The sequence below is a fragment of the Callithrix jacchus genome, chromosome 1, assembly GCF_049354715.1.
Source record: "Callithrix jacchus isolate 240 chromosome 1, calJac240_pri, whole genome shotgun sequence".
Taxonomy (NCBI): Eukaryota; Metazoa; Chordata; class Mammalia; order Primates; family Cebidae; genus Callithrix; species Callithrix jacchus.
The window spans coordinates 186,968,953-187,032,951 of NC_133502.1; the positions used below are offsets into that span (position 1 = coordinate 186,968,953).

General features: G+C 44.8%; 1 protein-coding gene across 10 annotated transcripts; it reads right to left on the reverse strand.

Annotated features, from left to right (window-relative positions):
* Window positions 1-13,242: 13,242 nt before the first annotated feature.
* On the reverse strand, window positions 13,243-59,980 carry LOC144576461 (uncharacterized). Of its 10 annotated transcripts, XR_013527302.1 has the most exons (27): window positions 59,758-59,980; window positions 57,537-57,643; window positions 55,579-55,699; window positions 54,701-54,821; window positions 51,799-52,008; window positions 50,810-51,011; window positions 42,663-42,737; window positions 40,996-41,057; window positions 40,245-40,272; window positions 39,692-39,756; window positions 38,925-38,952; window positions 38,518-38,585; window positions 37,737-37,764; window positions 37,151-37,218; window positions 36,391-36,418; window positions 35,804-35,871; window positions 35,012-35,039; window positions 34,425-34,492; window positions 33,960-33,987; window positions 30,573-30,619; window positions 29,852-29,873; window positions 25,098-25,177; window positions 24,629-24,653; window positions 24,305-24,352; window positions 22,701-22,738; window positions 21,820-21,853; window positions 13,243-20,341 (listed from the first exon to the last, which is right to left on the reverse strand). XR_013527302.1 is itself a non-coding variant. In XM_078350867.1 (26 exons), the coding sequence occupies exons 6-25, from the start codon at window positions 50,991-50,993 to the stop codon at window positions 21,825-21,827; spliced, it is 1,077 nt and encodes a 358-aa protein (XP_078206993.1). In that variant the 5' UTR covers window positions 50,994-51,011; window positions 51,799-51,997; window positions 54,701-54,821; window positions 55,579-55,699; window positions 57,537-57,643; window positions 59,758-59,980; the 3' UTR covers window positions 13,243-20,341; window positions 21,820-21,824. The 10 variants fall into 10 exon arrangements, 9 of the variants coding, with proteins under 9 accessions (XP_078206993.1, XP_078206990.1, XP_078207002.1 ...); XM_078350867.1 differs by lacking the exon at window positions 22,701-22,738 and having other exon boundaries at window positions 51,799-51,997; XM_078350864.1 differs by lacking the exon at window positions 22,701-22,738.
* Between the last annotated feature and the right edge of the window lie 4,019 nt (window positions 59,981-63,999).

A 63,999-nucleotide genomic window follows, 5' to 3' on the forward strand; every position in this document is an offset into this window, starting at 1 on the left:
GGTCCACTTCCAACCCCCACCTGACACACTCAGAGAGCTCAGTCCCAGGTTCTAGTGTCTGGGAGAGAGCTGTGCCCATGGATATCCCACAGTTCAGGCTGGCACCACCCAGACTAATTGCTCTATGCTCAAGTCTCAAGACATATTAACCAACAAAACCCAAGTGTCTGATATTTGGTGGTGGCAGAGGCAGAAAAGATCAGGTCATGTGGCAAAGATAATCTTTGAGAAGCAAAGCAAGAGAAGATGGTGACAGATGTGACACTCAGAGGCCATAGACATAATCGCTTTTTAAACTGTATCATTAACATTTTACAAATTACACATATTTCCTTTTTTTCTGATTTCATCCTCCTCCCTCTTCCTCATCTCTGAAGCAGCAGGACTGGCTGGGCTGCCCCTGAAAAGCCTCTGTTGGAATTCACTTGAGGTGGCTGGCAAAATATTAGGAAAATATTAGGGAAAGTTATAGATTAGTCTCAAACATTTTGGAAGGCTGAAAGGTTTTATTGGGACAGGCTGAAGGCAGCTGGTCCATTATGTTAGGGAAAAGATAGATGGTAAGAGGCTTTCCCAGTTGAGTGTCTTTATCCCACATCCCTTTGTCTCTACTCTTTTTCCTCATGTAAACTTTGTGCTGGATGGTCCTCTCAGGGGGAGGTGAAAGGGGAATTACCCATTAATGGTGTTTGCTCTGGGCCCTGGAACCAAAAGGTTTTCTCATGATAAAACCACTCTTCTCACCATGTTAATTATCCATAAGCATGTTGACTTAGAACCTCTGTTATGAAATTCATGCTAAATAAATGTGAGGATGGACAGGGTTCTGATCAATTGACTGCAGTCACCCTCTGAAAGCAGCAGATGACCATCCCTAGCCCACTTGAATCACTGAACCAGGTGTGAGAGTGAATTTATTCACCCATCATTGAGTCAGGGACTGCAGAAAGACCTCTCCTGGTGGTGATTGACATCTCAAGCCTCTTCTGTGGCACCCTCTCTCCAGAGTGTGCATCTACCTGGAGTGTCTTCATCATCATGGCTGGAATCATGTCTCCTGTGGCCAATCAAGCTCTGGAGACACAAACACCAGCAAGAAAAGTGTTTACCAAGAGGAACTTGCCCATCCTGCCTGCTGCAGGGGAGGCCACACTGGCTCCCAGAGCAACTCCCTGCTCTGTCCTCAGCCTTTTCAGAACTCATCTGGGCTCTCTGACATCAGAGGCTTTCATCAGGTCAGTGGTCACATTTGCAAACTTTCACATCAAGAGAGGACCTCCTTGCAACCTGCCACTCCCCTATCCACTAGATCATTACAGCTCTCACCACCAGTCTGATCAATGTGGGGCTCCAACAGCTAAAGGCAGGCTTCAGGTCAGTGATCCAACAAACAGACCCCGTGCCAGAGCCGCTGTGGCAAGACTATCCTGTGCAGATGGGAATGTTCTCTCTGCATTGTGTGCAGGGCTACTGGGTTCCAGAAACATGTCCAGTCTGATGAAGGGCTAGATATTACATTTTTTAAAAATTTAATTAAAATAGACACCCCTGGCTAATGGCTGACACCCTGGAGAGCATAGCACTGGGGATCCAGAGATGTGGGAGACATCACCCCATCTCCCCTGTTTTTTTCTTGCAGAGTAGCAATCAATGGACAAGTGCTATCTTTCATTTAATAGGTGCTTCCTGTGCACAGGCACAAGTACTGGCCACTCTGAGGCCCTGGGGATGCTAAACAGTGGGTCGTATCCAGGCCCTAGAGGGGTTCAGAGCTGTGGCAAACTGTAAACAGAGTGAAGAGCATGGCCCTGCAAACCTGTGCTGGAAAGTCAGGGAAGCTGCAGCAGAGGGGAGAGGACACCTCACTGTCCCCAGGAGCCCACCTTAATCTCCCCTGGCCCTGACCACAGCTTGGAGTGTGATGAACTACACATGAAGTATAAAACTTGATAAATTTTAAATATATATATATTTATATATGCAATCATGGAGATGCAAGTTTTGTATTTGGAAACTGACAATAGTGGCTGTGCTACTAGAGGGGATATGAATGCAGGGCCTCCTAGACAGCCACACTCAGAAAGCAGCAGGCACATTCACACTCAGAGTGCAGGGCCTCCCAAACAGCCACACTCAGAGAGCAGCAGGTGCATTCACACTCAAGAGTGCAGGGCCTCCCAGACAGCCACACTCAGAGAGCAGAAGGCACATTCACACTCAGAGTGCAGGGCCTCCCAGACAGCCACACTCAGAGAGCAGTGGGTGCATTCACACTCAGAGTGCAGGGCCTCCTAGACAGCCACACTCAGAGAGCAGCAGGCGCATTCACACTCAGAGTGCCAGCTCCATACACCAGCCTCCCACCATCTGAAGGGGAGTACAGCTGCTCCCTGAAATGTGTCTGTTACTCTTTATCTGGAAAATCAGCTTCCATCAACACTTCCCTGATCCTCACCCCTAATAGGAACCAGAATCAACCTCTCCAACCAAAGCCAAAAGGAAAGTTCCACTTTCCACATCACCTCCACTATTTCTCAGCTACTGAGTGATTCCAGAACATGCACCACTTTTACTCACTCTTGGGATGAACTGTAATTGAAACAGGAAAGGTTCCCTTGTTCCCCTCACAGGGCATGCAGTGGGGGTGCAGCTCACTTCTTCAGTTGGTCAGGTTGTGGGGCTCTGACCCTATGGCAGTGTGTAGAGGTGAATGTTTACATCTGAGGCACCAGTGGGAGTGTGTTATGGCATGCTCTTTGAGTTTGCTGTCTACAGGTGGCTCATGTTAACCTACTCAATTAGATCCTAGTCCTTGTCACAAGGACAGAGGGCTTTCTTAATCCCAGGGTTTCTTGCCTTGGTGTAGGGGAAGAATCGGATCACATGTGGGCTTGGAGAATGAGTGCAAGGTTTTATTGAGTGGGAGTAGCTCTCAGGAGATCAGAAGCCATAAGGGAGATGGCTTTCCCCTAGAGCTGGGACATTGGTGGTGCAACTCTTCTCCAGCAGTGGGACTCCTCTTCGACCACTCTGGCCAAATTCCACATCATTCCACTTTGGCCAGTGGCCTGCCCTTGTGCTGGCACCTGACAGTGCATTCCTCTCAATGTCCAGCAACCTCTGTGTTGCTCCACCGATATGCTTCTCTCAACATGGTGGGCCAGAATGGTCTTGGGAAACACAACATTTGGGCATGAAGGCAGGAGTGCTTGTCCTCACCTAGGTCCATGGGGGTGGAGCCCCACCAGGAACCTTACCCTCCTCTACCCAGCCCTTCCCTTCCCCTGTTTTGTATCATTTAAAGGAATGACACTCTTCCCTTCCCAGCACTTCTGTATTATAATTACAGAACAGGTTGCTTTAGAAAAACAGAAGGGAAACTGTAGTTCAGTCAAAGCCCTGCAGTGACTGTGAGGACACCCGTAGGACATGCAGGAGCTTTCCCTGGAGGGTGGGTCTGTGGGTCTTCCCAGTCTATTTTGGCTGGCAGTTGGAAAATTCTTAGTCCCAGAAGAAGGAAGTACAAGTGCTGAGGCCAGGCCCTCTCCCAGTTTGTTAATAAGCTGAGGCTGCCATTCATGACTAACACTGTCTTGCCAGGAAACAGTATGTATCACATGTTATGTATATTGCCAGATTTTCATACATGAATGAATTTGAAATAAAATAAATAAATTGTCATGTCTATTTTGGACAAAGACAGGCAATCCTTCCTTGCTGTGAGGTCTGACTCTTCCTCCAGCAGCCTCTTAGGGAGGTTAGGAGGACAGAGTGGCTGGCTGGCAGTGCATTGGCGGTGTTGCCTGTGGATTACTCAGGGAACTGGCTTGAGATAGACACAGCCCTGCGTGGGCATGGTGGGCTTACCGCATGGGCTCAATTGCTGCTGTGTCATCCTCCTCGGTGGAAGAGGCTTGGAAAAGAGAAGCAGGACTGGGGTGAGGCTCTGGGTCCTCAGCTGTGAAGCTAGAGGCCCCCTAATTCAACAGGAAGTGCTCAGTCTCTCCATGTGCCCAACTCCACACTGTAATGCAACAAGGAAGTCCCTTGACCTCTCCTGCCATGTTTAACTGCTGCTAAATTGCCAGTATCTTCTTGAAATCTCCCTAGACCTGCTCACATAGGCCAGAAGGGTGGCTCCTTACAGGGGGAGGTGTGGGCCTGGTGCTGGTGCTCTAACTCTGCTGTCCTGGGGTGCTTCAGCCAGGCTAATGGGTGAAGGTTATTGATCAGCAGGGGTCCTGCCGGTTCTAATTCATCACTTCCAGGATGTGTAGCTCACAGACTTGGAATATTTCTGAGGAGATTTTCCTGTCTTGATTGAGACAAATTTGAACAATTTAAAAATACTTATATATAAGGTATAAAATGTGAAGTTTTGATATATGCAAACAATGTGAAATGATGACCACCATCAAGCTCATAAACATTCCCATCCCTTCAGATTGTTGCGATTTGCATGTGTGGTGACAATATTCCAGGTTCGCTTTCTCACCAGATTCCGAGTGTGCAGTTCATCACTATGAACTATGGTTGCCATGCTGTGTGCCAGGTCTCTAGAATGAACTCATCGCATAACTGAAAATTTGTGCCCTTTCACCAGCTCTCCATTTTCTTCACTCTTGGACACCACCCTTCTACTCTGTTTCCATGACTTGGACTTTTTAGGCTAATAGCTGGGTGAAAATCTATGATATATGCAAAGATGTCCTGGGCTATGTCAGCACAGGGGCTGCCTTTTAACCATGGGTGGTGTCTTGGAACTCCACACACCCAGGTACTTCCAGGCATATGCACGGTGCTGGATCTGTGACCCATGAGTCTGCTACTGAGTGAGGAATGCCACCCAATGGTCCTGAGCTTCCACATGGGACCCCATCCCTCACTCACCCTGCATTTCTTTCACAGAGAAGCTCAGGAGTGTGGATTATTCTCTGTGCCTCATTTTCCAAGGCATGGGACTGGAAAGTGAGCCCCTGGGCAAGGCTGTGGTGAGCCATGAACATGTCGACATGTGGGAAGCACACAGTGGGAGTGGGGTTCCCCTAGAGAACGTCGACATAGCACCTGTGCTGTGTAGGTGGGACACCTCTTCTGAGGAGACACACTCCCACCCACACACTCACACACACATTCAGTCACATTGCATGACACCCACGAAGACCCCTCCAGAATCTCATGCACACAAACCTAGAGGGATATGGTTGCTCCAGGGACTGTACAATGAGGTCAGGGTTCTTTGCCTGCAAAAATCACTCCTTACACCACCCCTGTCTTGTGCCCAGTGGGAAGCTGGAATCAGATTGAAGCCAGCAGAAAAATCCTGCCTTGCTTTTCATCTGGATTTTTTAAATCAGTGAGTCAGTGATTTTAGAATACAGGCTGTTTTCCTGAGGCCACCTACAATTACAGGAGAGAAGGGACCATGAGGACCAAGTCATGCTGCATGGTGTTTCTCAGGTCTTTTGCTTCTGCTGTGAACACAGAATCCCAGATGGAAAGCAGTGGCCAAAAACCCCAGAAGCCAGCACAGATACCTTGGGGGAGGTGCAGGCTTTCCCTGGAGGATGTGTCTCTCTAGCTCACAGTGGCTGCCAATCACAAAACTCTTAATCTGGAGAGAATTTGCTGCTGAGCAAAACTTCCCCTTTCACACAGCTTCAAGCCTGATGCTGCCCCTACTGACTGCCCTCTCCAACCAGTGTCTTCTGGAAGAATCAACCAGGGTCAGTGCAGGCTGCTAGAACAAGGCTGGCTAGGTGCTGAGGCTCCTGCCTCTTACCCCAGCACCTTGGGAGGCTGAGGCAGGTGGATTGCTTTGAGAGGTTGATCACCACCAGCGGGGGCCTGTCCTGCAAACCCTGACTCTGCGATAGATGAATAAATACCCTCCACACACAAAGTACCATGAACAAGTCAGCTGCTCTCAGAGGGCCATTGCAGCTACCCAACCCTTCAATACCTGTCCCTCCTCACATTTATTCAGTTAGACTTAATGACAGAAGCTGTAATTCAACATGCTTGTGAATAATTAACATGGTTAAAGATTTGGTTCCAGGGCCCAGAGCAAACACCATTAAGGAGTAATCTCCCTTTGACCTCCCCCAATAGGGCCACCCAGCTCAAAGGTTAGTTTTAAGACCACATGAGTAAACAAGGGAGTTAGAGACAAAGGAATGTGGGGTAAACAGACTTAACTGGGGAAGCTTCTATTGTCCCTAATTTTTGCCCATGACCTAATACTCTAAGGTAAGAACCAGCTGCCTTCGGCCTGTTCCATTATTACAAGTTATAAAAACCTTTTTATCTTCCAAAACATTTGAGACCATATCTTATAACTTTCCCTGATATTTCCCTTAATATTTTGCCAGCCACCGAGTGAATCCCAACATTGCTTGAGTCTAGGAGATAAAAACCTGCCTTGGCAACATAGTGAGACCCCCAATCTCTACAAAAATATGATGAAAATTAGCCCAGCATGGTGGTGTGTGCCTGTGGTCCCAGGTGAGATGGGAGGATTACTTGAGCCCAGAAGATCAAGGCTACAATGAACTCAGATCACACCATTGCGCTCCAGCCTTGGCAACACAGTGAGACCCTGTCCCAAGAAAAGAAAAGGTAACTTAAATACCATGGGCTGGGTGGTATAAACAGTTTTTTCTTTCTCACCATTCTGGAGGCTGGGATTGTCTGTTGAAGAAGCTACATAATCTGTGATTCAAACTAGGTGTCATTTTGTAAAAAGGCACTCTAGAGACAATTTAACAAAATCAGCTGTTTCCAGCCGGGTGCGGTGGCTCATGCCTGTAATCCCAGCACTTTGGGAGGCTAAGGTGGGCACATCACTCAAGGTCAGGAATTAGAGACCAGCCTGGCTAACATGGGGAAACCCTGTCTCTATTAAAAATGTTGGCCAGGGAGAAACCCTGTCGCTACTAAAAAGCAAAACTTAGCGGGGTATGGTCATGGGCACCTGTAATCCCACTCGAGATGCTGAGGCACGAGAATCACTTGAACCTGGGAGGTGGAGGTTGCAGTGAGCCGAGAGCATGCCACTGCACTCCAGTCCGGGTAAGAGAGTGAGATTGGTCTAAAACAAAAAATTAGCTGTTTCCAAGAAAAAGAGAAGCACAGGGGATTGTCAGCAACAGAACGATGAGTGCATGCAAGGTGGAGCAAGACATTGCAAATAAAAACAAAACAAAACAAAAAACCTTGAAAGTTTACAATAGAAAGAGTAATCCATAATGCTGACAAAGACATTTAGTTAATAATGTGTAAATATTGGTTTAACCATAACAAATGCACCATACTGACATGTCAATTACAGAGGAAATGGAGAAAGGGGCTTGTGATAACTTCAGTACCTGCTCTATTTTTTTTTTTTTTGCTAATGTAAAACTTATCCAAATAATAGTGTCTATTAATTAAAGAGTCATTTGGCAACACTATTTTAAGGGCGGATCTATTGCAGCAAATGTTTAACAATCAGTTAATGTCTAAACAGGAATTTCAGATGTGTTTTGTTATTAAATGTGAACCAAAGCTGAGCTGTGAATGTATCTTTATGTGGCTGAAACATTACTGATTGAATACATTAAAATTTTCTCACATGAATAACAATATGGTTTAGCATTTTTATTGATTTATTTTAAATATGCAACTTCGGAACAAATGCAATCATTATTCTTGAATCAACATAAGGGCTGGGTATCGACAGTGCCATCAGCTTACCATCTGCAGGTGCACCTGTGGTTGGTCGGGGGCCCTTTCTTGACTTGCTGCTGGTCTAGGCTGTATATAGGTTTCTCCTCAAATTCATCAGCTAAGAACCTGGGAAATGCACTCACAGTAAAGAGAGCTACTGACAATTTGTTGGCAGAAGACCAGAGAAAACAAACCATAATTGATGCAGAGCTCAAATGGTGGATCCCACTGCACTGACACCCCAACACAGCCGCTGAGCCAACGCTGGGATTTTGGGAGATCCTGGGTTCTCACGTGCACTTGAAACACATAAGGGAAAGGTTGTGTGGAAAATGCCTTTATGATGAGACGGTCCAGAAAGGCAGCTGAGCAGAGTGACTGAGCACGGGGGTTGGGGCCTGAGGGCCTGGGCTCAATCCCACTTAGAGCCATGAGAACCAGGGAACATTCTGCAACCCCATCAGCCTCCAGTTCTTTGCACTGCTGCCTAAACACTTTAATAGGGCTGACTGGTTAGCATGATGAGGCTGAAGATCATTGAACAGAGTTAAAGCTTTAGAAAAAGTGGCTGATGCTTCAGTGCTCCATGATTCCTCCATCATTAAATGCCTGGGAGAAGAAGCTACACACTTGACAGTGGGTGACCAGAGAGGGGACATGGATGCTTTAGGGCAGGGGAGGGTGGAGGTTGGCTTTTCTTCATTTGCCTGTGTGGATTTACAGCACATGGACAGTATATGTGACCATCTCCTGTGATGCCCACATCAGCCCTGAGGGTGGGCAGAGCAGGAGCTCTGGCCTGCACTTCAAAGTTGGAAGAAATTCTCTTAAAGGCATGTGACTTTCCAGTCACCACACTGCTATGTGATGCACCTGGGGCAGAAACATACCTGAGACCTTGGGATCAGAGATGTCTTCACACTCCAGACCTCCAGATCATGCTCTAGACCCCCCAAAACATGAACTCACCAGACTCTCAAGACGTCCTGACCCAAGGTTTCTGTGGGAGGGCTGATGTCCTGGAATAGATGCCTGAGCCCAGATAAGACCTTGGACACAAGACCCAGCCTCTGTCTCTTCCTTTCCATCCCAGACTCCAAACAGGATGTGGTTTATCTCAAATGAAGCCCCTTGGAAAGATGAGGGTGATTCAAAACAGGGCAATCCTTTCATAGCAGCATCACAGCTGCCACAGGCTACACATTTCCAATGATCAGCTGGCTACAAGGGACCCCTGCAGCCAACTGACCCCTAACTGTATTAGGCTTTGTAACACCCAACTGTATTAGAAAGCAACATTCTAAACTGTCACATGACCACTTCGCTTCCCTCCACTTGACCAACCCTGGGTGAGCAGCTAATGCCCTTATCTGATAAGTGGTGCCTGGGCTGGAGTGTCAGTGGCTTGATGAACTCAGTTTATAGAGCTTCCCGCCTGACTTACTATTGGTCTGAGTCACTGTGCAGCTGGACTAAACCCTGGCTGAGGATGAGCGGTGGCTGCACCAGCACAGAGTGGACCTTTCTTCCTGTTCATTTCTTCCAAACCAAAGGTCAGAATCTTCAGACTCCTATTTCATCCTGAGCCCTGCAGGGACAATGCACAGAGTCCCTTCTCCTCTTAGAGGGAACCTTCCACAGCTACAGCCCAGAGACCCTACCCCAGGACTGTCCCTGAGGACCACCCAGGTCCTATTTCTAACCAAATGTCCATTCCTCTAACCTGAGGGCTCTGTCTCTTCTCACCACTCTCCCCAGCAGCACCCTAAACAGTAGGGATCCTGTCCGCATCCCACCACATTTATATCCATATCAAAACCCCAGCCTTTCCTTTACAAAACCAAAATGTGGCACACATACACCATGGAATACTGTGCATCCATTAAAAAGAGTGAGTTCTTGTCCTTTGCAGGGACATAGATAAAGCTGGAAGCCATCATCCTCAGCAAACTAACACAGGAACAGAAAACCAAACACCACATGTTCTCACTCATAACTGGGAGTTGAACAGTAAGAACACATGGACAAAGGGAGGGGAACATCACATAGTGGGGCCAGTCAGGGGTAGGGGGCAAGGGGAGGGAGAGCATTAGGACAAATACTTAATGCATACTGGGCTAAAAATCTAGATGACAGGTTGATAGGTGCAGCAAACCACCATGGCACATGTATACCTGTGTAACTAACCTGCACATTCTGCACACGTATCCCAAACTCAAAGGAAAATTAAAAAAAAACAAACATCGGGATCAAGATTGCTCACATATTGTGTTAGATTTTGGCAACAGTATTTGAAAGAGTTTGACTTTTAATCCACCTTTCTTGTCATGTCTTTTACAGAATTTGCTGTCATAATTTTCCCAGTTAAAAGGGAGCAGTGTGAGCATGTTCTTGTACATACAAAATTGAAGTTGCTTCTATTTAAAATATAGATAGACTCCCAGGGAGACAATAAGGATGGATGTTTGCACGATGGAAAGATATGATTTGCATTAGTTTTTAGGTGATGGTTGTTTTACCTGTGGCGCAGTGCACACATATGACACAGACTGCTGCCTTCTTACAGACACTGTTACACCACCCAGATGTAAATCTCCTGGCAGTCCCTCTTCAGCTAATTTCCAGGCAGTAACCCTAGGAGATACCTACTCTGATCATGATCAATGTATTTTAAATTTATTTTTAAACATCATAAAAATGCAAACCTACAGCATGTACTCTTCTGTTTCTGGTTGAAAATTATATGTGAATATGTGAATTTCACCCATGTTCCACGTGATGAAACATTTGTCATTTTGTTCTGCTGGGTCAGTATACAGCATTGTAGAAAGTTGGCACAACTAGCTTACACCTCTGTGTTTTTTACATTCACTCTGCTGTTTCTCATGATGGTTGCCTGAAACAAGGCTTCTGTAAAGTCCCCGAGGTGGACAACATCCTTGGCTCATGTCTCTTGAACATAGGTGGCAGGAGTGGGACTGTAGGGTCACAGGTGCTGATGACTGCAGTACACACTAGAAAGCCATTTATCAAAATGGTGGAAACTAAGTATGTTCCCAGAGTAACATGACAGTTCAAGTTCCTCCACATCCTCACCATCCTTTGCATTTTTATCTCCAATAACGTGCCTATTCTGGTGGGTGTAAGAGTGAGAAACTAGTTCCAATGTGTACTCTGCTAATGACAGGATTGAGTGCATTTTCATGTGCTGAACTTGCTGAGGTTTCCAGGATTCTGATAAGGCACATAACCTTATGAACTCCTGAATGGCTATTTAAGGTGCTTTGTTAGAAGAAGGATCCAACAGGCAAACTTGCAGAGGGATATGGAACAATGGAAAGATATTGGCAAGGACAATCTAGATTTCAGAAAAAAAAAAACAGAAAAGACATAAAATGGAAATGTCACTAAAAATGGACAAATATCACAACAAAACAATTTAGAGAAGGCAAAATGCGGATGAATAAATGTCACATGAACACATGTTCTGATCCACCTGAGGTTAAAGAAACCCCTGTGGAGCCCAGCACGTCTGTGTGGGAGGAGCTGCCTGGAACAGCAGAGAGCAAAGCAAAAGGGTTTGGGGGGAGCAAAATGGGAGTGACAGGAGCTGCCAGAGCCCCCTGGCGGGCTTGGAGATCAGCCAGCCAGGGTCAGGGGCAGGCAAAACCTATAGGTTCCTGTGGATGCCCTAGAATTGTGCAGTTACTTCTGAGTGAGGCATGAAACCCGTGAGTGTTGAGCAGACAACTAATGTTGCAATTTAAAAAATAAAAATAAATTTCCAGCCAGGCTGTGGACCTTCAGAAGCTCTTACAACTGGTCTATTTATAAGGTCAGCCATCCGGCAGGATGTCCCTCTGCACATAGTAACATAAGTGTGCACCCTCCATGCAGCTAGTCCACTGTGGTTCAGAGATGGAGGGAAATGTGCAGGAGGGAGTCCTCACTGGACACGTGGTATCAGCAGCAACCTGGCTGCTCAGTGCAGGGTTTAAATTAAAATATAGTTTACACAATGCTGACCCATTGGAAGTAACAGAAATGGTTCATATGCACACATGGATGAAACTAAATGTTTAAGTCTGAGTTTAAATCTCAGAAAACATAAAAAATAACCAGATGAGGTCTAAAGAGGAAAACTTATTTGCTAAAGAAATGACAACACACTATGAATTCTGTATCTGTAGAGATGACTTGGAAGCCAAAGTGGAACCACATGATTTACACTTAAGTTGGTGACTCAGAGATGAAGGAAAACATGAGTTGAAATGGTGATAAGAAAAATATGAAAGAGAGGCCTTTAGGTGGCTGAGGAGAGTGTTAATAGTGTGAGTAAACTCTGCTTCTGGGTCCCAGGAAACACCGACAGATAGAAAGTGCCACACATGCTCTGCTGGCACAGCTGGCAGGAACAAGTGACCTCCCTTCAACCCATGTCCCCTTTATTTAGGATTCCTGGCTGCCCACGACGCCCCAGGAGTGGACATCGTGAGCAGCTTCAGAAAGGAGGATCAGGACAGCCAAGGCTCTCCACCTGAGATGCCCTGGTGTGTCAGAGGCAGAAAGGCTTTGGGGTCTGAGGGCAGTGTGGGACTGTGAGGGACACTCCAGAGATGGCCTCTCCCAGCTGGAAAATGACTCAGAGCCTCAATGGAAGTTTGGTCATCAGGGAGCCCACTGGGTAGAGTTGGGTGGCAACACTGACCTGCTAGGACACACCTTCACCCCACCGGGTCAGCTGTGAGAACTCAGGGCAGAGGGGCCCAGAACAGGTGGGTCGCAGCTCTTATTTAAATGCAGTGGCTCTGCTCCCATGAAGATTTTGGGAGACGTGAGGTGGCTTCGGAAAGCTCAGGCCCCACAGCAGTGTCACAAAGCAGTCACATCTGAACCATACCCAGGGCTCCTGTCTTTACCCTCCTCACTGCACAGAGGAGGGGTCACCTCACCCAGGGACAGGGATCCAGTCAGCTCTGCTCCACACACCCGCCCTCCTCACTATGCTGATTCTGAACCACAGTCCCTCCCCTCTGTCCAATTTAGGGTCTGTGGCCCAGGCAGGGCCGATTCAGCCACTCTCAGCATCCGAAGGTTCTGAACAAATGCCACAGCTGTCTGCACTGAGGACAGCAGCAACATTGGCAACATTGACAGCCAAGGCCAACACAACACATTCTTCACATGAACACGCTGTGAGCATTTTCTGTCACTCTGCGCTTTGTAAGTCATATTCTTAAAGGGGACTTTTGCTATGCCAGATAGTTTCAATATTTATGTAGACCAATTCTTTTTTCTCAAGATCAGTATTTTTGTGTCCTAAAATTATACATATATGCGTATGTGTGTGTGTGTATATATATATATACAACTATATACATAACTGTATACACATGTATGTGCATATATATACAACTGTGTGTATACATACACACATATGTATGTAGTTATATATATATACACATACATACATGTTCATGTAAAAAACATTTGAATTATATCTCAAAGCCTGTTAAAAACATGAATGGCTTGATATTCTAGTGCTAAGGAATGGCTTTATTTAAAACATAGTTTCCAGTAGATTCCTTTAAAAATATTATAGCAGGGATTTCCAGATCACCTCCACTTCCACCTTTTTATAATTTTTGACTATTTTCCAGTCATGAATCCAATGAGATGAAGGTGGAAGAAAGCATTTAGAAAGCCCATAGGTACAGGAGAGCTGGTGTTGGGTGAGGCAGAGTGGGGAGAGACACTCCTTTAAATGGGAGCCTCTGGAACCTGGAAAAAGCAAGGGTGAGGTGGGCAACCTTCCTGCAGAGCTACCAGAGGCGTGGATGATGCCCCAGGCGTGGATGATGCCCCAGCAGTGGATGATGCCCATCTGTGGATGCCCCAGGCGTGGATAATGCCTCAGCAGTGGATGATGCCCCAGGTATGGATGATGCCCCAGCAGTGGATGATGCCTCAGCAATGGATGATGCCCATCTGTGGATGCCTCAGCAGTGGATAATGCCCAGGCATGGATGATGCCCCAGGTGTGGATGCCCCAGCTGTATATGCCCCAGGCGTGGATGATGCCCATCTGTAGATGATGCCACAGGCATGGATGATGCCCCAGCAGTGGATGCCCCAGGTGTGGATGATGCCCCAGCAGTGGATGATGCCCCAGCAGTGCATGATGCCACAGGTGTGGATGATGCCCCAGCAGTGAATGATGCCCCAGGCATGGATGATGCCCCAGCAGTGAATGATGCCCCAGGTATGGATGATGCCCATCTGTGAATGATGCCCCAGGCATGAATGATGCCCATCTGTGGATGATGCCCCAGGCATGGATGATGCCCATCTGTGGATGATGCCCCAGGCATGGATGATGCCACAGCAGTGGATGATGCCCCAGGTGTGGAAGATGCCTCAGCAGTGGATGCCCCAGGTGTGGATGCCCCAGACATGAATGATGCCCCATCTGTGGATGATGCCACAGCAGTGGATGATGCCCCAGCAGTGGATGATGCCCATCTGTGGATGATGCCCCAGCAGTGGATGATGCCCCAGGCGTGGATGATGCCCCAGCAGTTGATGCCTATCTGTGGATGCCACCCCAGCAGTGGATGATGCTGTAGCAGTGGATGCCCCAGGCATGGATGATGCCCCAGCAGTAGATGCCCATCTGTGGATGATGCCCCAGCAGTGGATGCCCCAGGCATACGTGATGCCCATCTGTGGATGATGCAACAGCAGTGAATGATGGTCCAGGAGTGGATGATGCCCATCTGTGGATGATGCCCCAGCAGTGGATGATGCCCCAGGTGTGGAAGATGCCTCAGCAGTGGATGCCCCAGGTGTGGATGCCCCAGACATGAATGATGCCCCATCTGTGGATGATGCCACAGCAGTGGATGATGCTCCAGGCATACATGATGCCCATCTGTGGATGATGCCACAGCAGTGGATGATGGTCCAAAAGTGAATGATGCCCATCTGTGGATGATGCCCCAGGCATGGATGATGCCCATCTGTGGATGATGCCCCAGCAGTGGATAATGCCCCAGGCATGGATGATGCCCCAGGCATGGATGCCCATCTGTGGATGCCACAGCAGTGGATGGTCCAGGAGTGGATGATGCCCATCTGTGGATGATGCCCCAGCAGTGGATAATGCCCCAGGTGTGGATGATGCCCCAGCTGTATATGATGCCTCAGGCATGGATGATGCCCATCTGTGGATGATGCCACAGGTGTGGATGCCACAGGTGTGGATGACCCAGCAGTGGATGATGCCACAGGCATGGATGATGCCACAGCAGTGGATGCCCCAGGTGTGGATGACGCCCCAGCTGTGGATGATGCCCCAGGCATGGATGATGCCCCAGAAGTGGATGATGCCCCAGGCGTGGATGCCACAGCAGTGGATGATGCTCCAGGCATAGATGATGCCCCAGCAGTGGATGATGTCCCAGGCATGGATGCCACAGCAGTGGATGATGCACCAGGCATGGATGATGCCCATCTGTAAATGATGCCCCAGGCATGGATGATGCCCATCTGTGGATGATGCCCCAGGCATGGATGCCACAGCAGTGGATGATGCCCCAGGTGTGGAAGATGCCTCAGCAGTGGATGCCCCAGGTGTGGATGCCCCAGACATGGATGATGCCCCATCTGTGGATGCCACAGCAGTGGATGATGCCCCAGCAGTGGATGATGCTCCAGGTGTGGATGCCACAGCAGTGGATGATGCCCTAGGCATGGATGATGCCCCAGGTGTGGATGATGCCCCAGCAGTAAATGATGCCCCAGGCATGGAAGATGCCTCAGCAGTGGATGCCCCAGACATGGATGGTGCCTATCTGTGGATGATGCCACAGCAGTGAATGATGCCCCTGGCATGGATGATGCCCCATCTGTGGATGCTGCAGCAGTGGATGATGCCCCAGCAGTGGATGATGCCACAACAGTTGATTATGCCCATCTGTGGATGATGCCACAGCAGTGGATAATGCCCCAGGTGTGGATGATGCCCATCTGTGGATGCCACAGGCATGGATGATGCCACAGCAGTGGATGATGCCCAGGCATGGATGCCCCAGGCGTGGATGATGCCACAGCAGTGGATAATGCCCCAGGCATGGATGATGCCCATCTGTGGATGATACCCCAGCAGTGGATAATGCCCCAGGCATGGATGCCCCAGCTGTATATGATGCCCCAGGCATGGATGATGCCCATCTGTGGATGATGCCACAGGTGTGGATGATGACCCAGCACTGGATGATGCCACAGGCATAAATGATGCCCCAGCAGTGGATGATGCTCCAGGTGTGGATGATGCCCATCTGTGGATGCCACAGCAGTGGATGATGGTCCAGGCATGGATGCCCATCTGTGGATGATGCCCCAGCAGTGGATGCCCCAGGTGTGGATGATGCCCCAGCTGTATATGATGCCCCAGGCATGGATGCCCATCTGTGGATGATGCCACAGGTGTGATGACCCAGCAGTGGATGATGCCACAGGCATGGATGATGCCACAGCCGTGGATGATGCCCCAGGCATGGATGATGCCCCAGCAGTGGATGATGCCCCAGGCATGGATGATGCCACAGCAGTGGATGATGCTCCAGGCATAGATGCCACAGCAGTGGATGATGCCCCAGGCATGGATGATGCCCCAGCAGTGGATGATGCCCCAGGCATGGATGATGCCACAGCAGTGGATGATGCTCCAGGCATAGATGATGCCCATCTGTGGATGATGCCCCAGCAGTGGATGATGCCCCAGGCATGGATGCCACAGCAGTGGATGATGCTCCAGGCATGGATGATGCCCATCTGTGGATGATGCCCTAGCAGTGGATGATGCTCCAGGCATGGATGATGCGCATCTGTGGATGATGCCCCAGGTGTGGATGATGCCCCAGCAGTGGATGATGCCCATCTGTGGATGATGCCCCAGGCATGGATGATGCCACAGTGGATGATGCCCCAGGTGTGGATGATGCCCCAGGCATGAATGATGCCCCAGCAGTAGATGATGCTTCAGGCATGGATGATGTCCATCTGTGGATGCCCCAGCAGTGGATGATGCCCCAGGCATGGATGATGCCCATCTGTGGATGCCACAGCAGTGGATGATGGTCCAGGAGTGGATGATGCCCATCTGTGGATGATGCCCCAGGCATGGATGATGCCCCAGCTGTGGATGATGCCCCAGGCATGAATGATGCCTCAGCAGATGATGCTCCAGGCATGGATGATGCCCATCTGTGGATGCCCCAGCAGTGGATGATGCCCCAGGCATGGATGATGCCCATCTGTGGATGCCACAGCAGTGGATGATGGTCCAGGAGTGGATGATGCCCATCTGTGGATGATACCCCAGCAGTGGATAATGCCCCAGGCATGGATAATGCCCCAGCTGTATATGATGCCCCAGGCATGGATGATGCCCATCTGTGGATGATGCCACAGGTGTGGATGATGACCCAGCACTGGATGATGCCACAGGCATAAATGATGCCCCAGCAGTGGATGATGCTCCAGGTGTGGATGATGCCCATCTGTGGATGCCACAGCAGTGGATGATGGTCCAGGCATGGATGCCCATCTGTGGATGATACCCCAGCAGTGGATAATGCCCCAGGTGTGGATGATGCCCCAGCTGTATATGATGCCCCAGGCATGGATGATGCCCATCTGTGGATGATGCCACAGGTGTGATGACCCAGCAGTGGATGATGCCACAGGCATGGATGATGCCACAGCCGTGGATGATGCCACAGCAGTGGATGATGCTCCAGGCATAGATGATGCCCATATGTGGATGATGCCCCAGCAGTGGATGATGCCCCAGGCATGGATGCCACAGCAGTGGATGATGCACCGGGCATGGATGATGCCCATCTGTGGATGATGCCCCAGCAGTGGATGCTCCAGGCATGGATGCCCATCTGTGGATGATGCCCCAGGTGTGGATGATGCCCCAGCAGTGGATGATGCCCATCTGTGGATGATGCCCCAGGCATGGATGATGTCATAGCAGTGGATGATGCCCCAGGTGTGGATGATGCCCCAGGCATGGATGCCCCAGGCATGGATGATGCCCATCTGTGGATGCCACAGTGGATGATGGTCCAGGAGTGGATGTTGCCCATCTGTGGATGATGCCCCAGCAGTAGATAATGCCCCAGGCATGGATAATGCCCATCTGTGGATGATGCCACAGGTGTGGATGACCCAGCAGTGGATGATGCCACAGGCATGGATGATGCCACAGCAGTGGATGATGCCCCAGGCGTGGATGATGCCCAAGGTGTGGATGATGCCCCAGCTGCGGATGATGCCCCAGCAGTGGATGATGCCCCAGGCATGGATGATGCCCCAGCAGTGGATGATGCTCCAGGCATGGATGATGCCCATCTGTGGATGATGCCCCAGCAGTGGATGATGCTCCAGGCATGGATGCCCCAGCAGTGGATGATGCCCCAGGCATGGATGATGCCCATCTGTGGATGATGCCACAGCAGTGGATGATGGTCCAGGCGTGGATGATGCCCCAGCTGTATATGATGCCCCAGGCATGAATGATGCCCATCTGTGGATGATGCCACAAGTGTGAATGATGACCCAGCAGTGGATGCCACAGGCATGGATGCCACAGCAGTGGATGATGCCCCACGCGTGGATGATGCCCAAGGTGTGGATGATGCCCCAGGCATGGATGATGCCCCAGCAGTGGATGATGCCCCAGACGTGGATGGTGCTCCAGGCATAGATGATGCCCCAGCAGTGGATGATGCACCAGGCATGGATGATGCCCATCTGTGGATGCCCCAGGTGTGGATGATGCCCCAGCAGTGGATGATGCCCATCTGTGGATGATGCCCCAGGCATGGATGATGCCACAGCAGTGGATGATGCCCCAGGCATGGATGATGCCCATCTGTGGATGATGCCCCAGGTGTGGATAATGCCCCAGCAGTGGATGATGCCCATCTGTGGATGATGCCCCAGGCATGGATGATGCCACAGCTGTGGATGCCCCAGGCATGGATGATGCCCCAGCAGTGGATGATGCTCCAGGCATGGATGATGCCCATCTGTGGATGCCCCAGCAGTGGATGATGCCCCAGGCATGGATGATGCCCATCTGTGGATGCCACAGCAGTGGATGATGGTCCAGGAGTGGATGATGCCCATCTGTGGATGATGCCCCAGCAGTGGATAATGCCCCAGGCATGGATGATGCCCCAGCAGTGGATAATGCCCCAGGTGTGGATGATGCCCCAGCTGTATATGATGCCCCAGGCATGGATGATGCCCATCTGTGGATGATGCCACAGGTGTGATGACCCAGCACTGGATGATGCCACAGGCATGGATGACGCTACAGCAGTGGATGATGCCCCAGGTGTGGATGATGCCACAGCAGTGGATGATGCCCCAGCTGTGGATGATGCCCCAGGCATGGATGCCCCAGCAGTGGATGATGCCCCAGGCGTGGATGATGCCACAGCAGTGGATGCTCCAGGCATAGATGATGCCCATCTGTGGATGCCCCAGCAGTGGATGATGCCCCAGGCGTGGATGCCACAGCAGTGGATGATGCTCCAGGCATGGATGGTGCCCATCTGTGGATGATGCCCCAGCAATGGATGATGCCCCAGGCATGGATGATGCCCATCTGTGGATGATGCCCCAGGCATGGATGATGCCACAGCAGTGGATGCCCCAGGCATGGAAGATGCCTCAGCAGTGGATGCCCCAGGTGTGGATGCCCCAGACATGGATGATGCCCATCTGTGGATGATGCCCCAGCAGTGGATGATGCTCCAGGCATGGATGATGCCACAGCAGTGGATGATGCCCTAGGCATGGATGATGCCCCAGGTGTGGATGATGCCCCAGCAGTAAATGCCCCAGGCATGGAAGATGCCTCAGCAGTGGATGCCCCAGACATGGATGATGCCCATCTGTGGATGATGCCACAGCAGTGAATGATGCCCCTGGCATGGATGATGCCCCATCTGTGGACACTGCAGCAGTGGATGATGCCCCAGCAGTGGATAATGCCACAAGTCGATTATGCCCATCTGTGAATGATGCCACAGCAGTGGATGCCCCAGGCATGGATGATGGCCCAGCAGTCGATGATGCCCATCTGTGGATGATGCTGCAGCAGTGGATGATGCCGCAGCAGTGGATGATGCCGTGGCAGTGGATGCCCCAGGCATGGATGATGCCCCAGGCATGGATGATGCCCCAGCAGTGGATGATGCCACAGCAGTGGATGATGCCCCAGCTGTGGATGATGCCATAGCAGTGGATGATGCTCCAGGTGTGGATGATGCCCATCTGTGGATGATGCCACAGCAGTGGATGATGCCACAGGAGTGGATGATGCCCCAGGTATGGATGATGCTGCAGCAGTGGATGATGCCCCAGGTGTGGATGATGCCCATCTGTGGATGATGCCCCAGGAGTAGATGATGCCCCAGCAGTGAATGATGCCCCAGGCGTGGATGATACCCCAGCTGTGGATGATGCCACAGGCATGGATGATGCCCCAGCTGTAGATGATGCCCGTCTGTGGATAATGCCCCTGATGTCCCAGTCATGGATGATGATTCAGCTGTGGATCAAAGCCAACAGTTGTTTTCAAGAAAAATCTAGTACACAAGTCATTAGTGAGATTTATCAAGAAAAAGGGAAATCACATAATTACTATCAGAAATTAATAGGAAGACATAACCACAGAGAGAGCAGAGATTACAAAACAATCAGTAGACATTATGAATACATAACTTGTTTGAAAGCAACGTTTTGTTTCACTTTGGCTGGTGTCCATATGCTGCAGTAGCCGGCCAATAGTGAGAGTCTCCTCATGGAGGAGGCTTGGGTTGAGGCTGAGGTCTTTAACACGCATGCACAAGAGAGTTGCCATGAGAGGATGGAAACCAGGCTACCAACCAAGTGCTGCACAGAGTTCGTACCTGTCCCTCTCCTCATCATTTTCAGCTGGTCGGGTTTGAGCATTTTAGGGCTTGGGAAGATATTACTAAATCTACTAAAAGACATCACTGACCCTTATATGCTTTGGCCAATTGCTGAGCAAATTAACTTCACAACTGAAGTGGGCCGCATTGGTCAGTGTGGTCCCCCACTCCTCTTAGAATTTGTGAGCTTGCGGCCTGCTGGAGGGTGGACGGTGAGAGTAGGGGGAAGATCAGGAAAATAACTGATATTAGGCTTAATATGTGGATGATGAGATAACCTGTACCACAAACCCTCGTGACACACGTTTACGTATGTACCAAACCTGCTCATCCTGCACAGGTTCCCCTGAACTTGAAAATGAAACAAAAAAGGATCTGTGAGCCGACCCAAACACCTGGGGATCTTTGTGCTTTTCACACTGATGATTACGCCGGTCTGTGGGGAGATGTACCTGTAACTGCCCTGGGTTGTGTGACCATGGAGGCCACTTTATGACGGGCAGTGTCTGGGACTTCCTTAGGGCTTATACATGAATGCTAGACTCCCTGCATGGTGGTGAACACCCCATGACTGAGAGCATGCCAGTAGTTGCTAGTGTCAGCACTGGCCCACACTCCTGGGTTTGTGTTTTCACTTTTTCATTCAGGAACTCAGGAGCTGGGGCCACCCCCTGGCCCTTCAGGTTCTCCACCTGAGCTGTGAGGATAATAAACCAGACCCAGGGATGGCTCTGGTGAGGGTGGAGGAGTCACTGTACAGACAGTAGAGTGGGGCTGGATTTTATTCTTTAAAAGTGGACACTGGAGAATGGGCTATGTAAATGGGAAATCTCTCCTGAGAAAACACAGCCTCACCTTCACAGAAGCACACACAAAATTCACACACATGATGCAGCCTCACACAAGACACCACCAATCCTCAAGCACCCAACTCAGTACCAGCCAAAAGGGAGCACAGCTGCTGCCTCAAAATTAGGCCACGATTTTTCCCTGGGGAACTCAGGTTTCTAAAAAACACTTTCACTATGCTTATTCCTATCACAATCCCAGAATCAGGGTGGCACTGCACATTGAAACCAGCTTTTTTTCTTGACAATAATTCCAGAATACTTACCAGAGTCACACTTCAGATGGAACACCGGCACTACCTGCAACACAGAAACAAAGCTTTATGAGGAGCACATCGTGCTGTGGATTGCTTACAAAAGGTTGTTTCTCTCAATGAATACTGAAAACCTGATCACAAACTTAGCTGCTACACTAATCAAAACAGCATGGTACTGGTACCGAAACAGAAATGTAGACCAATGGAACAGAAAAGAGGTTCATTGGACAGGACAGAATGGGCGGCCACAGAAGCCTGGGATAGATTTTATGTCCCCACAACACAGCAGTGAGCACACTTCATGGTGTGCTGATGCTTACCAAATGGTACAACTGAGGACTGGGCGATTCTGTTTGATTGTATCTGTTTTTATTCCAAGAGGCTCAACATGCTCCATGGAAGCATGATCCTTCAAACGCACTCATCTATCCTTTCAGTAATTTTTCACTCCCTCAGCCAAGAGCTTCTCTATCTGGGTTTCTGCAACACCAATCTCAAACCCATAAAGCAATAGGTCACAGCAACACCGCTAAGCTCACACGCCCAGCTGCAGAAGCAAACGTCACTTTACGGCAAGTCTACTTCACCACTACAGGCAGTGCAGCATGTTAGTTTATAGATTAGCCTTTGGTGTTAGAGAGATCCAGCTGTGGGCGTGTCTCGTGAATAATTTACTTAACCGAGACTCACATTCCTCAGCTGTATAATGAACAGAACAAAACTAATTATGCCTCAAAGTGACTGATGCTTCAAAGAGGCAACATAGAGAAGTGACCACATAGTATCGATGACTTAAATGTATATCAGTTATCCTTCACATTTTAATAACGTAAGCAGCTGTTATCAAGTACAGTCGTGGCACAGTGACATTTTGATCAATGATTACTTACATGGCTGGGGTCAGATGGGCGTACACAAACCTACTGGCCTGCATCATTAGATTAAAACAAAATTTTTGGTTAAAAATTTTAAGTAAGATGCTATACAATTGAAAGACTAGCCACAGTGATGGAATTTTTAGGGAGAGATAAAACTAAAAGTGCACAAGGATTTGGAGAAATGTCTCCTCACATATGCTGCTACAGGAGCATGAATTAGCATCACCATTCTGAAAAATATTTGGCACTATTCATGACAATAAAAGATACATTCCCTTCTAACAATCTACTTCACAGAAATGAGTGCCAGTATTATTCCAAAACCAGTTACACTTATGAACATGAATGAATTTCAAATCATAATGTGAGCAAAAAAGCCAGACACTGAGAATCACATACTGACTTATTCTATGTATGACAGTCCAAACCTGGAGAGGTCTAAACAAGTCATTAGCAGTCAGAGCAGTTCCCTTAAGGAAGAAGATGATTAAAAGAGGAGGGAAATTTCAGGGAGGAACTAGGGATGTCTGCACTTGTGCCATCTCAACCTCTCAGATATCAGGGTCCCAAAAGAGGGTGCTGGCAATATTTAGGTGGTTCAAAGGTCTCATGAAGAAAAGCAAATGACAGGCAGCAGCAAACTCAGTTCTTTAATGAAGTGCCCCAGGCTGGATAGAGGGTGCCCACTTAGTTTTGCATCTTACTATGTAAAATGAGGATCCTCCAAAGATAAAAATGTCATCCATAGCATGGACAGAATTATGTGCCATCAGCACATTTTATCCTATGGAGTTTCCTGTACAACTTTTAGCAATCTGTGAATAAAAGGTCCAGAACTTAACTTATAAATATCAACTTAGAGAACAACGGAAGCCTAATTTTTGAAGACAGAAAATAGTGTAATGCCATCTTCTGTGGGAAGGAACTCTTAGTTTCCCCCAAAATTAAAGAACTGGAGAGAAAGAAGCCTCATCTCAGAATCTGTGGTAGAAGTGGGAAGTGGAGGCTACAAAGATGATCAAGGTCAGACTCCCTCTCTGCCTTCCCAGGAGACTGGAGATGCACCAGTGAGCCCAGATTGAATATTCACTCTCTCATCCACCCCTGGGAGATCCCTTTAAACCCGCAGAGAAAACAAACATAAATGTGCTATGACAAGTCTTATAAGTTCAGAGGGTGATTATCAACTTCCCCTTAGCACACAGCAGAGCTTTTTCTCTAACTTCAAGTAAATGCCTGTGAGAAAGATGTTCCCACAGATTCCTTCCTTTCCTTACAGATGACACTCAATGCCCAGCGCTACATCCCTTGTGCATAATCCCAAGGAGTGCCGAGTAATCTAAACCAAAGGTTTTGATGTTTCACTGGGCAGAAAAGAGCAGGCATATTGCAGAAATCATCTCTAATAAACACAGCACCCTCATAGCCCAGAGACACAGTTCCTACCTTTATGACAACAAACTTTGAAAAGAGCAAACCAATCCTTGTGCACATTTTCATTTTCTTTCTGATTTCATACCCCCTGCTTCATCCCCTCAAGCAGCAAGGATAACCTGAAGGTGAAGGCTCTTAGGAACCCTTTCCCATTAGGTCCTACCTGGAAAGTAGATCCCTACCTTGGGGGTCATCTTTGTGGGGTTTGAAGTTGCTCCCCAGAATCCAGCCTTTACAAACAAAAACGTCAGGACAAGTCATTAGAAAGAGTGACTCACCCACTCCTCTTCCAGCAGCTAAAGCCATGCGGCCTCACACATCATTCCCTGGTCTTTGTTCTGAGTTAATAAACCTTCCTACAGCCTCTCTGGCTGGAGTTCTATATTGGCCAAATCACTTTCAGGAGACCCCCAATCCTCCTTCCCAGCGGGATCCCAGAGTCAGGTTTCTATACACTCAAGCGGCAAGCTGGTCCCTCATGATGTGAGTTACTTCATGGTACTTACTTCTCGCCCTTTCCTGGGATGTTCTCTGCAATTATACAAAAACAACATTATGAGGCTGAGACTCTGTGGTGCACCCCTTGGCAAGAGTAGAAAACAAGAGTGGCCCAGCAGCTGAGCCATAGGTCAACATCCCCAAAACCATGAGGATGCTTATGGAAAAATAAGGTCTTTCTTCACAGAATTCACCTTTAAAGTTGATTTAATAGGCAAACACACAATGCTTAATCCAAGGAGAAAAACATGTTGAGGAACGTGCCTCTGCACTGCAGCTGATAATGGATGCTGTCATTTGAAAACCTCCCAGTGGATTGCATGTTTGTTGGGAAGACATTCCCACTGAATTTCACCCCCACAAAGAGAATTGCATATGCTGTAAATAATGTACATTTTCAGATTTTCACATCCAAATTAACTGAGAAGAAATCACAAAAGCAAAATTTCTTTAGAAGACAAAGAAAAAGAGTCTTACATAGAGGTCTTCCTCCTCCAGATCTTCTTCCTCTGTCCAGGATCTGAGTCCGACCGTGCTCGCCTGGTCATTTGAAGACACTGGAAGTACAAAGGGGAAAGCTCAGCACCCTGGTGGTTGGTGGCTGTGAGTTACTCAGGGAGCTTTGCTGGATGTGGGGTATGGAGGTGGGTGATCAAGCATGGACTGAGTTGCTGCTGTGCTGTCCCCCTGGGTGGAAGAGGGCTGGCAAGGGAGGGCAGCAGGAAAGAGATGAGACATGGAGGTCTCCACCTCATACTAGAGCATCATGCAGCAACACAAAAGTGTCAACCGAAAAGGGAAACTCAAATGCACACTAAGGTTCAATGGAAGAGTGCCTTTCTGCCTCTCACACGTTTTGAAGCTCTTTTAAACAAACAGCATATTCAAGACTATGGCAGTACTCTAGGACCCAATCATGCTGATGCTACATTTAGCATCAGTTTTAAAGATGCATAATAAAAACCTGGGTCTACCCAGACCCTTATCTGAACCCACTTTTTTCTATTGATTCAAGGTTTTTAAATTCAACCAATTGACAATCAAAAAATCTTGAAATCTTCCTTATGACCTGGAGCCCCAACCTTCTCCCACTTTCAGTTGTCCTGTCTTTCTCAAGGAAAGAAATTGACATCTTGCATGTATTAATTGATGTCTTATGTCTCCCTAAAACATGTAAAAACCAAACTGTAGCCCGATCACCTTGGATATATGTACTCAGGACCTCCTGGGGCTGTGTCACTAGCATGTCCTTAACCTTGGCAAATTAAACTTCTAAATTGATTGAGACTGGTTTTATATAACCTTTTGGTTTGCAATGTGTAATCATAGTGAAGTATATTTTTTAGAAGAGGACACTAGGGATTTATTGTGTCAAATAGATATAACAATATTTGTTTATGTGATTTATGTCCCAAGAACATTTTTCCATTTATGGATTCACTTGAAGGAAAATGGCTGTCACATAAATGGCTGTCGCTGCAGTTCTGCTTTTTAGAATTTTCAATCCTTGAATAAAAGCTAAGTTGATCAGACAGGTGTATTCAATTCTAGGCAAAACAGTCTATTTTAGTTAAGTACTAAACTTTTGTTATACCCAATGATGGAAGAATTGGAAACATTGAAGTTATATTCTATAAAACAACTGGTGTTAATCACATGAATAGTTCCTTCTTCAGTCCATCTTTCCTTTGTCATGCATGTGCTGTAATTGCCTATGGAGGATACCTATACTTTTTTGCTGTCTTGTCATTGTGTCTAACGAATGTAGTTTGCAGAATTTGATCATTTCTAGGTCTTCTGGTGATAAGAGTTTTCAACCATCTCAAAAATATCTCATTCATCTTATTTGTTTGGGGCCAACTGCTGAGGAATGTCCCCAGCACTGAAAGGAGTTTCTCAATATTTCTAAGTACTGCTTCCTAATATTCAGAACTTGCACTTGACCCTGTGGTCAGAGGTATTGGGCAGCTCTGCAGTATTCACACCAATGACTGTGCCATATCCTGCAGTTGCATTCACTGTGGTCTGCCCTAAGCCACGTGACTGCTGCAGCCATCTTGGAATCATACAGTGTTTGGGATCTCTGTAGACTCATGTAAATCTAGGACTTGCATGTGTGAGGGAACCAACTTACAGCTACCCATGATGGTAGGGTTGAGAGCCATCCTCCTCAGGGTAATAACTGCAGTTCAACAATATATTATCAATTCAGCTTTAGAGCTATAACCCTAGGTTCATATCTTGCCTCCTTCCCATAGGGGCTTAAAAGCATGGGCACATTCATTAGCCCTTCAGTTTCTCCATCCAAGGAGTATGTGGATAGTAAACAATCACTGTTTAGGTGAGGTCTGTAGTGAGGATTGAATGGGTTTATTAAAATAAACTGTGTATTGTAGATCTTCAGAATGGTAAATTAAAAAGAACTGACTTGCTTGATATCTCAAAGCTTAACACATTCCAGACCTGCATGCAAACCCAAGATATAAGCTCCCAAGTCAGGGGTGATGCCATAATGCACAACTGCTCTGTCCAAAACTAGTCATTTCAACTTAACTCTAACCTTGGGACAAAAGAATGAGATATGAGTATCAAAAATGCTTTTGGTGACATCCTGATTCCACACAGTAGCTACTTCTAAAAAAAAGAAAATTTAAGTGCATGTTGTCTACAAGATCAGCCAGTGACCTGATGAAAGATCAACAGATACCTTGTAAAATGGAATGAACACCAGTTTACTTGGGGAGGAGAACTACCTACCATATTGGAAGGTTCCAAGCATGTGATATCATATCCTGTATGATTTCTTTCTCTTAAATGAAAAGTGGCTAAACTGAGGCTGTTGCCAAGTTATGGAGATGACCGTAGCTTAGCCTTGGCAAAGTGCTCCGGATAGTGTCATGAGACCTGATTTGTGCATTCCTTCCTTCTGAGGAGGATAATAGGTTGGGTGAAAGCATATTATTCATATCTCTGTACATAGGGAATTTTGAATAATCCACAAAAGTATGTTTAAAACTATGTTTTGGTAGGTAAACTGGCCTAGACACAGATATTATCAGTATGTATTTGGGAAAACTTGTGATATGAGTAGAAGTAACACGGTCTCAAATACTGTGAAGTAAATATACATTTATGATAAAGGAGGGAAGCCATGGGAATAGCAACATTAGGTTTCTTTCTTGTGCATTTTCCTTCACATTTCCACATTCCAGATTCACTTCAGATTCTGAAGTCTAGGGTTTAAAAGATAATTGATGGTGGAAAAACAAAAGCACAATAGACCTTCCTATGTTCTTCCAGTCAACACAAAAAGGGAAGTTAGGTATGCAGAATCTAATCAGAAATACTGCATTTTATTCTATGGAAAAATAATAAACGTACAATAGCATGAACAAAGAATTAGAACTATAAATTATGGAATAAGTAGGCAAAGTATTTCTTGAACAACCTTACTACACCAACTGGAAGGACACCATTCAGTAGGTGAATATGAACAGACCTTCACAGTAACAATATACTTGAGAAGAGAAGTATGAAGCTGAGAACTTCTTTCACATTCTGCATATGGAAAATCGGAGATAGTCTACAACAATGCTATTCATGCTAATAAATTAATCAAAATTGCAGAGTACAAGGTTAACACTCAACGGCAGTTGTGTTAATATGCACTCAATATCAACAATCCAATAGCAAGATTACAAATGTAATTCCATGGATAATAACCTCTGAAATCATTAGATACTTAGAATCTAACCAATGAGATGAAATACTCATAACCTGGTAAGAACAGAATGTGACTGAAAGAAAATAGAGAAGGTACAAATAAATGAAGAGGCATCCCGTATTCACAGACAGGAAGACAAAATTTGACTAATACACAATACTACAAAATGATCCAAAGATGCACAACTACTATCAAACTGGTAATAGCCATCTGTGCAGAAACAGAAAAGATAACCCCAAATTTTTTTTGAATTCTTGTATGTCTGAAATAATCATAACAATGTTGAAAAAGAATAGCATTGGAAGATACGCATTCATGAGATTGAAATCTACGAGAGGAAAAGATACAGAAATTCAGACAGCAGGGTCCTAGCGTGGGGGCACCCATAAGTATTGGAGATATGGAATAAAGAGCCCAAAATTCAATGCATACATACACAGTCAACTGATCTTCAACAAAGGTGCCAAGAATGCACAATGGGAAAAGGAAGACCTCTTTAACAAATGATGGTATAACTCCATATTCTCATTAAAATAATGAAATTCAGCAGTGTGCTCAAGGGTGTGCTTCTTCCTCTATTTACAAGACACTGGAGCTTTGCAATGACCCTAGAGCAAATCTTCATCCTGTCCCCCATGCCCAGAGAGAGCCCTTGATATCAGGAGTAAACAGCAAGGACAGACAAATAAATGTGCTGCCATGAACTAGAGCAAATCTTCATCCTGTCCCCCATGCCCAGAGAGAGCCCTTGATATCAGGAGTAAACAGCAAGGACAGACAAATAAATGTGCTGCCATGAAACCTAACAGTTCAGAAGGTGAGGAGCAGTTTCTCCCAAGCATCTGGGCACACTGTGGAAAACTTGTCTCCGAGATTAAGTAACTGCCATGACAGAACTATGTCCCAAACCAAAGGCTTTAACATTTGCAGTGGCAGAGGCAGAAAAGAGGTATCCTCAGAAAGACCATCTTTAAATAATAAAGCAAGAACAGGGGACACACAAAAAAAAAGAGGTGATGACAGGGGATGCAGACTTCTCACCACTATGGCATTAAACTCTGACAAGAACAAACTTCGTCGATGTTTTCTTTTTCTTCTCTTTCTACATGTTCGCTCAGCCTCCCAAGCAGCAGGCAGAAGCTGAAGGCTCCTGGGAACCTGCTTTATTAGATTCCACCTATAATCTTGTTGCCTACCTGGAAAGGCATCTTCTTCACTGTTGAGATTTTCCAGAATCCCCTCTTTAGAACCACCAACAGCAGAATAAGTCAGAGGTGCACTCACTTTTACTCCAGCTGAAGCCACGTCGGCTCACACAACATCCCCTGGCTGGTCCTCTGGGTTCACATGCATTCATACAGTCCCTCTGATCATAGTTATACACTTGCAAAATTATTTGCTCTCACTAGACCCCCAATATTCTTTAACCAGAACTCAGAATCAGGTTTCTATATATTAAAACCAGCAAGTTTGTTCCACAGCAAGTGAGCTACTTAAGGGTACATACCATAAACACCGAGTGATGAACTCTGCAATTAGACAAAAGACACTATGAGGATCAGATTAATTCTTCTGCACCCCCGCCCCCCCCACCCAAAGACCTGTCAGTCTCTTGATGACTTCAGGAAACTAGTTGTAAGACAATGGTTGAGTCAAAGGCCAAGAATCAAACATGCTACTAGTATAGGGACACCTGCGGAAAAAACAAGACCTTTTCCCACAGAATTTATCTAGAAGTTGATTTACATTGGCAAATGCACAATGCCTAAACCAAAGAGGAAAACTGGTGTTGAGGAAAATTCCTCTGCATTACAGTTGATAATGGATGCTGTCATCTAAAAACATTCTAATATATCACATATCCGATGGGAAGACACTCCCATTGAATTCCAACCCCAGAGAATTGGACATGTCAGACATAATGTGCCTTCTCAGATTAACACAATTAACAGAAGGAAAGAAATAAGAAAAGAAACAATTGTTATTTCATTTTGTTTTCTTTTGAAGTTTAGGTTCCAGGATGCACGTGCAGGACATGGCATTAAACTCTGACAAGATTTGTGCAGGTTTATTACAGAGGTAAACACGTGCTATGGTACTTTGCTGCATGTATCAACCCATCACCTAGGTTTAAGCCCTGCATCCATTAGCTATTTATCCTGATGCTCTCCCTCCCCAATCCCCACCTGACCAGGCATTCTTTAGAGGACAGAAAAAGGGGTTCTTACCTCAACATCATCCTCAGAAGTGATGCTCCTGCAATCCTCAGGAGGAGCTGGAGGGAGACAGAGTAAAAGTCAGTACCCTGGTGGCTGGAGACTGTGAGTAACTCAGGGAGCTTTGCTGGGTGTGGCATATGGAGTGTGAAACTGAAGATTATGAGACCATCTCAGGGAAACAACTATGTTCAAATAGTACCGTGAGGGAGTCTCACCAGTTATCTTTCATCTTAGACAATGCCAAGACCTAATAATACTCTCACATTCCCAATTCCCAAAAGATATTAACCAATCAAAAAGCAAGGCTTAGACATTTGCTGTGACATAGGCAGGAAAGTTTCCTGGGAAAAAGTAATCATTAAATACCAGAGCAAGAAACGATGGTTACAAAAGCAGCCCACAAAGCCCATAAACACACACCCTCTCATCTCTACCTTATTAAAATACAACAGAAACAAATCAGACCTCTACAGCTATTTCTTTGTTGTTGTTGTTCTGGCTTCATAGCCCCCTTCCTAGGTTCCAAAGCAACAGGTGTAACCCAACTGCTCCCAGAAATACTCCTAGAATATCATTTTTTGTTTGTTTGAGACAGTCTTGCTCACCAGGCACCAGGCAGAAATCACCTTTCCATTTTTTCTTCCACTGGCCCATGATAGGTCTCACCTCCAATCCCACAACCCTGAGATACCAACTTTGATGTGCAAGCTTTGAGTGACATGAGTCCAGCAATCAGACCCTGGGCCAGGCTCACAGCAGACATGCAAGACAGCATTCTGTGGGGAGGGAAATGCTCTCTGATGTACGGTTGCTGGGTCATTGCATGGTGGCTGTTGTGATAAGGTTTTGACTATTTCATTGTACATATTTATTTAACTATAAAGAGGCATGTATATGACTGAGAAGCACACTAGACAGGACAGCTCCAGAGATCCAGACATGAGGAAGACCTGACTCCCCTCTCCTGGTGTTTTTTGCAGAATCATTTGCTGCTCTGATCCTACCACCACTTACAGTTACTTCCTGGGCATCTGCACAAGGGCTCGTCACTGTGTGGGGCTGGGGATAGGACAGTGAGGACAACATCCAGGTTCAGAGGGATTCTAGCAGGGATGTGCTCACACCCAGTGGAAGAGTGTGGCCCTATGCACCCTGTCTAGACTAGATCAGAGCAGCAGAAGCAGAGGGGTGGGGGCATCTCACTGCCCTCAGGAGCTCACCCTAATCTCCAGAGACCCTGACTCAGAAGCTGGGCAGGCTCCAGGATGAGTGTGTGGCTCAACAGGCTGGACAGGCTGAGAAAAAAACCTTTCCACACTTGTACTAGATCCCAGCCCAGGGGTGACCTAGAGCTCATCCCAGGGGTGTGTTCATTAAAACATCCATGGAGACTAATGTGTCCATCCCAGGACTGAGCTCTGTGGTAAGGACAAATGAGGAAGACACAGTCACTGCCCTGCTAGTAAACACCCATAGCCAGGGTTCCTCTATTCACCTGTGGGAAGACTCAGACTTTGAGACAGAAGATTTTAAACCATCTCCAAAGTAAGTGGAAACTGAGATGTTATGGATTGCACAAGAGTTGCAAGGATGACCTGGAGTCTGGAATCAGTCCCCAGCCCTTTGCTGAAATTACCCTGCACTGGAACTCATGTCCCTCCCCACCTGCCCTGCTACTTTGGAGTGCTGCAACTGCCCAGGCCAAGAGCTGGAAGACTGTCCAGTTGATAAGCATTTCTGAACCTGAAGACCCTTGGCCAACAGGGTCTACTGAAGAATCATTCCTCAGGAGATTTCCAGAAGAGGTGAAAAATAAAAACTTGACTGTCTCAGCCCAAAAAAGATCAGTCCTGGGATCTGTGTCTGGTCTGACCCTGAGGACAGTTCTTACTGACTTGTGTCCTGTCTGTTCTGTGTCAGAAAAATGGAGACCTGATTCCTGTTCTGCCCCTCTCTGCAATGACACTGCTGGTATCATTGCCATCATCACACAAAGAGATTGAGAAGACATGGGTCAGGAAGGAAGCTCCTTTCTCAAGGCAGTTAGGGTGATGTTCACACCAAGCTTTTGACAGACAGGAAGGCCAAGTCCTACTCACTCCTCCCCAGAAAGGGTCTCAGGGCCCATCACCTGGGCCCTGGTGATGATGCTGAACTAATGCCCCTAACATCGCAACCTTAACGTTCTCTTTTAACAATGTCCCAAATATTCTCATTTTCTTTCCCTCTGATCCTCTAAATCATGTTCACCTTCAGGTCTAGCATGAGGCTCTGCCTTGCTCTCTCCCATGGAGCCCACTAAGCAGGTGTCCATAAATTCTGAAAACCTCAATGTTGGTAACACTGATATTTTCCTTGACTCACACACAGCAGCGCCCCTGCAGCACCAATGGGAAGCTTCGTCCAGAGATTAAAGATGTCTAGGACAACCTGGTCATGAGAAAAATCACTTCTGGGGTGAACAAGTGACACTGCACAATCAAACAGTTTCATTCTTTTGTTCCATTGGGAAAATACTGGCCCATACAGAACAATCAAATTTTACTGAAAAGCAATGCATTTCCACAGAATGAATGCTCCAAAAAAAAACTCCTCAATCCATCACGTGGTCCACTTGATCTTCATCATGACTTAGAGCAGCTACCTTGGCTCTCTGTGTGTGAAGATCTTCAGAAAAAAAACAAAAACCTATTTAAACAGTAGCATCAATAGGGCATGATGGAGATTCTCCTGTCTCAGAGCTGAGATCTTCATGGAGACATCTGTTTCTCACAGCACACCCCAGATCCTCACACCTATCAGGAACCTGAAGCTAGGGCGGTTTTCCAGACAAAAGCAAGAAAATCCCCCGACTCATCACTTAGATCTGTCATTAGGAAGAAGTGATATTAGAATATGTACAATGTTAGAGAGGGAAACAACACAAACTCTGGGGGAAGTGGACAGGAGAGCATCAGAATAAAGAGCTAATGTATGTGGGGCTTAATACCTCGGTGATGGGTTGACAGGTGCAGCAAACCTTGCCACACTTTTAGCTATGTAACAAAGCTGCACATCCTGCACATGTATCCCCAAAATTAAAATCAAATTTAAATTTAAAAAGAAATTTAAATTAAAAAAGAAATTGCCAGAGAAGGCAAATCTAGAGAAACACAAAGTAGCTTAGCGGCTGCCTAGGGCCAGGGGTGTGGGCCTTGGGAAAAAAGAGAAGTGACTACTAATGGCTATAGGGTTTCCCTGAGAGGGAATGAAAAGACTCTAAACTTAGATTGTGACAATGGCTGCACAACCCTGTAAATATAGTAACAACACCACATCACCCACTTTCAGTAAGTGAATTGTTTTGCATGTCAGCTGTGTGACAATAAAGCAGTTTATAATAAAAAGAATACGTACGGAGGTCACTTGGGGCTGTCACGGTGTCCTGCAACAAAAGAAAAACACACAAAACATCGTAAGCATCATGTGCTGGGTGCTACTGGTGCAGGTCTTGTCACATGGTGACATTAGAAAACCACATCACTGGTCCCCAAATGAAGCATAGAAGATGCTTCTGGAAAAGACAGTGGGGTGTTTTGGAAATTTAGCAAGAGGCCATGTCAGCTGGCAAATACAAAATAATTTTTCAAGAAGAAAATGCTGCTACTAAAAAACATGCCCTTGATCAGATTGTAAGTTATGCAATCAATTAACTCACATTGTCAATCAGGCCTCAGTTGGTCAGAAACTCCACTGACTGGTCGCTAGAGTCCATGACAACTGAGGTCTGATTCACAATGGCAGTCAAAAATGATATTCACTTGATATTCCAGAGGCCCCAGAAATAAAAATTTCTCTTTGAGACAAAGAAATGCATCTTACCACATCAGGGAACAGCTCATCATCCTCAATGTCTTCTATGATGAGGTCCTGTGGGACCTCAACAGGACCTAAGAAAACACAGAGTGACAGTCAGTGCATTGGTGCTACTGAGGAACCTCACAAGGAACTTTGGGAAATGTGGACCGGGCTGGAGTGTATGGAGCTGGGCGTTTGACAAGCATGGACTGAGCTGCTGCTGGAACCATTCTCTTTGGTGCTGAAGGAAGGAAGAGAGGAGGGGCAGAAAGAAATGAAAGAGCCTTGGCTTCCTAGGTAGGGCAACCTCATCAATGTGAAATCATCATTTGAAGAACCAGTTAATGCCAAAAGGCAGTGTACTATAGAAACAGGAAGTAGATTAGGGCTGCCTAGAACCAGGGGTGTGGGGGGTTGGTGAAAAGAGGAGTCACTACTAAGGGGGTTTTCTGAGAGGGAACCAAGAGCTTCTAAATTTAGATTCTAATAATGGTTGCATTGCCCAACCCTGTAAATATAGTGAAAACACTGAATCACCTACTTTAAATGGGTGAATTGGTTTGCATGTCAACTATGTCTCGGTAACTATTTAAAAGAAACAGAATACGTACGGTGGTGATACTGGGCCGCTGGCTTCTCCTGCAATAAGAGAAAAAGAAACACCATGAGGATTACATCATGCTGGGTCCTGTTGGCACAGGTCTTCTATTCACTTGGTGACATGAGAAAACCAGATGGGAGGCTGGGCGCAGTGGCTCACACATGTAATCCCAGCATGTTGGGAGGCTGAGGCAGGCAGATCATGAGGGCAAGAGATTGAGACCATCCGGGCCAACATGGTGAAACCCCGTTTCTACTAAACACTACAAAAAAGGTGGGTGTGGTCATGGTGAGAGCCTTCAGGCCCAGCTACTCGGGAGGCTGAGGCAGAATTGCTTGAATGCAGTAGGAGGACACTGCAGTGATCTGAGATCACACCACTGCACTGTAGCCTGGTGACAGAGACTCTGTCTCAAAAACAAAACTGAACTAAACAAAAAAAACAGATGTCAAACAGTGATGAAGTCACCGGCCCCAAATGGAGCACAGGGGATGCTTGCAGAAAATGCAGTGGGTTTGGAATATTTAGCAAGCATCTATGCTGGCTGAAAAATACAAAATTATTTTTCAAGAAGAAAATGTTGCTACTGAGAAATATGCCCATGACCAGGCTATAAGTTATGCCATCTTTTGACTGACATCATCAATCAGGCCTCAGTTGGTCAGAAACTCCACTGACTGGTCGCTAGAGTCCATGACAACTGAGGTCTGATTCACAATGACAGTCAAAAATGATATTCACTTGATATTCCAGAGGCCCCAGAAATAAAAATTTCTCTTTGAGACAAAGAAATGCATCTTACCACATCAGGGAACAGCTCATCATCCTCAATGTCTTCTATGATGAGGTCTTGTAAGACCTTAGCAGGACCTAAGAGGACACAGAGTGACAGTCAGTGCACTGGTGCTGCTGAGGAATCTCACAAGGAGCTTTGGGAAATGTGGACCAGGCTGCAGTGTATGGAGCTGGGCGTTTGACAAGCATGAACCGAGCTGCTGCTGGACCATTCTCCTTGGTGCTGAAGGAAGGAAAAAAAGAGGAGCAGAAAGAAATGAAAGAGCCTTGGCTTCCTAGCTAGGGCTACCTCATCAATGTGAAATCATCATTTGAAGAACCAGTTAATGCCGAAAGGCAGTGTACTATAGAAACAGGAAGTAGATTAGGGCTGCCTAGAACCAGGGGTGTGGGGGGTTGGGGGAAACAGAGGAGTCACTACTAAGGGGGTTTCTGAGAGGGAACCAAGAGCTTCTAAAGTTAGATTCTAATAATGGTTGCATTGCACAACCCTGTAAATATAGTGAAAACACTGAATCACCTACTTTAAATGGGTGAATTGGTTTGCATGTCAACTATGTCTCAGTAACTGTTTAAGAGAAACAGAATACATACGGTGGTGATACTGGGCTGCTGGCTTCTCCTGAAATAAGAGAAAAACACCATGAGGATTACATCATGCTGGGTCCTGTTGGCACAGGTCTTGTATTCACTTGGTGACATGAGAAAACCAGATGGCAGGCTGGGCACGGTGGATCACGGGCAGATCATGAGGGCAAGAGATTGAGACCATCCTGGCCAACATAGTGAAACCCCATTTCTACTAAACACTACAAAAAAGGTGGGTGTGGTTGTGGTGAGAGCCTTCAGTCCCAGCTACTCAGGAGGCTGAGGCAGGAGAATTGCTTGAATGCAGTAGGAGGACACTGCAGTGATCTGAGATCACACCACTGCACTGTAGCCTGGTGACAGAGAGACTCTGTCTCAAAAACAAAACTGAACTAAACAAAAAAAACAGATGTCAAACAGTGATGAAGTCACTGGCCCCAAATGGAGCACAGGGGATGCTTGCAGAAAATGCAGTGGGTTTGGAATATTTAGCAAGCATCTATGCTGGCTGAAAAATACAAAATTATTTTTCAAGAAGAAAATGTTGCTACTGAGAAATATGCCCATGACCAGGCTATAAGTTATGCCATCTTTTGACTGACATCATCAATCAGGCCTCAGTTGGTCAGAAACTCCACTGACTGGTCGCTAGAGTCCATGACAACTGAGGTCTGATTCACAATGACAGTCAAAAATGATATTCACTTGATATTCCAGAGGCCCCAGAAATAAAAATTTCTCTTTGAGACAAAGAAATGCATCTTACCACATCAGGGAACAGCTCATCATCCTCAATGTCTTCTATGATGAGGTCTTGTAAGACCTTAGCAGGACCTAAGAGGACACAGAGTGACAGTCAGTGCACTGGTGCTGCTGAGGAATCTCACAAGGAGCTTTGGGAAATGTGGACCGGGCTGGAGTGTATGGAGCTGGGCATTTGACAAGCATGAACCGAGCTGCTGCTGGACCATTCTCCTTGGTGCTGAAGGAAGGAAGAGGAGAGGGCAGAAAGAAATGAAAGAGCCTTGGCTTCCTAGCTAGGGCAACCTCATCAATGTGAAATCGTCATTTGAAGAACCAGTTAATGCTGAAAGGCAGTGTACTATAGAAACAGGAAGTAGATTAGGGCTGCCTAGAACCAGGGGTGTGGGGGGTTGGGGAAAACAGAGGAGTCACTACTAAGGGGGTTTCTGAGAGGGAACCAAGAGCTTCTAAAGTTAGATTCTAATAATGGTTGCATTGCACAACCCTGTAAATATAGTGAAAACACTGAATCACCTACTTTAAATGGGTGAATTGGTTTGCATGTCAACTACATCTCGGTAACTGTTTAAAAGAAACAGAATACGTACGGTGGTGATACTGGGCCGCTGGCTTCTCCTGCAATAAGAGAAAAAGAAACACCATGAGGATTACATCATGCTGGGTCCTGTTGGCTCAGGTCTTGTATTCATTTGGTGACATGAGAAAACCAGATGGCAGGCTGGGCACGGTGGCTCACGCATGTAATCCCAGCATGTTGGGAGGCTGAGGCGGGCAGATCATGAGGGCAAGAGATTGAGACCATCCTGGCCAACATGGTGAAACCCTGTTTCTACTAAACACTACAAAAAAGGTGGGTGTGGTCATGGTGAGAGCCTTCAGTGCCAGCTACTCAGGAGGCTGAGGCAGGAGAATTGCTTGAATGCAGTAGGAGGACACTGCAGTGATCTGAGATCACACCACTACACTGTAGCCTGGTGACAGAGAGACTGTCTCAAAAACAAAACTGAACTAAACAAAAAAACCAGATGTCAAACAGTGATGAAGTCACTGGCCCCAAATGGAGCACAGGGGATCCTTGCAGAAAATGCAGTGGGTTTGGAATATTTAGCAAGTATCTATGCTGGCTGAAAAATACAAAATTATTTTTCAAGAAGAAAATATGCCCACGACCAGGTTGTAAGTTATGCCATCTTTTGACTGACATCATCATTTTTCTGACCCAGTTGGTCAGAAACTCCACTGAATGGTCGCTAGAGTCCATGACAACTGAGGTCTGATTCATAATGGCATTCAAAAATGATAGTCACTTGATATTCCAGAGGCCCCAGAAATAAAAATTTCTCTTTGAGACAAAGAAATGCATCTTACCACATCAGGGAACAGCTCATCATCCTCAATGTCTTCTATGATAAGGTCTTGTAAGACCTTAACAGGACCTAAGAGGACACAGAGTGACAGTCAGTGCACTGGTGCTGCTGAGGAATCTCACAAGGAGCTTTGGGAAATGTGGACCGGGCTGGAGTGTATGGAGCTGGGCGTTTGACAGGCATGGACCGAGCTGCTGCTGGATGATTCTCCTTGGTGCTGAAGAAAGGAAAAGGAGAGGGGCAGAAAGAAATAAAAGAGCCTTGGCTTCCCAGCTAGGGCAACCTCATCAATGTGAAATCGTCATTTGAAGAACCAGTTAATACAGAAAGGCACCTACTTTAAATGGGCCAATTGGTTTGCATGTCAACTATGTCCCAGTAACTGTTTAAACGAAACAGAATACGTACGGTTGTGATACTGGGCTGCAGGCTTCTCCTGCAATAAGAGAAAAAGAAACACCATGAAAATTACATCATGCTGGGTCCTGATGGCACAGATCTTGTATTCGTTTGGTGACATTAGAAAAGCAGATGGCTGGCTGGGTACGGTGGCTCACGCATGTAATCCCAGCATGTTGGGAGGCTGAGACAGACACATCATGAAGTCAAGAGATTGAGACCATCCTGGCCAACATGGTGAAACCTTGTCTCTACCAAAAAGTACAAGAAACCTGGCATGGTGGTGCGATGAGCCTGTAGTCCCAGCTACTCAGGAGGCTGAGGCAGAAGAATTGCTTGAACCCAGTACGTGGAGGTTAGAGTGATCTGAGATCACACCACTGCACTGTAGCCGGGTGACAAAGTCTCTGTCTCAACAATGAGAAAACCAGATGTAGAACGGTGATCAAGTCACTGGTCCCAGATGACGCATAGAGGATGTTTGCAGAAAATGCAGTGCATTTGGAAAATTTAGCAGGTGTCTATGTTCTCTAGGAAATACAAAATTATTTTTTCAAGAAAACACTGCTACTGAGAAATGTGCTCACGACCAGTTTGTAGGTGATGTCCTCTTTTGATGGACATCATCCATCAGGCCTCAGTTGGTCACAGTCTCCAGTGACCAGTCACTAGAGTCCAAGACCCCCAAGACCTAATTAATGATGGCAGTCAAAAATCATATTCACTTTATAGTCTAGAAGCCCCCCCAAAAAAAATTTCCAGACAAAGAAATTTACCATGTCAGAGGCAACCTCTTTCTTCTTAATGCCATGTGTACACTCCTCTGAGTCATCAACAGGAGCTAGGAGTACACAGAGTGACAGTCAGTGCATTGGTGCTGCTGAGGAATCTCACAAAAAGCTTTGGGGAATGTGTATATGGAGGGGCTTGAGTGTGTGGAGCTGGGTGGTTCACAGACATGGACTGAGCTGCTGCTGCACCATTCTCCTGGTGTTGAATGAAGGAAAAGGAGAGGGGCAGAGCCTTGGCCTTCTAGCTAGGGCAAACTCATCAACATGAAACAGTCACCTTAAGAACCGGTTAATACAGAAAGGCACTGTATATAGAAACAAGAAGTACATTAGGGCTGCTTAGAACCAGGGGTGCAAGATTGGGAAAAACAGAGCAGTTTCTACTAATGAGGTTTTTTTGAGAAGGAATGAAAAGGTCTTAAAATTAGATTGTAACATGGGTGCTTAGCCTTTAAATACAGTAAAAACACTGAATCACATATTTGGGTTACATGTCAACTACATCCTAATGAAGCTATGTTGAAAAAAGAATACGTACTGTGTTGATATTCATCTGTAGCATTTTCCTGCAGTAAGAGGGAAAAAACCACCATGAGGATCAGATTATACTGGGTCCTGACTGCACAGATCTTTTATTCACTTAGTGGTGTTAGAAAACCAGGTATCAAACAGTGATCAAGTCACTGACCCCCCAAATAAAGCATAGAGGATGCTTGTGGAAAGGGCAGTGGGTTTCTGTCTTTGGTTTTGGACAGATTCTTGCTCTGTCACCCAGACTGGAGTGCAGTGGCATGATCTTGGCTCACTGCAACCTCAGCTTCCTGGGTTCAAGCAATTCTCCTGTCTCAGCCTTCCAACTAGCTGTGACCACAGGTACCTGCCACCATGCTCGGCTTATGTTTGTATTTATAGTAGAGATGGGGTTTCATTATATTGGCCCTGTTTGTCTCAGCCTCCCAAAGTGCTGGGATTCCATGTGTGAGCCACCAAGGAAGTGGGTTTTCATGGAATGTTTAGCAAGTCCATGTTGGCTGCCAAATACAAAATTATTTTTCAGGAAGAAAATGTTGCTACTGACAAATATGCTCACTACTAGTTTGTAAGTGATGCCATCTTTTGACTGACATCATCAATCAGGCCTCAGTTGGTCATACATTCCAGTGACTGGTAGCTAGAGTTCATGACAGCTGAGGTCTGATTCACAATGGCAGTCAAAAATGATATTCACTTGATATTCTAGAAGCTCCAGAAAAAGACATTTCTCTTCAAGACAAAGAAATGCATCTTACTATGTCAGGTGATGTCTCCTGAAACTTTTCAGTTTTGCACTCCTTTGGTTCTTGAACAGGAGCTAGGAGAACACAGAGAGACAGTCAATGCACTGGTGATGCTGAGGAATCCCACAAGGAGGTTTGGGGGATGTGGCCCGAAGCTGCAGTGTATGGAGGTGGGCTGTTGACAAGCATGAACTGAGCTGCTGCTGGGCCAGTCTCCTTGGTGCTGAAGGAAGGCAAAGGAGAGGGGAAGAAAGAAATGAAAAAGCCTTGGCTTTCTAGCTAGGGCAACCTCATCAGTGTGAAAGTCTGAGAACCGGTTAATACAGAATGGCACTGTAAGGCTCAGTCAGAGCGTCTCATCACACCTGCTGCCCACGTAAAGGTCTAGGCAAATCCCAATATTTTATGAAACATTACATGATTATTTAACTTCTGTGGATCTACATATCCCTGCTACTACATTTATCATCTATCCTGTTGTATTTTTAAAATTTTTAAAGCTTACATATTTATTATTTTAATTATTAAGTGTGCATTTCAGTGATGGTATATTTAGTAACATTCATGATGCTGTGTCAATAATGAGAAAATTCAAATCTAAATTCATAATCTAGCTTCCACCTTGGGCAATGAAAGAAAAACAGCAGTATAATGTCGAATAGAGGAAAAATAAATAATGATTGCAGAAATTAATAAAATAAAAAACAGGAAATCAGAGAAAATCAACAAAACCAAAAACCAGTTCTTTAAAAAGATCAATAACACTGATAAACCTCTACCTTGTCTAACCTCCAAGGAAAAGAAGGAAGTCACGATGTACTAATAATATCAATTCAAGAGGAGTGAAATAAAAAAATAATAATAAATACTTGAACACATCTGTGCTCACACTTGGAAACATTATATAAAATGAGCTAACTTTTTGAATCTCTTTCAGAAGGTTAAAAGTCTTCTCATGATAAATGAATCATCTGAATAGGCCTATATTTATATTAGAAATGGAATCAATAATTAGTATCTTCTCAAAAGAACCAAAACACTACCTTCAGATGACTTCACTGGTAAATTCTACCAAAATTCTTACAAAGAAATGTAGCTTTACCATACGAGCAAGTAATCATAATTTTAGTATTTCCTTAGTTACATTTTAAAAATTATGTTTCCAAACAAGACACAAGAAGGTTTATAATTGCTGTATTCATAATTGCCCAAACTAAAAGCAAATGTCTAAACATTTGAGATGTCCTTTACTATCAAAAGTGAATCAAGCCTGAGCAACACTGTGAAACCCTGTCTCTACAAAAAAAAAATAAAATTAAAAAAATAGCTTGGTATAAAGCATATGCATTACAGCCATCTTCTTGGGAGGCTGAGGTAGAAGGATCACCTGAACATGGGGAGGTAAAGATTGCAATGAGCTGTGATTGCACCAATGCACTCCTGGGTGACAAAATGAGACCTTTTCACAAAAACAAACAAACAAAAAGAACCAAACTCTAAGTTGTCAACGTAACTTTACTTGTGTAGTTGCATCACCCATTGATTTAATGCATTTAAATGGGCACAAATGAAATAAATGAAGAACCTGACACAGCATTTACTGAGTTTCTCTGGGACACTGGATGAGTAAACTGGAATGATTTGCTTCAATAAACTTAAGGATATAATTTCCACCCTACCTTCATTTTCAATGGGGCAAATTTTCTTATGCCTCCATTTTTTTTTTAACCAGCTCCTGGCGCGGCCAGCCAAACCTGCAAGGTAGAAATGTATTATAATAAAGACAGTGCTTGACATCTTGCTGGCAGAAGACCACAGAGAAATTAGTAAAAACTTATTCAGTTTAAACTTTTGATCCCGGTTTTTACTGCTTTTCAATGCTACCTGAATTAGATCTGGGTTCTAGGAAGATTTGTTTGTCCAGGCAGATACCTTTATTCAGATGAGACAATATAGAAAAGCAGAAGATCCAACTAACTAAAAATAGGCTGGGTTCTAATCCTACTTGGAATCTGCGCATACCCGGGAGAGGGATATGAACCCATCTGTGCTTCTCTTCCCTATTCTGATATGTAGAAACATTAGATCTATGCTGTAGACCTCTAAGGTTTATAGCACCTAAGAAGATGAAATGCAGATAAAGACTTAAAAAGACTTTTTTTTTTTTTTGTAAATGCCCTAAAATGTTCAATCATTCAATGTGGAGAAGGATAATCCAGATACTTGGTAGTGGTTAAATATAGAGAGAAAACTTGCATGTCTCCTGTGCAGGGTAGGACAGAAAGTGACTTCAGTTTCCGTGGCCACATGATTTCCAGCTCATGACAGAGATCTGTGATTTCCCTAATCCCCACATCAGCTTCAAGGGACAGGCAAGGAAGGGGCTACAACCCATATTTTCCAATTCAGTGAATTAAAACTCAGATGTTTTGAGTGACTTGCCCAGAGTCACCACAGTGAGGAGTGATAGGTCTGAGGTAATAATGTAGTTGGTTCCCTGGGGATAGAGATCCTGGAACACCTGAGTCCTCTAGATCATGCCCTGGACCCTGGACTGAGAGCTCTTCTCACAGGCTTTGTCAAATCCTGCTGCCCCAACATTTCCGTGGGATGGTTGAAGCTCTGGAGAGGTGGCAGGTGGCTTACCGCATTTACTAACCTACTCTATTATCCCTATGTTGTCACTTTTATTAGTTTTATGACCCATAAGGCAAACATTTTAAGCCTCTCAGTTATGACGCATGATCAGAGATTTTACCTGAGTCCACTCTTTCTACCCATCAGGTGATTCTCATCTGCTGGGCTGAAGCTGGCCTGACATAAAAGAGGACACATAGCATACCACGGAGCTGCTGCGTGCCCCACTCCTGTGAACATGGCATACCACAGAGCTGCTGCGTGCCACACTCCTGTGCACACGGCATACTATGGAACTGCTGCATGCCACACTCCTGTGCACATGGCATACCACAGAGCTGCTGCGTACCCCACTCCTGGGCACACTCTTGCCTTGTTTCTGCTTTTCCAGCTCTGACAATCCTAATTCTGGCTTCCAAACCAATCCTGTACATCCCTCTTTGTTCTCAGACTTGCCTCAACTGTTGGATATTTTAATCACTGTTGTAGTGACTATGACTGAACTGTGACATTTTATATACCATAGTATATGTTTATCTTTTTATATATTTCTTAATAAAATTTAACTTATTTTTTCAGACTTTTAGGAACATTTCTGGGCTAGGTGTGCTGGCCCACAGCTATAATCCTGACATTTTTAGAGGCTAAGGCAGGAGGATTGCTTAAGTTTAAGACCAACCTGGGCAACACAATGAGAACTCGTCTCTACAAAAAATCTTCTAAATGTCACCAGATGTGGTGGTGAGCCCCTGTATCCCTATCTATATGGAAGACTGTTGTGGGAAGATCGTTTGAGCCTAGGAGATTGAGGCTGCAGTGAGCTATAATCATGCCACTGCACTCAGCCAGGGTAACAAAGCAAGACCCTGTCTCTTCAAAATAAAAAGCATTACTGTGTTACAAGTATCCCCATTTTATTTCTCATTATCTAATATTGCTGTTTTCATCCTGAGGCTTAATTGCTTTAGGAAGCTAAAAAAAAAAAGTTTTTTAGACAAGGTAGTATTTAAAGCAGGCTATATGCATGCCTTTTTATAAATTCTAGTTTTATATGCCATATATCTAGAATTTACATTCTTGATCTACTCAGTCTTCTTCTTAGAACCAGCCTCCTCATATGTAACAAGTATAATTCCCATATTACACCTAAATCAAAACATTGAAAGGATAGAATAAAATCAAAGAGCAGTCTGTATCCGACACAAGGCACAATAGATTACAAAGCAAAGCTTTCTCTAACTCAAAGGCGAAAAGTGCACAGTTAACATCCTTTGCAGAACCCATAGCAAAATATTATTTTGAGAAAATATGCACTTTGGCTACCCAGTGAAGGTAGGAGAAAACTGTCACAGGTCATCAAGACTTCCCCAATGTTGTCTTTCATTTTTAAATAATGAAATACACATTATTTCTCCTGCTTTCTTTCATGTATATTACTGTATGTTTTCCTTTTGGCTTTTCTGCATACCCTATCTTGGGAATCACTCCATAGCAATAAAGACATCTTACTCTTTTTTACAGCTCCATACTTCTTTATGTAGAAGTACCAGCTTATTTTACTAGTCCCTTACTAGGCATGTCAGTTATTTCCAATATTTAACTATTGAAAATAATGCAACAAGAACTTTGCACATAGTTTGTTTTATATTTGTGGAGCATACCTTCAGAATAAAATTCCTCAAAGTAGGATGTCTGGTTCAAATGCATTTTCATGGTTGTGAGATTGTGCCAAATTCCCCTTCATGGAGTTGAGCCTTTTTGCTCAATATATGAAATGTCAATAGGAGAGACACTGCAGTAGAGCTGTCATTTGCCTTTCTTTTATGAGTGAAGATGTGTTTAAATTCTTTTTCTGTGACTTGTCTATTTACCATTTTATTATCTACTTTTAGTTTCACTTGATTTTTCTCATCAGCCTCTTTCAGGTCATTGTTGTTTTTCTGTTCACTGTCGGCTCTCACCTGAACTACTCCACCAGCCTGCTACCACCCTTTCCTGTATTAGAGTATATTCACACGGAGCTGCTGCTCAGTCTTTTTCTTAGAGAATTAATAGTAATCCTGGGCTATAAGTCCATCTTCTCTGTGAGTGCTCACTACATGTACAAGGCCTTCACCCACCTTATTCATCCCAGCATCCTTTTACTCTGCTGCAGCCACCCTTGCGTCTTTCTGTCCTTTGCCTAAAACTTTGTTTCAGTTTCAGGAATTCCAAAGCTGATATCCATCTCTGGAAACCCACTCCCATCATCCTCACAGGGTTCCCCTCACTTTTTTATTTTTTTAAAATAAAGTTTTAAACTTCCAGCCTCAAGGAATCCCCTCATCCTGGCTTTCCAAAGTGCTGGAATTAAAGGTGGGAACCACTATACCCAGCCCATTTCACTTTTAAGACTGTTCACATGTCACTGAAAGAGAACATCCAGCTCTTAGTGCCAACCATCCATAAAACTGCCCTCCTCTTTAATCCATTACCCTGCTTTACTTTCTTCCTAGCACGTCACCACCTGCCATTCTTGACTATTCATGTGCTGGCTGCCCTTACTTCCCTATCAAATGTAAGGGTCAGACTTAGAATGGGGCTCTCTGTTGTGTTCCACTGTTTGCCCTGCATCTGCAACACTGCCAGGCTATTTAAAACTGCTCAATACATATATTTCATTTTACCCCAAACTAGTTAAGTTTCTCCCAATTCTCCCAGATCTGCTAAAGTTGTCTTTTGTTTTATCATCTAAGACAGCATCAGATTTTTTAAACTGGTAGCTATTCAGAATTAATGACACAAGCTATCAAGATCCACAAAAATATAAATGAAGAATGTTAATGTCTATTTAGAAGTCAACGGTAACTGCAGTTTGACACAAGTATATTTGATACTAAAATACCTTAAATACAAAGTGACTCATTTCATCAGTTTAATTGTCACTAGACAAAATATATTATCTGAATTTTATAATGAGATATCACACATCTGTCATCAAAATGTGCTTTATATGTGTTTTTAGAATCAAACATGACTTAGAATCAAACATGACAGGATTGTTTCTGACTTTACAAAAAAAGATAGCCAATCGCAAAAAGTAGGTAAATAAATAGTGCTTTAACCAGTCTGTAGTACACTAAGCAGTTATTCAAAGTCATCAAGTACAGCAGGGTGCCCTGGCAGGCAAAGACATCCTGGAGTGCTCTCTAGATGTCAAGTACTGTTTGAGAAACTTACACCATTATTTCACTGCTTTAAGTAAAAGTTACAAGGCAGCACATATAAAATGATCAGAAAGTTTTATTTTACAAAACAGTTTGTGAAATAAAATACTATATTCAAATGCATACCAAAAATTTCCAGAAAAACAGTACTCAAACAGTAACACAGGTGAGCTCTGGGTATTCTGAGTGTAATAAATAACTTTTCTTTATATTCTACATCTTTTACATGAAACATACTGAGAGTTATTTTAAAAGGAGGGTTCCAAAATAGCTACTAGAAAGCTGAAAGACCTGCTGCTCAGAGGTCTCCACATCATATGCCCATTCTTTCCCTTCCCTGACCCCACTTGAGAGAGCCAACAAACTAGCAGCGTTCCTATGGTAAGAACACAAAAGGCTGTATGAAAAGTCGATGGGTAGTGATAAAATTGGATAATGAGCTCCTACTATCTTAATCTGTGTTACTTATATTACCCCTGGTCATATTAGATATACTGCTAAATAAAGGCATGATAGGATGGAATATGTTTGAGTCTGAGATCTAAACTGGGTTCTTAGAACTTCTCTTTGAAATGGCTTCAAGACACAATGTTCTTTTGAAATATTTCAGAAGAGAACAATGAAGCAGAGCATCATTTATGGCATAAGTTCCTGAAACAGGACTTGCCACCTAGAGAGCACTCCAGGATGTCTTTCCACAGCAGTGTGCCCTGCTCTGCCTGATGGCTTTAAATGACTGTTTAGTGTGCCACAGAATGGTCGGAGCACTGGTTGCTGTGATATTTGTCTAAGTCACCAAAAGAATTCAATTCATCATAATAGAAAGGCTAAAATGTTTCACATCTAACTAGGAATTCATCACTTTCCAAGAAAAGTGATACACAATCTTCTGAAATAAAAATATTAACAACAAACTTTGAATGTGTCTATACTTTATATTGAGTGTTCTGAATGTTCTGAACATGTTTCTTTCTTGTTTTATTTGCCCAGCCAGGCTGGACTGTACTGGTGCGATCTCGGCTCACTGCAACCTGCAACTCCCAGATTCAAGTGATTCTCCTGCCCCAGCCTCCCAGGTAGCTGGGATTACAGGTATGTGCCACTGCACCTGGCTACTTTTTTGTATACTTAGTAGAGAAGAAGTTTTATCATGTTGGCCAGGCTGGTCCCAAACTCCTGACCTCAGGTAATCCACCCACCTCAGCCTCCCAAAATGCTGAGATTACAGACATGAGCCACTGCACCTGGCCAAAGAATAAACACTGAAATTGAGGTTTCTGTTATCTCTTTACTGAATACCACAAAAATACGTTTGAAGAGACATATAGAAACTTACTGTCATGCACATACACATAAAATGGTAAATTCTGTGCTCACAAACTATTTTCTTCAACTGTTCTGACTTAACACTTCTTACTCGCAGCCTGTGCTTTAATGTGTGGGGCTTACCTGCCCTCTTGCCAGCTTCTCCCAACCAGGGCATTCTCAGCTTCAAATCAGTTAGCAGAAGAAACTCTTCCACATTCATTAAACTGTTAATTTGACTGGTAAATGTAGCCATTTTGTTACCCCTACTTTTATTCTTATCTGTTTCAATAAATGTATAGACAGAAGGTAGAGCCAGGAGAAACGGCACATGTCTGTATTGTCAGCTGTCCTACAGGCTGAGGCAGCAGGAGTGCTTGAGCCCAGGCCAGGAGTCAGAAGCTGGCCTGTGCCACACAGTGAGGACCCATCTCTTTAGGAGGAAAAACAGAGAGGTAAATGTTGCCTGTAAGTTGTGTAAAATAAAATGCAAGAGGAACTAATCAAGATGAAGGTAAGTTCTAAGAGAGGTCTATATTATGGGTAGACCTTAAAATATAAGGCATTCTGGAGTTTGTCAAGTTCTTTAAGAAATGAGTTAAGCGTCACTACGACCTCCAATGTCTACTTTGATGACTTAGAACCTCAGTTCTGTTCAGTAGCTGTCTCACACAGTCCCTTCAGATCTCTAAGCCTTCCTTTCTGCATCAGCAACATGGGGAGAATATACACAGGCCTTATTTGTATTTGGAAGGTTCCAATAAGATGTACATGAAGACATGCTTTACATCCTAAAGAATAAGGAAAAGGCTCACTTTGTTCTCTCACTACCTCATCTACCAAATCAGACAGAATATTACACAGAGGCTTGCCGTACACCACCAAGCAAGAAGTTTCCACAGGTACTTGCATGCTTTGTGTATAAGGTACAATCTATTAAGTCTCATAATTATTTGTTTATTCTTTCACAATTTTTCAATATTCTGAAAAGGGAGTACAGCACTTCCTTGTTACAAAGGCACACCCATTGTGAGGCTTAATTATTCTGTGAAAGAAGGTAAGAGCCAAACTGAAGTTTAAACACAAGACCTATAAGACATTTTCTCCATACTAATAAAATCTCTGCCATTAAAATGAAAGAAATGAGCTGATCATATTTCTATGTCTTTATGATATAATGTTTTCTATTTCAGTGGACTTAGTTTTTGTTCAAGGAACTGGTTATAGAATTATCTGTTACTAGATTCATCTATTTCTAAATTAGGATTTTAGACTGAAGGCTGCTGGCCCTGGCTGATGCCTGTCACCCAAAAAGGCTATGTCACCTGGTTACCAGGAAACAACCAAGTCAGGCTATTGGCTCACAATGCCCTGCCCCACAGCCCCACCCAATGGCTCACAATGCCCTGCCCCACAGCCCCACCCAATGGCTCACAATGCCCTGCCCCACAGCCCCACCCAATGGCTCACAATGCCCATCCCTGCTGCTTCCCCCCATGTGGCTGCATTATTCATCCTGGACTGCCTGAGCTTTCCAATCCTGAGAAAAGTGTGTGGAGGGGAGGGTGGTTGTTATTGGAAGTCATCCTGGGCGCTGAACTCAGTAGAAAACCCTGGTTACTAATGTCAGTTCCATTAGCATCTCTGGTTTTCTGAGTCTGGTAGCTTCCATTTGCTCAACGAACGTAGTGATACACAAATGTTTGACTGATTTTGTACCTAAATGCTCCTCTCCTGTCTTACAAGTGTTAGTTTTTGTCTTCAATTTGACCATAGCAAAAACATAAAATGCTTCCTCTCTCCTCCCCTTTCCCATCCTGTAGGAAGGGGAGCCGTGAAAACAAACTCTTTTCCACAGGCAGGGTCTGGCCTTCTAACTCTCAAGTCTTTACCTTACAAATTCAAGTCTAAAGTCATTTCATCTCTTTTGGAACCTGTAACCATGAGCTAGCTCTACCTGTCTTTCAGAACAAGGAGGTAAACAAAGCCCGTGAAGTTACTGGAGTAGGGCTGAAGAGACATTCATGTCAACGTGGGAATTTTAAAGTAATCAGAGCTCCTCGGCTAAACTTTTGGGTAAAACAAAAACGAAAACAACTTTTTTACAGCTCTGGCGGTAACATTTCTTACCTTTTGCAGTCATTTTAAGCATGTCCCTCAATCTTTCCTTCAGTTTTCAAATTACAATTAGAAGAAATAAAGCTGCTTCTGTCAAGGTGACTTCAAACCATCTATTAAGAACACCATATAATCTCTTCCATGGCAAACTCTATTTTAAATTTAAGAAGTCTCCAAATATTTGAGTCTGAATTGTCCAAATTATTAGCTTCCTTATCGAATAGGAGAAAAGAAATGATTGGGCCTTTAACCAGCTCCTTTACTGAGGTGCCATAGCAGCTGGATAGGTAAGGCTAAAGAATGGGATGGAGACTCCAAAACTGGAGTATCTGAATTTTCACCGTGGAGAGAGAGAGACTAGACCAAAAATGCCTCAAGCTAGAAGGCTCAACAACAAAGACAAGAGGCAGGAGTAGCCTTTGTCCCCCATGCCCAGCCCTGGGAAAGCTGGCTATAGGCAGAAGGGAGCTGAAAGCTGAGGATGTCTCTGGGGTGAGGGGATGGGAAGGAGGTGTGGGAGGTGGTGGCCAGAGAGAAAATGGCACCCGTGGCTTCTTTACCTTTGCGCCGCTTGATGGGCTGCACGTGCTGGACTTCCGCCACTCCAGAATGTAATATGGCAGGCTCTGCAGTGGTGGTTGCTATTTGTGTAGGATCCACTACCTGAGTCTCACAACACAACAGCACTGCCTGCATGCAGTAGGCACAACCTAGGTCATCCTTGGAGCCTAGGCAATTCCCCATGGGTGACCTAAAAGGGGACTTTCAAAATAAAGCAACACAAAATCAGAAGAAAAAAAAAAGAACAATGAGAACACATGGACACAGGGAGGGGAGCACTACACACTGGGTTCTGTTGTGGGGAAATAGGGAAGGGACAGCAGGGGGTGGGGGGTTGGGGAGCAATAGCATGGGGAAAAATGCCAGATATAGGTGATGGGGAGGAAGGCAGCAAATCACACTGCCATGTGTGTACCTATGCAACAATCTTGCATGTTCTTCAAATGTACAACCAAACCTAAAATTAAAAAAAAGAAAAAAACAAAACCAAACAACACAAAAAAAAAACAAGAAAAAAAAGCAACACACAAAATAAAAAAAAAGAAAAGAAAAGAAAGAAAAAGCCAAGCAACAGAGCAAGTGCCACTTCTATGAGAGTCGTCAGAGCTCTTCCTCCTCCCACTACCAGCTTCTGACTGAAGGCTGCTGGCCCTGGCTGATGCCTTTCACCCACAAAGCCTCCTATGTCATCTGGTTACCAGCAAACAACAAAGTCAGGCCAGTGGCTCACAATGCCCATCCAGTGGCTCACAATGCCCATCCCTGCTGCTGGCCACCCTGCCCCTCTTGGTGACTGCATTATTCATCCTGAGCTGCCTGAGATATTCCATTTTTCACCATAGGCCTCAAAAAAACCCAGAAATGTCACTTCATAGATTCTATATAGAGAGTGTGTCTAACCTGTGAATAAAAACAAAGGTTTTGTTCTGCGTGATAAATCCACAAACACAAAGCATTTTCACAAAATCCTTTGGGGCCCACCTCTCACCTTCAGCTTCCTGTTCTTAGTTATTTGGGCTTCTGTCTTGTATGCTCTGTCAGGTTCTAGGCCTTGTAAGGGTGAGTTCCATGTCTCCACTCATTTATATGTGCCCAGGATGGTTGGCTCTTGGGAGGGTCTTCATGGTGATTGAGGCCATAGATCCTTCACACTGTTCCTTGAATCCACTTGATGCAAAATACTCATCCTGAAATGATGCTTTGAAAATGATGCTTCCAATTAGGGGCCAACTGTATTATGGATCCCTAGTACCCAATACATGGCTTATAAGAAATGAATGAAAAATGAGAGAATGAACTCAAGTGTGCTTACAAGGTGAGAGAAAAATGGTCCTACTTACTAGGTGTGCCACAAAGGCATCTGGGATCATTAGCTTTGCTATTTCATAGTAGGCCTGGGGCTTTGAAGGCTGGTATTTCCTCATTCTAGACCTCAAATTCCAATAAATTACCACCAAGTGGACAAAGGTCCATGGGCCAGAGCTCTTGGTGTGAACAACATACCTTTTTTGGGTGTGATTAATAGACAGAGACTATACAAAACTAAAAACAATGTTTGTGTGCTGACTACCTACAAGCCATGGTGATAAAACACTGTATACATGATCTTATTCAATGCTTGTTACAAATCCATGAAGTGGATTTTTACACAAACTTTCTATTTGAGCTTTTTGGAACAAGAGGCTAGTGTAGTGACTTTCACCTACTCAGCAGCAGATTCAGATATTTGTTATCTGATGGTCAATCTCTTTACATGTATACTCCTACATGCTTCTCCTTCCTGCTCATGATTTTATAGCAAATCCCACACATCATATAATTTCCTCCCTGACTGTCTTAGTATATGTCTGTAAAAGATATGATTCTTGTTTGTTCTTTCAAGACAAGGTCTCTGTCAACCAGGCCGCAGTTCAGTGGCATGATCTTGGTTCACTGTGGCATTTCCTGCCTCAGCTTCCTAAGTAACTTCCTGAGCATCTACAGACTCACATCACTATGCCAAGTTAATTTTTTAATTTGCATTTTAGTAGAGACAGGGTCTTGCTATGTTGCCCAGGCTGGTCTAGAATTCCTGGATTCAAAGGATCTTCCTGCCTTGACCTCCCACACTACTGAGATTATAGGTGTGAACCGCCATGCCCAGAGACAAGAACTCTTTGAAAAATATAATAATCCCAATACCATCATCAACCAACCATCTCACACCATTACTCTTTATCACTGTCAAACTCCTTCTAGCTCCAAATTTCCAGTCATTTCATGTATTTATTGTGTGAATCAGGATCCAAATAAAGTCTCTCCTTGGAATTGTTTGATTCACCTCTTAGGGTTTTTTTGATCCTGACAACTTCTCACTTTGATCTCTGTGCTGTCCCTTGCAGTCAATTTATTGAATAAATCAGGCCACTTCCCCATAGTTTGGATTACGCTAAATGTGTTCTTATTATGCTGTTTCTCATACTGTGAATTTTGCTAATTGTATCTTGTGATGTTGGTTAACTTGCTCTTCACTTTGTTCTAGTTTTGACAAATTAGTAGTTTAATCTCAAGACTTGGTGAGATTCAGGTTGGACTTGAGGGTCAGGTCAAAGACTGTGCTAGTTTCTTCTAGGAGGAGGTGTGTACTTTCTGGACATCTTTTTTTTTTAATTGGTGATGTTAATGGCCATTGATCAATTATGGATTGAACAATGAAAATATTGTTGTATCATTCCTTCTTCATTTATGAGCTGCCATACTTCCAGAAAGAGATACTGCTACCTGAAGAAGGGTCTTGCATGAAGAAAAAAATGCAGCAAATATAAAAGAGATGCTGCTTCTTATAAACTGTGTTACTCACTTGTACAACTTATATAGAAAACGCCAGTTCATGGCTTGATTTCTTCTGTTTACCATTTTTCAAAATGATGGGCTGTTTCATTTATATCCTTCAATGGTGACCACTTCTATTAATTAATTTATTTAGACAGGGAGGGTCTAGCTCTGTTGACCAGGCTGGTATGCACAGAAGCAGTCATGCCACTATAGCCTCAAACTTCTAGGCTCAGGTGACCCTCCCATCTCAGCTTCCTGAGTAGCTGGGACCAAAGACACAGGCCCTCAAACCTGAGTAATTTAAAAAATGTTTTGTAGAGACAAAGTCCCCCTATGTTGCAGAGGCTGGTCTTGAACTCCTCGATGAAGTGATCCTCCTAACTCAGCCTCCCAGAGTGTTGAAATTACAGGCATGAGGAACTGTGCCAGCCCACTTTTATTTTTTCAAAAGGATCATTATGAATGCAGATATTCAAACATATCTGATATATCTCAATACACTGCAACTATTATTCTTATTAATGTACAAAACGTCCTATCTTTGGTTAGGAGTCCCTTCAGATTGGCCCTTCGGACATGTTGAAATCATCCTAATAATCTTTGATGGATTATTTGCTATCCAGAGTGACAATATGTTCCAGGCTCCTTACACATTTCTGGCCTAGACCTGGAATCAGCACTTTCTCCAGGAAGGCTTGTTTTCTTTCATTGGGCAATGGTATTTTGAGACTATATTGAGACTACAATCTTGGTGCTAGGGGTAAATAGTATTATTTTAAAACTTAGAAAACTGCCTGGCTCATGCCTGTAATCCTAGCACTTTGGGAGGCTGAGACGGGTGGATCACCTGAGGTCACAACTTTCAGACCAGCCTGGACAACATGGTGAAATCCCATCTGTACTAAAAATACAATAAATTAGCCAGGCATCATGGCAGGAGCCTGTAATCCCAGCACCTTGGGAGGCGGAGATGGGCAGATCCCAAGGTCAAGAGATCGAGACCATCCTTGCCAACATGGTGAAACCTCGTCTCTACTAAAAATATGAAAATATTAGCCAGGCTCAGTGGCACTTGCCTGTGGTCCCAGATATTCCGGAGGCTGAGGGGGAAGAATCGCTTGAACTCAGGAGGCAGAGGTTGCAGGAAGCCAAGATTGGGCCAGTGCACTCCAGCCTGGTGACAGAGCAAGACTCCCTCTAAGATAAATAAACAAACAAAGAAATAAATAAATAAGTAAATAAATGCAAGACTGCCTCTAAATCATTATACAGATAGTTAAAAAATGAATAAATGCAAGCCTGCACACAAATACATAAGTATAAAAATAATGTTGTGAGCCTCGGTCTCAATAAAATAAATGAGTAAATGTAAGCCTACCTCTAAACAATTAGATAGCTAGATAAATACATAAATAGAAGTAGGCCTCCAAATACATAAATAAGTAAATTCGACCTGCTTCTCCATAAGAACATCAGCAAATAAATAAATGAATACATGCAAGTCTGCCTCTAAATAAATCAATTGATAGATAAATAAATCAATAAGTAAGCTGCCCCTCTTGAAGGCTCATGTTTTTAATCCCCCACCCATTGGGAGCCTGAGCCAGCAATACCACCTGAGGTCAGGACATTGAGACCAGCCTGGCCAAGATGGTGAAAAAAATCCCTATCTCTATTTAAAAAAATAATAAGGTGAAAATAATTAACTTACTAAATAAAAATATAAATAAATAAATGCAAGCAGGTCTTCCTGCATCTAAGTAAATAAATCAGTAATTATGTAAATAAATAAACAAAGGCCAGGCGAGATGGCTCATTCCTATAATCCCAGCACTTTGGGAGGCCAAGACCGGTGGATCATGAGGTCAAGAGATCGAGACCATCCTGGTTGACATGGTGAAACCCCGTCTCTACTAAAAATACAAAAATATTAGCCAGGCTCAGTGGCACTCGCCTGTGGTCCCAGATATTCCGGAGGCTGAGGAGGAAGAATCGCTTGAACTCAGGAGGCCAAGGTTGCAGTAAGCCAAGATTGGGCCAGTGCACTCCAGCCTGGTGACAGAGAAAGACTCCCTCTAAGATAAACAAACAAACAAATAAATAAATAAGTAAATAAATGAGACACTGCCTCTAAGTCATTATACAAACAGTTAAGAAAATGAATAAAAGCAAGCCCACACACAAATATGTAAGTATAAAAATAATGTTGTGAGTCTGGGTGTGAATAAAATAAATGAGTAAATGTGAGCCTGCCTCTAAATAATTAGATAGCTAGATAGATAAATACATAAATCCAAGCCTGCCTCCAAATATATAAATAAATACATACATAAATACATAAATTCAACCTGCTTCTACATAAATATGTCAGCAAATAAATAAATAAATAAATTCAAGTCTTTCTCGCAATAAATCAATTAATAGATAAATCAATCAATCAATAACCCTTCTTGGTGACTCATGTTTTTAATCCCCCACTGATTGGGAGCCTGCCTGAGCTGGCTACATCATCTGAGGTCAGGACATTGAGACCAGCCTGGCCAAGATGGTGAAAGAATCCCTTTTTCTATTTAAAAAAATAATAAGATTAAAATAAATAAGTAAGTAAAAATATAAATAAATAAATGCAATCCAGGCTTCCTGCCTATAAATAAATAAATCAGTAATTATGTAAATAAATAAATAAAGGCCAGGCAACATGGCTCAATCTGGTAATCCTAGCACTTTGGAAGGCCAAGACACTTGGAACACGAGGTCAAGAGATCGAGACCATCCTGCCCAACATGGAGAAACCCGGTCTCTACTAAAAATACAAAAATATTAGCCAGGCATGGTGGCACGCTCCTGGGGTCCCAGCTACAAGGGAGGCTGAGGCGAAAGAATTGCTTGAACCAAAGAGGGGGAGGTTGCAGTGAGCCAAGATTGTGCCACTGCACTCCTGCCTGGTGAGAGAACAAGAATTCATCTAAAATCAATGAATCAATGATCCAATCAATCAATCAAGAACTGCAAGTCAGCCTCTAAATCATTACATAGTTAAGAAAGTGAATACATGCAAACCTGCACACAAATACATAAGTATATAAATAAATGTCAGCCTGTGTCTAAATAAATAAATGAGTAAATGTAAGCCTGCCTCTAAATAATTAGATAGATAAATACATAAATCCAAGCCTGCCTCAAAACATATAATTAAATGCGACCTGCTTCTCCGTAAGTACGTCAGTAAATAAATAAGTAAATGCAAGTTTGCCTCTAAATAAATCGATTAATATAGATAAATAAATCAATAAATAAATAGCCCCACTTGCTGGCTCATGGACAATGGACTGCTTTGGTAGTGATTTTGTTTTTTCTTCATTAGTAACCAACAGCACAGCTAACCAAGAAATCATACACATTTGGGGCCATGTCAAACTGAAGAGTTTGTGCCTAACAAACAATGAACAAATTGAAAAAGCATACTAAAAATTGCAAGAAAAGTTTGGGCAAACATTCAGTTGGATAAGGGGTTATTTTTGAAAAGGCACAAGCCAGTAACACTACCAGCTGGCAAAAAAAAAAAAAAAAAAGCAGAAAAATAACCAAACCAAATAACCTGAAGAGATATTTGTGCAGACAAGAAACTGATGCAACATTTGCAAAAATGTGGTTACCATTACTAGGCATGAGAAAAATGAAGATCAAACCACACTCAGATCTTATCTCACTCCCAACTAGAATGAACATTACAAACAGATTAAAATATTTTAAAAGACAACTTCTAGTATGAATTTCACAAAGGGGAATTGTTTGTGGAAACATAAATTAAGTATTAATGCTATAAAAAACAGTTGGGGGTCCTGCAAAGAATAGAAAAGAAAAATACCATACCATCTAGCATTCCCACTACTGGGTATACATTCTACCTACCTGTCCATCCACAAAGGGATCAAGAAACTTTCATATGCATACACTAGGGAATATTCTTCAGCCACCAAAATGATGAAACAGTGTCATGTGGAGCAACCCAGATAAACCTGGAAAACATTATGTTAAATATAATGAGCTGGGACAAGAAAGACAAACACTGAATCTTAAGATGTCTATCTTAAAAAGGTAGAAAGCACAATATTGGTTACCAGGGTCTGGGAGCTAGAGGGAGAGTAGGGATTGGTTATGGAAGCAAAGTTATTTTAACCTTAAAGGAATCAATCTGAGTGTTCTCCTCCTCAGCCTGGTGACTGGAGTTAATGATACTATATTTTTCAAAAGAACAAGAAAGGAGAATTTTGAGTGTTCTCTCCACACAAAAATAATACCTTATGAGGGAACAGAGACCTTAAGTACCCTGATTTGACCATTACCCAATCTATATGTGTGAAAAATGTACCCTTAATTATGCACCTTTGTGTTGTGAAAAAAAAAGTTAACAGAAATAAATACATATTGCTAAAAATCGCAGGGAACCATAAAAACAATTCATATCTAAAGGAATCCTGAGAAATACAAAGTGAGGACCCACAATCCTCGATATTAAATCACACTGCCAAGCTGCAGTTATGCTGCAGATATATAGTACTTGAATAAAAACAATACCTAGAACTGTGGACAAAAATGGGGAGGACAAAACAAGATTAAAGCAAAAATGGACTCACTTTTGCAAAAACTCAACTCACTTTGATAAAGACCACCACAATGTGGAAGGCAGAGTCTGCTCAATGAATACCTTTGAGAAAAATGTTATCTGGATGCAGAAGAAAGAAACAGGACTCTGATTTTACATGATATATGAAAATCAACCCCTGCACCCCCCACAAAAACCAAACAAACAAACCCCTGAAGACCAGAACAAAAGACCATAAACCACAAAATGTTTTTAACTAAAACACAGGTTGAGCATATATTCTGGGTCACTTGAATCTCGGCTCACCTTTGCAAAGAGAAAAAGAAAGAAACATCCTGGAAGAAAAACCTCACTGACAATTAAATGCTTTGTCACTGATATGTATTTCCTTATATGGATGATCAAAATTACATGCATAAAACGCAAAAATAAACATAGACTACATCAACTTGAAACGGTTCTGCATGGCAAAAAAACTGCTTTCCAAATAAAAAAAAAGCATCCTATAGATTAGGCAAAAATTTCAGGTAATCATGTAATTCATGTGTTGTCATCTAAGGTGTACACAAAAAAACACTACAAAGTAACAAAAGAACCTAATATTTTACAAAGGACCTGAACAGGCAATTCTGTGACATAAAATAGAACAACAGATAAAATGTCCTCAAAATTAACTATCCAACAAAGTTAACTGTGTGTGGTTTAATTGAAAACCACACAGGTAATCTCACACTTACTGGATATTCCAAGGAAGTTTTTTAAGAATATGAGAGGCCAGGCTCAGTGGCTCATGCCAGTAATACCAGAACTTTGGGAGTCCGAGGCAGCAGATCACCTGAGGTCAAGAGTTTGAGACCAGCCTGATCAGTACTGAGAAACCCCGTCTTTACTACTGATACAAAAATTAGCCTGGCGTGGTGGCGGGCCCCTGTAGTCCCAGCTACTCAGGACGCTGAGACGGGGAAATCGCTTGAACCCAGGAGTGCAGGTTGCAGTGAGGCCAGATGGCACCACTGCACTCCAGCCTGGGCAGAGCGAGATTGTCTCCAAAGAAAAAAAAAAGGAACGCGGGTATGGTTTTGGAGAAAAGGGAACTCATACACTGTAGATGAAAATGAAAATCAGAATACACACCACAGAAAAGAGCTCAATACCTGGAGACTCCTTAAAGAATTGACACTACAGATGTCCCCTGCTCTATTGTGCTCCAGCGAGGTCTCTTTCTTAAAGGTCTTGAGACATCAAAATAACTCTGGACCTCAGCTCAGAAGCCCATGGGGCTCAGAGGGTCCCAGGTCCCATGCTTCACCGCGGCCTCTGGGCCAGGTGCTCCTATATGCTGGACGTGGGTCGCACACCGTTCCCGGCCAGGGTGTGGACACTGGGGCGGCCAGGACCCCACAACCGCCGCCATGCAGACTACTGGGGCCCAGATGCCCACAAGGAGTCAGGGCCCAAAAGCGAGCCGCGGGGAAGGAGCAGGGAGGTCTGGAGGGTTCCCGGTGGGGTCCATGCCCCGCCACTTACCGCGGAGACCTGCCTTCTGCTCCCCCATCACATGGAAGCCACCAAGGCTTCTCCAAAGCTGGCTGGGACTGCGTGGCCACTTCTGCTGGCTGGGACCACGCCATCGCTTCTGGACGCCACGGCTTCTGCTCGTTGGTAGATGACTCCTCTTCTGCTCCATGGGACCGCGCCATCGCCTCTAGCGGCAGCTTTCGCTCTCTCCAACCACACCGCCATGACTTCTGCTAGGCAGCGGTTTCTGCCCGGCCCTGCGGGAAGCGCCGTCTCAGTAAAGGTGCGCAGGCCGGCAGCGTCCCTAGCGATTGGCTGATGCACCAGCCCCTCTTAAAGGGGCCGCGGCTTGGACTGCACAGAAGCAACTTCGCCTTGCCGCACAGGCTAAGCCTCTGTCCAGCCCCAGAGGTGGACGAAAGGCGCCCAGTCTCTCCTCCCGGCTCTAGAGCCCTAGAGATCACAGGAGTGGAGCCCTGGGACCCCAAACTTGAGATCAGCTCTCTTTGCCTCAGGAGCTTCCAGGACCTGCCCCTGCCCCCCTCTGGACATCAGCTTCACAACCTGCAAAGGAAGCAGCCTGGCGGGAGCTCTGGGGTCCCTCAAGTGTGGTGCCTCAGAATGCAGGCCAGGCTCCCTTGTGATCCCAGCACTTTGGGAGGCCGAGGCGGGTGGATCAGGAAGTCAAAAGATCGAGACAATCCTGTTCAACATGGTGCAACCCCGTCTCTACTAAAAATACAAAAAATTAGCTGGGCATGGTGGCGTGTGCCTGTAATCCCAGCTACTCGGGAGGCTGAGGCAGGAGAATTTCCTGAACCCAGGAGGCAGAGGTTGCGGTGAGCCGAGATCGCGCCATTGCACTCCAGCCTGGGTAACAAGAGCGAAAGCTCCGTCTCAAAAAAAAAAAAAAAAAAAAAAACACGGAAAGCTGGGGGCTAGAGGGACAGTCCCAAGGGCAGCAGGGCCTCCCCAGCCTCCCTGTTCGCATCCGTCCTGTGGGAGCCTGGGGGCCTTGCTAGAGCCCAGACACCCGCAGCCTCATCGGGGCTGCCTGGGTCACCCGGCTCCCCAGGAGGCAGGCAGGGGCCCTGGGGTCCAGCGCTGCCGCATCTCAACTCCATCCTAGGTCAGCGCCCGGAGGTGCCCTGCGGACTGGACCCAGCCTGCCCCTTCCCAGGGAGAGGGACCCTCATCGCATCTGTCTCTGTGCCACCCACAGGAGGGCTGTGCTGGCCTCTCCAGGGGATCTGGGGTGAGGCGGGGGAATCCCAGCCACCTGGCCATCATGCTGAAACCACATCTCTACTAAAAATACAAAAATTAACCGGGCATGGTGGCGCCTACCTGTAATCTCAGCTACTGGAGGGGCTGAGGCAGGAGAACAACTTGAACCTGAGGAGGAGGTTGCAGATTTGGGGTCACTGCTGTCTCCACCTCCCAGGCTCAAGCAATTCTCCTGCCTCAGCTTCCCGAGTAGCTGGGATTACAGGCACCCGCCACCATGCTCAGCTAATGTTTGTATTTTTAGTAAAGACAGGGTTTCACCATGTTGCCCAGGCTGGTCTCAAACTCCTGACCTTGTGGTCTGCCGTCTTGGCCTCCCAAAGTGCTGAGATTACAGATGTGAGCCAACTTGCCTGGCCGGGTCAGGAGTTCGAAACCAGCCTGACCAACATGCAGAAACCACGTCTCTACTAAAAATACAAAAATTAGCTGGGCATGATGGCACATGCCTGTAATCCCAGTTGCTTGGGAGTCTGCAGCGTGAGAATCACCTGAACTCGGGAGGCAGAGGTTGCAGTGAGCCAAGATTGAGCCACTGTACTCCAGCCTGGGTGACAGAGCAAGACTTCATCTCAAAACGAAAGCAAAATAATACTCAAAACAGTAAAGTCAGAGAGTAGAATGGTGGTTGCCAGGGGCTGGAAGAGGAGGGAATGGGGAGTTTGTCTTTAACTAGTAGGGAGTTTCAGTCTTACAAGAGAAGAGCCAGCTGGGCATGGTGGCTCACACCTGTAATCCCAGCAGATTGAGGGCCTCAGGCCAGCAGATCACCTCAGATCAGGAGTTTGAGACCAGCCTGGCCAACATGGAGGTACCTTGTCTCTACTAAAAATACAAAAGTTTACATACAGCCCACCAATTGCACTTAACATACAGCCCAGAAATTGCACTCTTGGGCATTTATTCCAGAGAAATGTAGACTTATGTTCACATTTAAAAAACAAAAACAGGCCGGGCGCAGTGGCTCACACTTCTAATCACAGCACTTTGGGAGGCTGAGGCAGGTGGATCACAAGGTTAGGAATTCGAGACCAGCCTGACCAACATGGTGAAACCCCGCTCAGCTAAAAATACAAAAATTAGCCCAGTATGGTGGTGCACACCTGTAATCCCAGCTACTCAGGAGGCTGGGACAGGAGAATTGCTTGAACCCGGGAGTGGAGGTTGCAGTGAGCCAAGATTGGGCCACTGCACTCTGTCCTGGGTGACAGAGCAAGACTTAATCTCAAACAAACAAACAAACAAACAAACAAACTAAAAACCTGTGTGCATAGCAGCTTTGTTCACAGTAGCCAAAAACTGCAACCAATCCCAACATTCATTGGGCAAGTGAGCAGCAATTCAGATGAATCTCAAGGGTATTATGCTGAATGAAAAAAGTCAATCATAAGATTCCATACATACATTCCATGTATAATCATATACTGAGGATTTTATATATATCAAACGAAATATCAAAAGATCCCATATATATATATATTCTAGACGTATATTCTATATAATTATATGCTAATACACACACACACACACACACACACACAAAACCTTCATTTTATTTTATTTCATTTTATTTTGAGATGAAATTTCACTCTTGTTGCCCAGGCTGGAGTGCAGTGGCCCGATCTAGGCTCACCGCAACTTCTCCTTCTCAGGTTCAAGCCATTCTCCTGCCCCCAGCCTCCCAAATAGCTGGGATTACAGGCATATGTCACCAGGCCTGGCTAATTTTTGAATTTTTAGTAGAGATGGGTTTTCTCCGTGTTTGTCATGCTGGTCTTGAATGCTCAACCTCAGGTGACCCACCTGCCTTGGCTCCCAAAGTGTTGGGATTACAGGTGTGAGCCACCACACCTGGCCAATTTGTTTATTTTTTTGAGATGGAGTCTCACTCTGTCACCCAGGCTGGAGTATAGTGGCAAGATGTCAGCTCACTGCAATGCCCACCTCTCAGGCTCCAGCTATTCTCCTGTCTCAGCCTCCCTGGTAGCTGGGACTATAGGAGTGCACCACCAGGCCTGGCTAATTTTTTTTTCTTTTTTCTTTTTTTAGTAGAGATGGAGTTTCACCACGCTGGCCATATTGATCTCGATCTCCTGACCTTAGGTGATCCACCTGCCTTGGCCTCCCAAAGTGCTGGGATTATAGGCGTGAGCCACCATGCCCAGCCATATAACTTTCTTCAAAGAAAATTACACAGGTGGAAAAATTTGGGGGTGTGTGTATGTGTGTGTGTGAGTGTGTGTGTGTGTGTTTTGAGACAGGGTCTCACTCTGTCACCCAGGCTGGGGTGCAGTGTTGCAATAATGGCTCAAGTGACCCTGTCACCTCAGCCCCACTAGTAGCTGGAATCACAGGTGCACACCACCAGATCTTTTTTGTTTCTCTTTTTATAGAGACAGAGTTTGACCATGTTGTTCAGACTGGTCTCGAGCTCCTGACTTCAAGTGATCTGCCCACCTAGGCCTCCCACAGTGCTGGGATTACAAGTATGAGCTGCCACACCTGGCCCAAAATTGTTTTTTTTTTAAAAAAATGGGCTGGGCAAGTGGCTCGCACCTGTAATCCCACCACCTTAGGAGGCCAAGGTGGGAGGATCACTTGAGGTCAGGAGTTCAAGACCAGCCTGGTCAACGTGGTGAAACCCTGTCTCTACTAAAAATACAAAATTCCTGCCTACAGTGCCAGCTACTTGGGAGGCTGAGGAAGGAGAATTACTTGAAACCCAGATGTGGAGGTTGCAGTGAGCCGAGATTGAGCAAGTATGCTCCAGCCTGGGTGACAGAGCAAGACTCCCTCTCAAAAAATAAATAAATAAAATGTAGTATGACTAATGATAATAACAATCATTTCTTCCCTTCTATTAACATTCCAAGTACTGTGCTAAGTTCTTTACATAAAGTTTCACGTTTTTATCTTCCCCATGACCTTATAAGCTGGATATTATTACGTCCATTTATAGATGAG

What these genes read in the sequence shown, in the direction of transcription:
- LOC144576461 (XM_054238594.2), bottom strand. Translation starts at nt 19,380, where the DNA reads ATGCCTGGGGCATCATCCATTGCTGGGGCATCATCCACAGATGGGCAC.